Source organism: Aedes albopictus, chromosome 3 (genome assembly GCF_035046485.1).
Source record: "Aedes albopictus strain Foshan chromosome 3, AalbF5, whole genome shotgun sequence".
Taxonomy (NCBI): domain Eukaryota; kingdom Metazoa; phylum Arthropoda; class Insecta; order Diptera; family Culicidae; genus Aedes; species Aedes albopictus.
Window position 1 is genome coordinate 73,291,577 of NC_085138.1, and position 72,089 is coordinate 73,363,665.

Below are 72,089 nucleotides of genomic sequence, written 5' to 3' on the forward strand. Positions count from 1 at the left end.
AACACGCAGAAAAAAATCTCATATTTGAATCAAATACAAAACCAATACTGTTTTTTAAATCAAAGCGTAGTGATATTTGCGTCTAATACTAAACGACTTTGATTCTAAAATAAATATATTAGAAACAAAGTCGTTGTGTCTTTGATTTGAAAAAGTAACTACTTTGAAATAAATATAACATTTTGCTAAGGAAACCCTTTTTGTTTGACAGAATCTTCCTCCGCTATCTATCGAATGTTCAGCTGAATCTGCATCTGTAACTACGCCGCCTCCACCTCTACCGGCTGTTGCTACGGTAACAAGAGGCAACGGTCCACTGCACGAATTTATGCTGGCCTGCTTACCCTCACAGAAAATTTGACGTTTGAGCGGTGCCGACACCTCTCAAACGTCAAATTTCGTGTGAGAGCAGGCCAGTATAAATTCGTGCAGTGATCCACTGTACCAAAGGTTACGTGCTACGAACATCAGCAAAGAATAAGGTCCATCATCGAAAAATATAAAACTGAAAATATCTAAAACCTATTGTTGAGATTGCCTAGTTATGTTAATATAGCAAACATTGTTTCCTAAAAGTCTTATTCACTTTCATTGGATTATCTGCTTTGATTGAATACGATCTCATAACTGATGAGAGCATTCCGATCTTATGCTCTCAGTGTTTATTAGATCGCAATCAATCAAAGAAGATAATCCATTCAAAACCTATTTTTATGGCTTGTAACCCCATGGATTGAACCCTGTTGGACCCGAAACGCCGTGGATGGGAAAAAACCGAGTTTGGACGAGCAGTTTTGCAGCGAAGCTTCGGAGAAGAGTGTCGACTCTAGAGGAGTTTTAGATTATATCTACAAAACCCTGAATATTTGTAGCATCTAAGTAGTCTTTGATCATAGTGTACATTTGACAGTATTCAGAGAAATATATTCATTCTGTATTCAACCACCAACCGACGAGGTTCAATTACTACATTTGGCGACTGCGGATGCTGATTATTCAACCCACCAAAGACGGAGAATAACTACAGGAACAAGTCCCAGTGTACCACCATTCGATTTGGAAGGAGAAAACGAAACTGAAGCAGATCAGGAAGCGGAAGTCGAACAGTAGCGGATTCAGTGCAAGATTCAGTAAGCGGAAATTGAGCGGTCGAGATTCAGGCAGCGTACAAGATTCAGGAAAAGGCATAGAGGTCAGGATTCAGGAAGCAAATTTGAATTGAGCAGGTATCGTAAAAACAGGAAGATTTGAAGATGGCGTGGCCGATGGTATGTAAATTTTTAGTTGAGGAAAAATTTTCAGTTTTGTTGTTTGTAGTTGCCTTGGAAACAGTTCCACAACTAAAATATTGCAACTAGAAATTCAGGATGCAGTACGTTGTCTGGATAAAGAGATTATTCAGAGCTTCGGAACCTGAAAGTTGATATTTTAGTTTCCTAAAACGCAAACCAAATATGAAAAGCTGTTGAAACCAAGATGGATTTCAAAGCAGGAAAGTTTGGGTTGCCCATAGAAATTCATTTGTTATGAAATGGGAGCAACAGAAACCAAACAGGAAAAGGTAGAGCGTTAGTAGGACTAGTATATGTTTCAAGGATAAATGGTTATTGTAAACCACTCTAACAACTACCAGTTGAGGAAGTAATTTCAACTTATCCCTCTAGGTCAATCCTCTCATCCCACCATTCGTAGAAGACGCTGAAGGAAGCGTAACCGTTCGCTGGGAGGAATGGAAGAAGCAATTTGACGCGTATGTAAATTGGAGAGGCATTGAAGACCACGAAGCTAAATTCAAAACCCTGGCGCTATTCGGTGGACCGGATATACGGAGAATTATTGACCGGATCGATGTGGACGAAAATCATCCGATTGAAAATCGATACCACCTGGCTATTGAAGCACTGGACGGATATTTCATTCCCCGAATCTCCATCGCGTTAGAGTTGCAGAAGTTCCGGCAAGCGTCTCCGTTACCAGGTGAGAACATTGAAAGGTTTGTTTTTCGACTCCGGAAGCTTGCTGAAAACTGTGAACTTGGCGATCAGACTGAAAAGCTGATCGTTAACCAGATCATGTCGACCACGAAGGATCTGAAACTGAAGGCCAAAATTCTGAAGAGTGATTTACCGTTGAATCAAATTATCGCTGCAGCTCGTGCGCATGAGTCGTTGCAGTCTCAGTTGGATCAATGCGGAACAAGCGGAACTCCTTGCCCGGCGGAAGAAAGCATATTGAAAATCAACAAAATGGACCGACAATCGAAGGAAACGTTGAGGAATTACAAGCAGAAACGGTGCCCCCGATGTAACGGACGTCATGCATTCCGAAGCGACAACTGCCCTGCCAAAGATCAGAAATGTCACATTTGTGGAATAGTCGAACATTTTGCCCGTTGCTGCCGTCAGGTTATGAAGGTTCGCAATAATGATCGAAACTCTGCTGAAACCACCCATTCCGACAGACCAAGCACCAGGAGGAAACAGTACATTCGGGAAATCAAACGCACGGATGATGAAGCTGATGCAATAGATACAGAAGCGGAAACATTCGATCTTTTCCATCTGGACTCGAAGAAATGGACAGCGATTGTTTGTATCGGTGGAACTACCATGAAGCTCATCATTGACACTGGAGCAGATGTCGACGTGCTGTGTGATCGCGATTGGAAAACCCTAAAGGAAACCGGATTTTCGGCGTTCAGCGTGAGAAAGGGTAGCAAGAAATCATTCCAGGCCTACGGAACCGGCAACAATCTCAAGGTTCTTGGAGAAGTTGACACGGAAATTACATGGAAAGGGAACACCGCTGAAACAACACTGTACGTTATCGAGGGTGGAAAATTTTCACTCATGTCCGGAGATACAGCTGAGAAATTGGGATTGGTGAAGTTCGTACAAGCTGTGGATAATGTGACCTTCCCTCACATGAAAGGTAATGTTTAACTTACTTGTAATTAATAATTCATAGATATATAAATAAATTCACTGAATGGAACAATATTTCTATTAGGGATTGTGGCGAATATAAAAATCGATAAAACAGTTTCTCCAGTTCGACAATCAATTAGACGTATTCCTTTTCCATTAGAAGCGTTAACCTTAAAGAAACTCAAGGAACTACTTAATCAGGATATAATTGAAAAGGTGAACGAAGCTTCCGAATGGGTCTCACCCATGTTGGTCAAACGGAAGAGCTCATCAGAAGTCAGGATCATAGTTGATTTGCGTGAGGCTAACAAAGCTATAGTTCGAGAGGTTCATCCATTACCTACCATGGAACAAATGACATGTAAAATTGGCGGGAACAAAGTTTTCACAAAGCTTGATGTGAAACAGGCATTCCATCAAGTATTACTACATGAAGATTGCCGTTATATAACCACTTTTATATCGCCTCTTGGTTTGATGCGATACAAACGATTAATGTTTGGCCTATCTGCCGCCCCTGAAATTTTCCAAAAGGTGATGGAAACTTTATTCGCCGATATGCCGTGGCTAATCATTTTCATAGATGACATACTGATACCAGCTAAAAACAGAGATGAACTTCATCAACGAACAATACTTGTGCTTGAACGTCTCCATCAACACAATGTTTTGTTAAATAACGAGAAAATTGTTTCAAATGTGAAAGAAATAGATTTTCTTGGTTATTTGATCTCTGGTAGCGGTGTTTCTGTTTCACCAAAGAAATTGGAAGCAATACAGAAAATGGAGCCACCACGTTCGTGTGCCGAAACTCGAAGTTTTCTCGGACTTGTAAATTTCGTTCACCGTTACGTTCCCGATATGGCCACACTCACATTTCCGCTGAACAGTTTAACTCGGAAAGAATCCAAATTTATTTGGGAAGCTGAGCATCAGGAAGCATTTGATAAAATGATAAATAAAATTTAATGAAACACGAGACTTTAGGATTTTATGACCCTTGTGATGAAACATTCATAATTGCCGATGCCAGCCCTGTTGGATTAGGCGCTGTACTTGTACAAAGGCACAACGGAGATCATGGACGTATCATTTGCTACGCATCCAAAACACTTTCTCCTGTTGAAAGGAAGTATGCTCAAACAGAACGTGAAGCTCTTGCCTTAGTTTGGGCCTGCGAAAGATTCCATGAATATGTCTACGGTTTAACCTTTTGGTTGATCACGGATCACAAGCCGCTGGTATCGATATTTGGAGATCGCTTGAGGCCCTCGCCTCGGATCGAGAGATGGAAATTGAGGTTGATGTCCTACGATTACAAGGTCATGTATCGTCCTGGAAACAGTAATATCGCAGACGTACTCTCCAGGCTTTGTCAACGTGTTCCCGATTCAGATCCAACATTTGATGAGGAATCAGAAAGGATCGTGAAGATTTTAGCGGTAGACACATGCCCAAGATCGGTGTCTTTTGAGGAAATTGAATCGGCTACCAACAATGATATTGAATTGCAAGAACTTATCCAATGGATACCTTATCCGGCAAACCGTTGGCCGAAAACATTGTCCAGATACAAGAAAATTGTCAGCTCCTTGATGAATAATGAAAACTTGATAATGAAGGATCACAAAATTGTTGTACCAAGAAGCTTACAAACAAGAACCCTTCAGATAGCTCACGATCCTCACCTGGGTATATCGTCGATGAAACGACGTCTGCGCACAAAGGTTTGGTGGCCTCACATGGACAAAATGGTAGAACAATTTGTGCAAAGCTGTTCCGGATGCCTTCTGGTTTCTGAACCCAAACATCAGCCTGTTTCCAGGATCGAAATGCCAACATTTCCATGGCAAAAGCTGGCTATAGATTTCATGGAAATACCTGGGGGAAACCACTTGCTTGTGATTACAGATTATTTTTCGAGGTTTCAGTATTTCATACATCATACATGTAAGACGATTTTAAATTTAATTTTATTTTCATAGATACATTGAAGTAGCAAATCAATCAACAATGACCGCAAATCTAACAATAACCAAACTTCGAGAAGCTTTTGCACGTTTTGGTTATCCCGAAATGATTGTATGCGATAATGGGCAGCCTTTCGCATCGGAAGAATTCGCAAGATTTTGTTCAGTCAACGGCATCACCATTCAACATACTGTACCGTATGCTGCTTTCCAGAATGGTCTGGTAGAAAGGCAGAATCGAAACCTCTTGAAAACTATTCGAATAAGCGTCGCTACTGGAAGAAACTGGAAGAACGATCTTCAAGATTTCCTACACTCTTATAGAGCTACACCACACTCATCTACAAATTTTAGTCCCTCAGAATTATTGTTTGGGTGGAATATTAGAGATAGACTACCACCTATCAGGAGGAAAGTTGATGTAACAAAAGCACGAGAGAATGATAAAAACTCAAAAGAAAAGGGTAGGTTATACACTAACATGAAGAAACATGCAAAGTATTCTATGATAGATGTAGGCGATCATGTTCTCGTGAAAAACATGTTGAGAAAGAATAAGTTAACTACAAATTTTGCGTCTCAGCCACATATTGTGCTTCAACGAAATGGGACCAGACTCAAACTTAAAAATCTTGATTCTGGTATAATAACAGAAAGACACGTAAATCACACAAAACCAATTGTAATTAATAATCCACTATTAACTAACTTAACATCATCAAACTCTAATCTAAGCGATAAGCGACTGCAAGACGAAGAACAACATCAATCGGTATGGTCCAAACGTTTGAGAAGCAATCGTTCCTAATTTGTTAACTAAATATATTAATATTCATAAACTGTATTATTTGTAAAATTGACAAAGGGAGAGAATGTAGCATCTAAGTAGTCTTTGATCATAGTGTACATTTGACAGTATTCAGAGAAATATATTCATTCTGTATTCAACCACCAACCGACGAGGTTCAATTACTACAATATTGTATTCAATTTTTCTAAAAACTATATTATTGGTATACCTAAAGAGCTGAATTATAAAGACCAAGTGAATTAAACCATAAAAACCTAATATTACTAGTGAATAATCATCACAGGCTTTTTCGAAAAATATTACTATCAAATATTATTTTTAAAATAAATAATTTGTGTTTTTTGTGTGTTTTTTGAATCAAAAATAAATATTTTTGAAATAAAGTAGTTTTATATTTGTTTCAATGAAATTGAATATTGCGGATTTTGCCCCGTAATAGACTCACACGCGGAAAATTTTGTCCCACCAAAATATTCTCCCACGGCTTTTCCCATAGACTGGGTTTTGTCACTGCTAACGAAAACAACATTGAACGTACGCTCTCGGTTGGTGCAATGAATACATGGTTCGTTCAGCTGCCAACTGCCGTGCAAACTGACGTGTGAGTATTTATTTTTTCTCTTCGAAGATTGCTCGAAAGTCTATCAACGAATAAAAAAAATGCAATATTAGAATCAACGCTAATTTATTTATTTTTTCTCTTCGAAGATTTGCTCGAAAGTCTATCAACGAATAAAAAATGCAATATTAGAATCAAATTTTTTCCACTTTGAATTTACATTCAGGCTGCTAAGAGCTAGACTTAGAAACAACAAAATAAATGCTTTGAAGCTAATATTCGCTGTCATTGATTCAATAAAAATCGCATTTAGGCCGTGGATCAATGGTATTTTATTTTTGTTTCAAAGTCGTTTTTTTTAGACTTTAATATTTATTTTTTCTGCGTGAACCAATTCTTCCTATGATATTTCTAGAATACACTCTCCGAAGCCAGCTGCCAGCAGTATTTTCAGAGAAAAGTAATATTGCGAATAGTGTAGAAATTTTCTAGGAATTTGCCAGGTATTGTTTTAAGACTTGACAATGATAGCATACCCAAGAAACAAACTAGTTGAACTACAGGTTCTCAAGCTAAGGTTGGTTAAGAGAGGTTTGTTCCACTGTTGTACAGCAAAAATGTTTGTTGGGTAGACCTAGTAGCCTCTGCAAGAATATTACTTACTAAGAATATCTTCCAAGTAACAATGCTGAACAGTGAGAGTTTTAGCTGAACAGTGGCTGGTTAATGGTGTCAGTGGCTGAACACAATGACTGCTGAATATTGGTCTGAAGTATGGCTTGTTCAACTTCCTAATCAGAAATACATAGATGGCTGAATATCAACTTGAATAGAATATTCTTCATCTGTAGAACCAGCTTTAAAGCATACACCAACATGCAGAATTAATCATCTGTTGTTCAGCCTATACAGTGACCGGCACAAAAAAAGATCCACCATATAGTGATTGCTGTTTCCAGTGAAAAATACATGCAAAAATGATAAAATATATCTTTCAATGAATGCACTTCATCCATTTTACATTGTTTTTGTGATCTGTGTTGAAAAATATTTGGTTTTTGAGGAATAAAATGATTTCTGATAAGATTGGGAAAATTGCTTAAAAATTGGGTATGACAGAAAAAAAAGATCCACTTAGCAATTAATTCTGAAACTTCAAAATTTCGCCAAATTTTCACAATTTTTGCTTTTTGGTTCATGCTGTTGTGATGTTTTTGACTTGTGAAATTTATTTTGACATGAGTTTTATCAATTTTAGGGTGATATGCGGCGAGTTTATTTTTCATGGTTAATATAATAGGTAAAACTTTCCCTAAAATCCAGAAATTATCTTTAAGCAAGAATGAATGCTATTAATCTACAATACAACAATAATTCAGCTTGCAAACGTACAGGAATGTATTGTTTTTAACAATTTTTATGAGGTTTGGTCGACTAATGCAAAGAAATGCACATGTTGTGAAGATTATTAACCCTCTAATACCCAAATTTTTGATTTTGATCTAAATATCATTTTTCGTCATCTAAAATCGATTTAAACATGTTTTGGAAGATGATTCTTTTCAATTCTCGATTTCGTGAATTTCAGTTTTTGATTTTTCTAATTTTTATTTTTGAACATCCCCACACTTTTATATTTTTCCTGGAAGCCAATTTGGAGAACAGATTTTTTGAGATGAAAACATTTTGAGATTTTATGATTATTGTTGAAATATGATTATTTTAAATTTTTTTCACAGAAAATTTTATTTTCCGTGTAATTTTAAGAAAAATAATTTTACAGTGTATTCGATTCCCTTAAACCATTAAACAAAGATAGAATGATTTGGGAAAAATTTAAAATATGTTAATTGTAGCGATTCAATACAAAATAAACAATGACTTCTAAAAGGTGACTAAAACATCAATTTTTCTATAATTTTTAAAAAATGTAAAAATGCTTTAAAATACACCAAAAACTATTTTGAGATATACGGAACAGTGCTAAACATCAGCCAAAAATATAAAAAAATTGATTTTCCACGAAACAAAAATAACAAAAATGCTCAAACTATACCCCGTCTAAAGGCGGGATTGGGTATTAGAGGGTTAAGGATTATTTCATATTATTCGATATTATTTGATAACTCAAAACACTCTCATGTTTGTGTATCGCAATGATCACCTCCATCTGCTTGTTCAAAAGCTTGCTGGAGGCATATTCTATAATATACACATTGATAATTACAAATTTTCAAAATAAGCTAAAATAAGCGACTATAAATCAGGAGGTTCGAGTTCAATTTCCAGTTTTCCCGCAGATAAATTTATACATTCCGAAACATTTCTTCTGGAAGTAGAAGCAGCTAGGGTAATTGTTCCCATCGTTGTGGTAGTTCCTATTGTTGCGGTAATGGCAATTGAGCACTTTTTCGACTGAAATGTTACCAAAAGGTATTTTTAATAGATGTATGGTGCTTAAATTATGAGATTGCACCATTTGTTTGCTTAAGATTTGCCCAAAAACCTATTTTAAAAAAATATTTTCCTAAATGTGTTTGCTGCTGTGTTCCTATTGTTGCGGTAGTGTTCCTAATGTTGCGGTATCCCATATGATTTCAATGGGATACCGCAACAATAGGAACAAAATACCGCAACATTAGGAACACATACCGCAACATTAGGAACACAATGTTCTTTCAGATATAAACGAATAAAATGCTCATAACAACATCAAAGTGGCAATATTTCGTTATTTTCCCGTAGATTAAGGATGGATTTTATTATTTTCAATTCAATCCATGTAAAAAGTTTGCTTGGGGCGATACAATTGTGGTTTAAACATGAACCCAGCGCTTAACTCCTCCATGATCGGATCAATTACCCTAATGGTAAAAATTGGCTCACGAAAGTGTTTTTATTGTTATCCCAAGTAACATTTTAAGTTTTGTTCGGCTCTACAAGAGATCTTCATGACCAATTTTATAAAACTTGCAATAAAACTGATTTATACATCAAAACCTCTTGATAACCTCTTTAAAAGCATCTTCCGGCTAAGTGGACCACTCTCAGAGAGCTTTTGCAAACCGCATTAAGAGTAGCAATAAAACCGTTTTAAAACCTAGTTGAAAAATTTCCCATTCTCGATTGTTGTTGTTTTTTTAACGAAAATTTTGACAGCTCAAGATGCAGAGAAACTTCTTAATGGCACGTAAAGTTCAGGACGATACATCATTCGTAAATAGAAGTCATAGTCATTTCAAAGCAATATTTTTGTAGTTATTGTGTTGTTAGGCTTATGCGCATTCAATTTTACCGTGAGTATTGGGGTTGCAGAAGCATAAAATTAATGCGCTTCGAAAATGGTGAATATTATCATCTTGGAATGAAATAAATCAATTTGTTTATTTGGTAAAACTATATCGAATTACAAGAAAACTCAGCAGAGAGAGTTTATTTATGTGAGCATGTTATGGAAATGGTGGCAAACTATCAATTCATTGCTAATTTGAGCAAAATTAACTATTTTTATTCACGTAAGCTAATTCTTCAATATGGCGACAACCATAATCAGCGAAAATAAAACGAAAGCAAGTTTACTTTTATGATGACCGCAATAAACCTAGCAGTGTCGTAGTTCTGCTTTTCCACCGACAGATGTCGTTACTAATCGAACGGATCGCCATCTGTTGAAAGTTTTAACAGTTTTATTGTGGTAATAATGATTGCCAGAAGGTTTAAATATCGGAAAGTTTTGTTTACTCTTAAAATATGTCTTTATGGATATCTTCAAGTATACTATAAAACATTTTATCAATGGTTTTCATAAAAGCAGTCATAAAACTGTGAGTTTTAACTATTGCTGTAATAAAACCCTAATAAAAATCAAAGAAAACCAATCAGCAACGAAATTGTTACATGGGATTTTTACACAATTGATAAATTTAATTGAGGGCATATTAAGCCTTAAAACAGCCTTTCAAAGAACCCCAAATCAGCTAAAGGTTGAATAGAATCACCAAAATTAGATGTTTAGAAGCTGAGTAAAGGATTGAAACTCTTCTGCTGAGCTTTTGTTCAAATGAAGGCTGTCGACTTTGGCACCTACTCACGATTTCAAGCGCTCAAATCTCTTCGTAAACAAAACCAGCGCAACTGATCTTCTTATTTTAAGCTTATTACAAGTGAGCAAGAATAGAATAATAAAATGCACTGTTGTTTGAAGCTTGCTTCTTAAAATTTGTGCGTTTGAAGATCTGATGCACTGTTGAAGTGGGTTTTCAAGACGTGTGTGCCTCAAATAATTGCCGAAACGTTTGTACAGCAAACAACAAATTGTTACCTGGGCTGTTATCCACTAGGGTAATTCGCCAACTGCTGAAAATTTAGTACTGGAATTTTCTTTCTCATTTGTTTTTCCGTGTATAATTCCACGGTAGTAGAAAAATATATAGTGATCGTCTGGGTCGATGTGGATTTACTCATAGGTGTGGTGATAGGAAACTAGTCGGCTCTTCCATTCCTACGGCATTCTTATGGGAGTGACGTCATGTTTACAAATAGGGCAGCGAGCCACTTGGGCAGTGGCCGGTATTTTGGGCACTTGTCGCTATAACTCAGTCAATTCCAAACCAATTGACTTGAAATTTTGTATACGGCTAGATACTGTACGTATCTAACCGTGTTTGAAAAATTGGGTTTTTAAATGTTGAAAAATGTATTGATTTTTCGCTTTTGTACGAAAGAGCACCTTTTTCTGAGCCACAATGATTTTTTTTTCAGATTTTTTGAGCTTCATTTTGGTACCTGAAATCAATTTCAAAGAGATTTTTTGTAATCACCTTATGACAGCTGGGCAACTGCTTGACAGCTCCGGCCAGTACAAAATGCGACGAAGGGTAATTCGGCTTATCGTACCCATCCCAAGTAACATTTTTAGTTTTGTTCGGCTCTACAAGAGATCTTCATGACCAATTTTATAAAACTTGCAATAAAACTGAATCATACATCAAAACCTCTTGATAACCTCTTTAAGAGTATTTTCCGGCTAAGTGGACCACTCTCGGAGAGGTTTTGCAAACCGCATTAAGAGTAGCAATAAACCCGTTTTAAAACCAAGTTGAAATATTTCTCATTCTCGATTGTTGTTGTTTTTTTTTTTCAACAAAAACTATGACAGCTCAAGATGCAGAGAAGCTTCTTCGATGGCACGTAAAGTTCAGGAAGATACATCATTCGTAAGTAGAAAGCGATTATTTCAAAGCAGTATTTTAGTAGTTATTGTGCTGGTAGGCTTATGCGCATTCGAATTTACCGTGAATATTGGGGTTGCAGAATCATAAAATTAATGCGCTTCGAAAATAGTGAATATTATCATCTTGGAATGAAATAAATCAATTTGTGAATTTAGTAAAACTATCCCGAATCACAAGAAAACTCAGCAGAGAGAGTTTATTTATGTAAGCATGTTATGAAAATGGTTGCAAACTACCTATTCATTGCTAATTTGAGCAAAATTAACTATTTTCCATTCACGTTAGGTAATTCTTCAATATGGCGACAGCCATAATCAGCGAAAATAAAACGAAAGCAAGTTTACTTTTATGATGACCGCAATAAACTATGAAGTGTCGTAGTTTCTGCTTTTCCACCAACAGATGTCGTTACTAATCGAACGGATCGCCATCTGTTGAGAGTTTTAACAGTTTTATTGCGGTAATAATGATTGCCAGAAGGTTTACATATCGGAAAGTTTTGTTTACTCTTAAAATCTGTCTTTATGGATATCTTCAAGTATACTATAAAACATTTTATTAATGGTTTTCATAAAAGCAGTCATAAAACTGTGAGTTTTAATTATTGCTGTAATAAAACATTAAATAAAAATCAAACAAAACCAATCAGCGATGGAATTGTTACTTGGGATACGAACTTCAAATTGATTTTTAAATAGGTTCCAGGGCATCAAAATTCATGCAGATCTGGATTTCGGCTCAGTTTGGCATGCAGATTCAGAATATAGGATTACCTCAACACCGCTGAAGAAGCCAATTGGTTCAAAATTGGCTAAATTATAGCAGAAAAGTGCCCAAAATAGGAGCTTTGCCGAGATGGTTCCACTTCCCTATGGAACATGACGTCACTCCCATAAGAACGGCGTCGGAAAGAATGAGCCGACTAGTTTCCTATGGGTAATCACATCGCGTCTGGGTCACACTTCCTGTTGAATATAAATTTCTTTAACCCTCAAGCGATCGCGCTGTTGTATTTTGTACAACGCGTTGAAAAAATCTCGCTTTTTGTATTCAGTAATAGTGTGGCGCTTGCGGCATTTTCAAAGATGAATTGAAACATTTCAGGCCAAACATGTCTAAAGGTCCTATCTGCAGAAGAGATGCTCTCTTTGGTTTCCCTCTCTTTCGTTAATATCTCAGCTGTTCATTTGTTTCATGATTGTCTCCTTGCATCGAACGATGGTCAAAACAATTACTTAATAGAATAGCCTTGATCTGTCTATCTGTCCTTCTGTCTGTCTATCTGTCCTTCTGTCTGTAATGCTTGCATGCAAGTTGGTAAAATTTGCAAACAAGTGTTTGGTATTGAGATGATGACCAAGGATAGAGGGTTAGGGTAGAGCGTAGGGTAGAGGGCTAGGGTAGAGGGTAGGGTAGAGGGTTAGGGTAGAGGGTAGGGTAGAGGGTTAGGGTAGGGGGTAGAGGGTAGGGTAGAAGGGTAGGGGGTAGAGGGTAGGGTAGAGGGTAGTTTTAACAAAACTTTTTCATCAAACTGCCCAGTGCTGTTCATAGTCATATTTAAGACAGTCTGATCATAGCAGGTTATGCTGTGCAGTTGTCACAAATTTTCAAATCTGCGTCCAGAGAGCATCATGACTGAAAACAGTGCTGTAATGGTTCATTACGCAACGCAAATCAGTGCTGTAATGAACCATTACAGCACTGCTTATTTGGTGTGGGAAAGTAGGCCTTTTCCTGGCAGATTTGCGGTACGTAAAACAGCCTATTACGATGAGAAATTGCAAAAACAATTACTTAATAGAATAGCCTTGATCTGTCTATCTGTCCTTCTGTCTGTAATGCTTGCATGCAAGTTGGTAAAATTTGCAAACAAGTGTTTGGTATTGAGATGATGACCAAGGATAGAGGGTTAGGGTAGAGCGTAGGGTAGAGGGCTAGGGTAGAGGGTAGGGTAGAGGGTTAGGGTAGAGGGTAGGGTAGAGGGTTAGGGTAGGGGGTAGAGGGTAGGGTAGAAGGGTAGGGGGTAGAGGGTAGGGTAGAGGGTTAGGGTAGAGAATTAGGGTAGAGGGTAAGGAAAGGGGTTAGGGTAGAGGGTAGGGTAGAGGGTTAGGGTGAAGGGTAGGGTAGAGGGTAGAGCGTACGTTAGAGGGCTAGAGTAGAGGGTAGGGTAGAGGGTTAGGGTAGACGGTAGGGTAGTGGGTAAGGAAAGGGGTTAGGGTAGAGGGTAGAGAAGAGGGTACAGCGTAGGTTAGAGGGCTAGGGTAGAGCGTATGGTAGAGGGCTAGGGTAGAGGGTAGGGTAGAGGGTTAGGGTAGAGGGTTAGAGTAAAGGGTTATGGTAAAGGGTAGGGTGGAGGGTTAGGGTAGAGGGTAAGGAAAGGGGTTAGGGTAGAGGGTAGGGTAGAGTGTTAGGGTAGAGGGTAGGGTAGAGGGTAGAGCGTAGGGTAGAGGGCTAGGATAGAGGGTTAGGGTAGACGGTAGGGTAGAGGGTAAGGAAAGGGGTTATGGTAGGGTGCAAGGTGTTTGGAACGAAGGTCGAAGGACAAAAAATCGAATGGACAAAAGGTCGAATGGGACAAAAGGTCGAATGGGACAAAAGGTCGAATGGGACAAAAGGTCGAATGGGACAAAAGGACGAATGGGACAAAAGGTCGAATGGGACAAAAGGTCGAATGGGACAAAAGGTCGAATGGGACAAAAGGTCGAATGGGATAAAAGGTCGAATGGACAAAAAGTCGAATGGACAAAAGGTTGAATGGACAAAAGGTCGAATGGACAAAAGGTCGAATGGACAAAAGGTCGAATGGACAAAAGGTCGAATGGACAAAAGGTCGAATGGACAAAAGGTCGAATGGACAAAAGGTCGAATGGACAAAAGGTCGAATGGACAAAAGGTCGAATGGACAAAAGGTCGAGTGGGACAAAAGGTCGAATGGACAAAAGGTCGAATGGACAAAAGGTCGAATGGACAAAAGGTCGAATGGACAAAAGGTCGAATGGACAAAAGGTCGAATGGACAAAAGGTCGAATGGACAAAAGGTCGAATGGACAAAAGGTCGAATGGACAAAAGGTCGAATGGACAAAAGGTCGAGTGGGACAAAAGGTCGAATGGACAAAAGGTCGAATGGACAAAAGGTCGAATGGACAAAAGGTCGAATGGACAAAAGGTCGAATGGACAAAAGGTCGAATGGACAAAAGGTCGAATGGACAAAAGGTCGAATGGACAAAAGGTCGAATGGAACAAAAGGTCGAATAGACAAAAGGTCGAATGGGACAAAAGGTCGAATGGGACAAAAGGTCGAATGGGACAAAAGGTCGAATGGGACAAAAGGTCGAATGAACAAGAGGTCGAATGGGACGAAAGGTCGAATGGGACAAAAGGTCGAATGGGACAAAAGGTCGAATGGGACAAAAGGTCGAATGGAACAAAAGGTCGAATAGACAAAAGGTCGAATAGAACAAAAGGTCGAATGGGACAAAAGGTCGAATGGGACAAAAGATCGATTGGGACGAAAGGTTGGATGGACAAAAGGTCGAATGGGATAAAAGGTCGAATGGGACAAAAGGTCGAATGGGACAAAAGGTCGAATGGGACAAAAGGTCGAATGGGACAAAAGGTCGAATGAGACAAAGGGTCGAATGGGACAAAAGGTCGAATGGGACAAAAGGTCGAATGGACAAAAGGTCGAATGGGAAAAAAGGTCGAATAGGACAAACAGTCGAATGGGACAAAAGGTCGAATGGGACAAAAGGTCGAATGGGATAAAAGGTCGAATGGGACAAAAGGTCGAATGGGACAAAAGGTCGAATGGGACAAAAGGTCGAATGGTACAAAAGGTCGAATGGTACAAAAGGTCCAATGGGACAAAAGGTCGAATGGGACAAAAGGTCGAATGGACAAAAGGTCGAATGGGACAAAATGTCGAATGGAACAAAAGATCGAATGGACAGAAGGTCGAATGGACAGAAGGTCGAATGGACAGAAGGTCGAATGGACAGAAGGTCGAATGGACAGAAGGTCGAATGGACAGAAGGTCGAATGGACAGAAGGTCGAATGGACAAAAGGTCGAATGGGACAAAAGGTCGAGTGGGACAAAAGGTCGAATGGGACAAAAAGCCGAATGGGACAACAGGTCGAATGGACAAAAGGCCGAATGGGACAAAAGGTCGAATGGGACAAAAGGTCGAATGGGACAAAAGGTCGAATGGGACAAAAGGTCGAATGGGATAAAAGGTCGAATGGGACAAAAGGTCGAATGGAACAAAAAGTCGAATGGGACAAAATGTCGAATGGGACAAAAGATCGAATGGACAGAAGGTCGAATGGACAAAAGGTCGAATAGGACAAAAGGTCGAGTGGGACAAAAGGTCGAATGGGACATAAGGTCGAATGGGACATAAGGTCGAATGGGACAAAAGGTCGAATGGGACGAAAGGTCCAATGGACAAAAGGTAGAATGGGACAAAAGGTCGAATGGGACAAAAGGTCTAATGAGACAAAAGGTCGTATGGGACAAAAGGTCGAATGGGACAAAAGGTCAAATGGGACAAAAGGTCGAATGGGACAAAAGGTCGAATGGGACAAAAGGTCGAATGGGACAAATGGTCGAATGGGACAAAAGGTCGAATGGGACAAAAGGTCGAATGGACAAAAGGTCGAATGGGACAAAAGGTCGAATGGAACAAAACATCGAATGGGACAAAAGGTCGAATGGGACAAAAGGTCGAATTGGACAAAAGGTCGAATTGGACAAAAGGTCGAATGGGACAAAAGGTCAAATGGGACAAAAGGTCTAATAGGACAAAAGGTCGAATAGGACAAAAGGTCGAATGGGACAAAAGGTCGAATGGGACAAATGGTCGAATGGGACAAAATGTCGAATGGGACAAAATGTCGAATGGGACAAAAGGTCGAATGGGACAAAAGGTCGAATGGGACAAAAGGTCGAATGGGACGAAAGGTCGAATGAACAAAAGGTCGAATGGGACAAAATTTCGAATAGTTAAAGGTCGAATGGACAAAAGGTCGAATGAACAAAAGGTCGAATGGACAAAAGGTCGAATGGACGAAAGGTCGAATGGACAACAGGTCGAATGGACAAAAGGTCGAATGGGACAAAAAGGTCGAATGGGACAAAAGGTCGAATTGACAAAAAGTCGAATGGGACAAAAGGTCGAATGGGACAAAAGGTCGAATGGGACAAAAGGTCGAATAGACAAAAGGTCAAATGGGACAAAAGGTCGAATGGGACAAAAGGTCAAATGGGACAAAAGGTCGAATGGGATAAAAGGTTGAATGGGACAAAAGGTCGAATGGGACAAAAGGTTGGATGGGACAAAAGGTCGAATGGGACAAAAGGTCGCATGGTACGAAAGGTCGAATGAACAATAGGTCGAATGAACAAAAGGTCGAATAAACAAAAGTTCGAATGGGACAAAAGGTCGAATAGGACAAAAGGTCGAATGGACAAAAGGTCGAATGGGACAAAAGGTCGAATGGGACAAAAGGTCGAATGGGACAAAAGGTCGAATGGGACAAAAGGTCGAAAGGGACAATAGGTCGAATGGGACAAAAGGTCGAATGGAACAAAAGGTCGAATGGACAAAAGGTCGAATGGGACAAAAGGTCGAATGGACAAAAGGTCGAATGGGACAAAAGGTCGAATAGACAAAAGGTCGAATAGAGCAAAAGGTCGAATGGGACAAAATGTCGAATGGACAAAAGGTCGAATTGACAAAAGGTCGAAGGACAAAAAGTCGAATGGGACAAAAGATCGAATGGGACGAAAGGTTTAATGGACAAAAGGTCGAATGGGACAAAAGGTCGAATGGACAAAAGGTCGAATGGACAATAGCTCGAACGAACAAAAGGTCGAATGGACAAAACGTCGAATGGACAAAAGTGTTAGGGTAGAGGGTAGAGTAGAAGGTGAGGGTAGAAGGTAGGGTGGAGGTTAGAGTAGAGGATTGTGGAGGGTAGGGTAGTGGGTAGGGTGGACGGTAGAGCAGAGGATTAAGCTAGAGGGTAGGGTGGAGAGTAGAGTAGAAGGTAGGTTGGAGGGTAGGATGGACGATTAGGGTAGAGTGGAGGGTAGAATAGAGGCTTGGGTAGAGGGTTGGGATAGAGAGTTGCGGTAGAGGGTTTGGGTACAGGGTGTTATAGACGGTTAGGGTAGAGGGTACGATAGAGGGTTAGGGCAGAAAGTAGGGTAGAGGATGGGGTAGATGGTAGGCTAAAGGATTAGGGTAGAGAGAAGGGATGAGAGGGAGATGAGAGATGAGATGAGAGATAAGATAAGAGATGAGATGAGATGACATGAGAGATGAGCCAAGAGACGAGATGAGAGACGAGAAATGCGAAATGAGCGATGCAAGGTGAGATGAGAGATAAGATGAGAGATGAGATGAGATGAGAGATAAGATGAGAGATGAGATGAGAGATGAGATGAGAGATGAGATGAGAGATGAGATGAGAGATTAGATGAAAGATGGAGAGATGAGATTAGAGATTAGATGAGAGATATGATGAGTTATGAGATGAGAGATGACATGAGAGATGAGATGAGAGGTAAGATGAGAGATGAGATGAGAGATGAAGTGAAAGATGCGATGACAGGCAGTGTTGAGAATACTCACTTGCAACAGTGATACTCACTTTCTTCTATCACAGTCCAGAAGCATGCTATCAAAAAATGATGTTTGGAGGGCTTTTAGATTGTAGTTTAATCTAAAAGTTTGCCGAACAAGGTGAAGGTCGCAGACGCATACCAAAGTTGTGAGTGAGCTGTGAGTACGAGGTGAGTAAAATTCGTGTAATTTATACTCACCTTGTGCTCACAGCTCTCTCACGGTTTTGGTATGCGTTTGCGACCCTTACTTTTTTCGGCAAACTTTTAGATTAAACTACAATCTAAAAGCCCTTCGAACATCATTTTTTGATAGCATGTTTCTGAACTGACATAGAAGCAAGTGAGTATAACTTTTCACAAGTGAGTATTCCCAACACTGATGACAGGTGGCATATGAGATGAGCCGAGAGACGAGATGCGAGATGCAAGATGAAATGAGAGATGAGATGAGATCAGAGATAAGATTTGGATTAGGAAATATTCCGTACAAAAATATGGTAAAATATATATTCACTTACTTCCATAGTTGCGAGAAATTCATTTGGTTTTCGGATAAAAAGATTATCAGTACTTTAATTTTGAGATGTATGATCGTAAGAACCTTGGTAAGAGCCACCTAATTTTCAGAAGTTCTTATAAAGCGTTGTTTAAATTACAAGAAAACGGCATATTTGATTGTTGGTGGGCTTTGTTTGTGTGTGATTTTCGATGACAATCGTTCAGACGTATTGCGAGTACTATGAGGTTATATTTCGCTCTTGCCAGGAAAACTATATCGGAATGAAAATTATTCGCTGTTCACAGCTGGCGGGACACATGCGGCGAAGCCGCATATAGAGGATTGAGGAAACAAGGCGGCAGCAGGCCGCCGAAGTTTCTGATATCCGACGCACCGTGTTTGCGTCGATTCGGTTCTATGCAAACCACAAATCCAAGATTTTACTCGGTATAATGCCAACAGAGATGTTATCCTTATTTTTAGTCCGACGAGCGTTAGCGAGTTCGGACAGCAAGCGATTTCTTGGTCTATTGCACACATAGTTTATACCGTCTCTTCAGTCTTTTTTTTATCACAGATAATCGTTTTTTAGGATAATTACATGTATGCAATTATCCTAAAAAACGATAACAATTTTCTCATTGTTTTGAAATCAGATATTGCTTATTGCTTTCCTTATAAGAGTTATCGCCATATTTTTAAAAATGTCAAATATTTTCACACCACCTATTGATCTGGCATCCGAGCTGTCATCGACAGCTGATTTGGTCTGATAAAGTTCATTGATCAAGTTTGTTTATGTTTCAGAATTTGCACATAGAACTTTCTCTGGTGATTAAATATTCCATTAGAACTAAAATTAGGAGAAATAACTATTTAAATGGCCGAAATAATACAAGCTGTGAAGCGACGTCGTGCATCATCTAGTACAGTGTACCATGCTCTATATGGGTACTATTTCCTGGGACTTTCACGTTCGAAGCTTGCTAAAATTTATGGAAAACATCAGTCAACTATCAGCAACTGGATTTCATATTACGAGCGCAATGGAACATACGAGAGAAAGCAGAATACAACTATTACCAGGAAATTCGGAGCGGATAAGCGTCGATGGTTGATTGAATTGTATAAAAAGAAACCCTTACTTTATCTTGATGAAGCTGCAAAAATGTTCGAAACCCATTTCCGAATGAAGATTTCGGCCTCATCTATCTGCCGCATACTCCACAGCGAAGGATTGACATGGAAGTGTCTAGAAAGGCGAGCATTGCAGGTCAGACAGGACGACATATATCGATTCTTTATGGAACTAAACGCGCTGCCGTGGGATTACTCTAACCTTCTCTTCTTGGATGAGGTTTCCTTCGACAATCGGGGAATGCTGCGAAATCGTGGATATGCTGAGAAAGGAAAAAGGCTGATTTGTCGTGGAGAGTTCGTCCGCAAGCCACGAGTGTCATGCCTGTGTATGATTGGTCAGAATGGGATGTTGGAATGTACCTACACTGAAGGAACGTTCACACGGCTCAACTTCTTCCAACATATTCGTCAGTTTGCACTTCGAAGCGGAAGAGTGGAAACCTACCCTGGTTTAAATTCTATTTGGGTCTTAGACGGTGCACGGATTCACTGCGATGCAAATATCACGTCGTATCTGCGATCTCTAGGAATCTATCCGATATTTTTGCCCGCGTACACTCCTTTTTACAACCCAATCGAAATTGTCTTCGGGATTGTGAAGAGAAAAATGCAAGAGTGTTACAAAGAGAGTGATGTGCGAGATATGACTCAGTTCGTAGCAGAAATCATGATCGGATTCCATTCATACAGCATGGATAAACTCTATCGGAAGTGTGGATATATTTGCGGAGGAAAATTTGATCCAACGGTCGCCTCTCCGGAGGATATAATCGATCTGGGTTTCGAAGAAAATGAGCAGAAAAAAAGAAACATTTGAATAAAACAAGCTCAGCTTTATTTGTTTAACAAACCATTACTTAACAGTTTTTTAATCGTGACAAACCAAACAATGATAAAACCGTATTACAATATTTTTACATGTGGTCCACATCTTCCAAATCAATCACTTGTGCCTTCAACTTTTCTCCTAGCTGGTCTTCTTGTACCTTAACCGTCGATTTCATAGCATCAATCATTGAATCACTCAGTTTGTCCCTTAACTCCAATGCCTCCAACCGAGTCTTGAACATTTTCATTGAGTTGTTCAAATTCCGTACGTTTAATTCACACATATCAAAAATTTGCCGCAACGCCACAACTTCTTCATGATAACTGTTGTTCACACTATGAGCCACCGTTAGTTCTCTGAGAATCGCGTTAACGTGCTTTCCTTCCTTGGCGCGAAAGAGGTGAGCCAGATGCTGCGGTGGATGGTCCTTAAGGGACTCTCTCAAGTGAGCCGGACCGTTCAGTATGGAGTTCGCCCAAAACGACCATGCCATACCGTGTGCATCGAGATAATCTCCGTGTTTTGATCTTAACTCATCTGCTAATTCGACCACAGCTTGCGTTGTTGCAGCTCCCGAGCGATCTCTTTCGGAAGGATTGATGAGGCTCTCCTTGACTGAGTTCCAAACCGTGCGATTGCTAATGGACAAAGAGTATACGTGTAGGAGAAGCGTAATCTCCTTGTCTCTCCAACTCTGCAACAGACTGCTACCCTCCTTTAGTTTATCCAACGAGTAGTGTCGGCGGCCTGACTGGAACAACACAAATTTGTCAAAGTCTGCTTCAGTGGGTGTTTCATTCGCCCCCCACTCTGGGCATGTTGATCCATCTGCTTGCACGGTGAAGGTGACCTCCCGGTTCAAATGATTCTTCGCCAAATTCCACAACTTGCACACAAAACTTTCAATAGTGGGTGCTGAGATTTGCCATCGTGCAATGAATGCCCCGGAAGATTGTCCTTTAAACTGCCGTTTGTATGCGAGGAAGATGCAGTCGAAAATATCCGTGGAATCCCCCAACCTCTCAACTTCGTGATTCGCACTGCCCGACCGGCTTGATCGATTGTTCTGGTCCTCCTTTTGGTCTTCCGTATCGTCAAAAATATCATCCAGGGGATCTTCCGGCAGCTCCGTACTCCACGCATCCGGCATATCGCTATGGATCAGGTATTCTGCCTCAGGCTCGGCCTCTGGTGCCTCCGTATCACTTCCTTGTTGATCATCCATGCTGTTGATATTTTTCTTTCCTGTTCAATCGGATTTCAAAGAAAAATCACAACTTTAATAGATTCTTTTAGAACTGAATTGTAAATTATACTCACAGAACGATCCCGAATTCAAGAGGAGCCGAACGAAAACAGCGAAGGACATTTTTCAGCTCAGATCAAAACAAAGCAACGTCATTTCATATGTACAGTCAAGTCCACCAATATCGATACAGTCAAAACATTGTGAATTTAAAGATTAAATGCGATCATATCAGATTTTAGTTGTTACAATCGTTTCTGTTGTTTTTATATGTTTGAAGCGTGGAAATAATATGTTGCAAGTCATTCTTTCGAAATATGGAGTAATTTAACGTTCTGAATCTACTTGAAGCGATACAATGAGTAAATGAAAAAAATACTACAAAGGGAGACTTTACTGTAGCCTGGTGGGAACATATTGTGGTGTGACAATATTTTTTGAGCAGGGGTCTAATAGGGTGCAAAAAATGCAATATTTAGTGTTAATTTAGATTTATTTATTTTTAAAATTTGTATATTGATTTCATATATTGCCATCATCCGTTTCGTAATTCCAACAATTTATCACGCAGTTCTACGGATGGGATCAGTCATAGATAGTCTTATCCAAAAAAGCATATAAAACACCAATTCGAAAAGCAGGCTCAATTCCAAAGAATGAACAGAATTCAAGGTAATATTCTTGAAACAAAAAAAAAGGATGAAAAGAAAAAAAAACAAACTGCTGACGGGCGCCGTGGCGCCTACACACAAACTAGTCGTCTTATGATTTGTACTGTAAAAATAGTTGAAAATTGTACCATTACATTGCAATAATTGAAAGAGAAAGTGAACAAAGAGAGACTCTCAAATGCAGATAGGACCTATTGAAATGTTTGGCCTGAATTTGTACCGGAGGTCGGACACCCGAATGTTGAACGCATTCTTAAGCTAGCTCAACCCAATGTTGACCGATTGTTGCTCATTGTTGAACGCAGAGAAGTTGTTATTTTTGTTTGATCTGCCCATAAGATGTCGAGCATACAAGTGACGTCATGCTTTGCACTAACACACTTTCATGTGCTTTCATGATGCGCTTTGTTTCCCATGTTTTTCTATTTCCTTGAATTTGCTCGATTGGGACCGCGTTTGACGGTTCAATTGGAACTTTTGGTTTCAGTCTTCGCGCATCTTTATATTGCTCGTACAGTTGAAAATCTTGACACGCGAAAATCGATTTTTCTCCTAAACCGTGTGTCGGACGTACGTCGGGCACAGTGCGCTGGATAGAAGGCCAGGCCCGCTGTCCAGCGCAGTACGTCCGACGTTATGTTTCACGTAAGGGTTTTGGTAAAATTCGATTGTCGGGTGTGGGGAAACTTCGGGTTTCAACTGCGACGACAATAACAACTTCTCTGGTTGAACGGTTCACATTGGTAGTCGACATTTTTGTTTCGGAGGGAGGTGGATTTCAGGTTGTATCAGAGTCGTATCATGGCTTATCAGGGATATTCAGGAGGGGTTCAGTAGGGATTCCCTTTCGATTTCGGAGATGACTATGACGCTCCTGAAAGGCCTCTAAACTCTTCTGAAAGCGCTTGAAATCTTTTAATCTTTTGGAAGGTCCTTGGCCCTTCTGCAACTCCATGGAATCCTGTGGAACGCCCTGAAATATGCTGAAACGCCCCTGAAATTCTTTGATATCCCCTGGCACACCCTTGAAAACCCTTGGGACATCCCTGCTACGTCTGGAACATCACTGTGATTACCTGGAATGCCTCTAAAACCATTTTAAATGCCTAAAACACCTCTTAAGTCCTCTGTAACGCATCTGAAATCTCCTGGATCACCACTGTAATTTCCCTGAAACCACCTGCAACCCCCTGGAACGCCCCTAAAACCCCTTGAAAACCGCTGGAACAGCATGCTGCATGCGAGTGTGCCTGGGGGCGACACTAGGTTTTCCAAGCCAAAAGATCCAAATAAGCTAAAAAAAACTAAAAAACCTCGGGAAACCCTTTTCAGTGAATATGCCGACATTTTGTGGCACATTGCGTCTTTTTTGAGTGTCATCTCCCTTAGAATGTGCGTACCTTTATCATTCCTCCCCCATGTTGCCGATTGAAAGACAAATGTGACAGGCAAACTATTGCTATTTTTGCACCGTATTCGACCCCGTGCAGAAATTTTTTGTCACACCACAATATGTTCCCACCAGTTTAAGCATACATTGGTTCGTTTCGCTGCTAGAAATTTTAAGCGTTTGTTACACTTTTTGGGTGGTGCATGGAGTAATCGGTTTGATTACTTGCTATTTTCTTTGGTGTTTGACGTGTGAACAAATATTTCAGACGATTGAACATTTGCACGGTAATCTATAAAGCAAAGCAAGACGCAATAAAAAAAAAATAAAAAAAAATGCAAATTATCTCATTCATAGGGTAACGGTCGAATTTTGGACCCCTAGAGGACATTAGTTTGAATTTAAATCAAAATCAGCCAGATTCAGCGGGTATTGCACATAATGATGATGTTAGTATGATCGTTAAAGCTTCCACTGTCCGTTAAAAATACCTACAAGGTCATTTCTGGTTGAAAATTTGATGAAAATAACTTATTTTTGAAGCATTAGTTTTCACTGTTTTGGACACCCCAATGTATTTTGGACCCTCTTCAGTATATATTTTAGACACTCGGTTTTTAAATCCGTTTGAAACTATTTTCAAATAATCTGCCTCTTGAATATGCTGGACCACATCCTAATTATTTGATCGACAAAGGCTGATTAGACGAATTTCGTGAATTTAATGCGCTAGAATGGAAAACGTTTTTGTTTACAACTGCAAATTTCCTCAGCGCCATATTCTCTTTTTGTAAACATGTTTCGACACTCGCACGGATGATGAAATTAACAAAAGTTAAATTCAAGGCAAATAATTATATTTCCAGCGAGGAAATGATTGCTACCCGTGCAGAGCAATCTAATTTAGCGAATGATTCTAAAAACTTTCGTCATCTCTCCATTAAATCTGTGAAAGTTGTGATAATACGATCCAGGGGGTCCAAAATATATGGGGGTCCAAATTATATTGGTTACCCTACTGATGGAAAAATTGCAGCTCTGCCTGGAACACCCTATGGAAAAGCTCTTGAACGCCACTGAATTCATCTGTATCGCCCCAAAAACATTTAAAAAACTTGGAACGCCCTTGAAATTCCTTGAAACTCTGCGACTCCCTTAAAATCCCCTGGAACACCCCTGATACCTCTGGAACGATACTGTAATCACCTGGAACACACCTAGAACACAGAGAAACAGACGTCACACTCGCATCGTTTCCCATCGATCACCTTTTTAACGGTTGATTCAAATATTAAGTAGTAGGTCGATTGACCACTCGTGGCACTGATATCGTTTTTGCTCCTGTTTGACGTTTGCTCACTACCGCCATCTGGTGGCGGCCCGGCCAAACACAGTACACCTAGCATTGGGCGATTACGTTTTCGTGACGATGTTTTTTAATGAAACATGTTCTAAGTGTTATGTTTGTTTCTCTGTGCCTAGAATCATTTCGACCCCCTGGAACGCCTCTAAAGTTCTAGGTAACGCCTCTTTTTCTAAGTTTTTATTTCTGCTAATTCTACACTTATAGGTTACACCTCTGAAATCTCCTGGATCACCACTGCAACTCCTCTGAAATCATCTGCATCTCCCTGGAACGCCCCTAAAACCCCTAGAACAGCATGCTGCATGCTAGTGTGCCTGTGGGCGACACTAGGTTTTCCAAGCCAAAATATAAAAAAAAACGAAAAAACCTCGGAAAACCCTTTTTAGTGGATATGCCGACTTTTTGTGGCATATTGTGTCTATTTTGAATAGTGAAAACTTGTGTCATCTCCCATAGAATGTGCGTACCTTTATCATTCCTCTCCCATGTTGTCGATTGAAAAACGAATATGACAGGCAAACTAAAACGGGGCAAAAAAACAAATTATCACATTCATACTGTCGGAAAAATTGCAGCCCTGCCTAGAACTGATGATAATTGAATTTTATTGGCTTTTCTCGGTGAACGTAATGCTACTCAAAGAAGGAGGGAGTAGCGAAACTGGAACTCCCTGGAAAAGCTCTTGAACGCCACTGAATTCAGCTGTATCGCCCCAAAAACATTAAAAACCTAATACGCTCCTGAAACTCCTTGAAACTCTCTGCGACTCCCTTAAAATCCCCTGGAACACCCCTGATACCTCTGGAACGATACTGTAATCACCTGGAACACATCTAGAACCATTTCAACCCCCTGGAACGCCCCTAAAGTTCTCGGTAACGCCTCTTTTTCTAAGTTTTTTTTCTGCTAATTCTACACTTATAGATAACACCTCTGAAATCCCCTGGATCACCACTGCAACTCCTCTGAAATCATCTGCATCTCCCTGGAACGCTCCTAAAACCCCTAGAAACCCCTGGAGCTCTGGAACCTGTCTAACACTTCTTAAAAATCCCTAATAGGCCCCTGAAACTCGTTGAAACATCCCTGGAACGCTCCTGAAGCCCCTGGAACACCTGTGACAACCCTGGAATGCCACCGAAATCTCTTGGAACGCCCCTAGAACCTCTCGAAAATCCCTTAAACTCCCATGAAGTCCGCAGGAATACCCTTGGAACGCCCCTGAATCTTCCGGGGACACCATTGAAACTCTTTAAAAAAATATTTAATTCCCTGGATTGTCCCTGACACTCTTTGAAAACCTCTGGAACGTCCCTGAAACTCCTTGAAACACCCCTAACACTCCTGGAACGTTACTGAATTCACCTGGAACGCGCCTTAATTACCCTGAACCATCCCTGTAATGCCGGTGAAATCTCCTGAAACACCATTGCAACACTCCCTGAAACCACCTGCAATCCTTTGGAACGCCCCCTTCACTACTTGAAACCTCCTAAAATGCTTCTGAAATACCCTGGAACCTATCTGAAACTCCTTGAAAATCCCCGAAACTCTTTGAAAACCTCTGGTAAGTTCCCGAAACTCCTTGAAAAAATAACCCTGGACTGCCGTAATTCTGTAAAGTGACGTAAGCGGTATTCCAAATTTCGACGTATTTTGGTATATATCTGATGTAATAATAAAACTGTGGTAATCTTGCAGCCATGGAAAAAAAACATTGAGAACGACCAAGAGTTCAATGCATGATAACCTAAAATGCACCAAAATTGTCAATTTCGGTTACGTCACATTGCAGGAGAATGCGTTGCGTTGCGTTGCGTTGCGTGGTATCGGAGTAATTCCACAGAGAACAGACGTTTAAGCTCGAACAAAAATGCATCAAAATCGTGTGTAAAGGATTTAAGTGTACCTCAACGCCACCAACGGAGACTGCCCCACATATAAAGTTGATTTGACCCCACGATGGCAGTGTGCATCGTTAAAATACACAAGCCCACAAAGCGACACGGGCGCCAAACGGCCAAAAACGGCGAGCACTGGAAATAAATATGACACACAACAATGTAAGTGATGGGACGCTAGCGCCGCGCAACGGGAGCATAACCACATACTCTGATATGACCGTTACAAAGTTTTACACAAGGCAGAAAGCGAAGATAGACGTCTGTTCTCTGTGGTAATTCGTAGATTGCATACTGAAAGTTGTCATGTTCAAAGCTTTAATACTCTTATTCCATACTTATGGAAAGCTATTTGGGAGAGAACAGCTATCCAACCAGAAGTCTAAGTAGAAAATCTGGAGCTCGATTTGAATAGGTCGAATGTGCTTTCGTCCATATAAAATTCGATCAGTTTATTTTAGCAATAGTTGAAATATGGATGATATTTCGGTGGCTTTTAATGATAAAATTGAAAGCCTGTTTTGTAAGGAATCGCTTGTATGTATTAATTTTGATAAATTTCAACAGTTTCCGCCATAAGAAGCGAATCCAACTGATCGAATTTTATATCGACGAAAGCACATACGACCTATTCAAATCGAGCTCCAGAAATACATGAAAACATTCATTGCCGGTCACGCCCATCTTTTCCGTTACGAGGATAGGAACGGAAATGATGATATGACACCTACTTAATAAAAGGCCAGCGACTCACCGGCGCCCTCATAAGGGTCAAGGAGTTGGATATATGGAAAGGGATGATTTTGGATTCACTATAAGGCTTTTTACGGCATCATCACCATCGGCAGCCATGTTGGATATGAGCCACAAAATTTCAATGTGATAATTCTCTGCCACCAAAGCGAATATTCGTATGAAAAAGTATCATCCTATATGCTCACTCGCAGTGATTGCGATGATACTTTTTCTGCTGTGTTGCTGCAGAATTGACAGTTTTTTATCACTCCAAAAATGCGAGGCAAACAATCATTGAAAAGCAAAAAGTCAATGATTCGTTTGAAAACTTAGTGATGCAGTAAGACACCATGCGAGTGATGCGACAAGATTTTATGTATGTATGTGTAATTGGGTAGATCGTGTGGATGTGTTGCTGTAAGTATGAATGTCTTTTGTATATTAGGGTTGAAGGATTCGTCATTGAAATAATCGTCATCATTGAAAATTCGAAAGCAGTTTTCTCGTACAAAGCTGAAATTTCCGCAGTGAAAATGTATTCACTATATTGCGGCTGAAGCTTGGAGTACAGTGAACTTATTTTCACTGCAGAAATTTCATTTTAGAATGAGAAAACTGCTTTCGAACTTTCAATGATGACGATTATGTCAATGACGAATCCTTCAACCTTAAACAACAGTTGTTGAGAGTGACTTAGCTAAGAGATTAATCACAGACAAACACACGTAACACTTCGATCATTTTTCGATTCAAATCATAGTCACGCAAACATATTCGCCCAATGCTAAAAGGACTAAGGTTGGCCGACCATCAACTAGATGGCGGTAGTGAGCAAACGTCAAACTCGAACAGAAACGATGTGAGCGCTACGGTTGGGCAGTTGGCCAACTATCAATTTTGAAAAAAAGTTTGTTGAATCGGTGTACGATGGGATTTATCAGAGTGTTACGTCTATTTGTCTGTGGATTAATTGTCACTCCATGGGCCTTTTTACTCCAGGGATGGGGCACAGGCATTTTCACTGTGTCCTGGCTAAAAAAGCTTGGCCTAAGCGCCATTGATCGCTCTCTGAAACGAAAAGAAACATAATTTGGCCAACCAGAACTGACCTGCCTATAGCGTTGCGTCTTCTATGTTATACTTATGACACACATGTGATACAAGAATCACTGTACAATTGCGCTTGAAGTGAGTGCCATACTGAAAATTCTCTCAGTTCAAGTCAGTCTTGTTGAAATTTCTGGATACTGCGTACCGTTGTACAGGAATCACACTCGTATCACATGTCTGTCTGGGGTATTACGAGAAGGGTAAGGGATAAAGGGGTTACGTCACTTTGCAGAAGAATGGCAGTGAAATTAAGTTCAATTTGCGAAACAATTCTCTAGAAACTGTTCAACAGTTGGGTAATTCCAAAGAATAAAAATAGATAAAATGCCTTCTCTTGTCTTTCAATTTCACTCCACTTACGAGTTGACATTTTTTCTCGTTTTGAAAGCAACCTCATCGAAGTAGCAACTAGTCGAATTATTTTCCATTCTTCATTACACCAACAAAGCTAGCCATGAAAATGTTTGACACTTCTCAGGTCATTTTGACAGACCACACACATGTACGAAAAAGACGGATCATATATTCTACTTTATCGATTTTGTTATCGTCCTTTTCATGCTCATGTTACATCTGTCAAAATGACCTGACAGTTGTCAGTCATTTTGAGGTTAGGTTCGTTGGTGTAATAAAGAATAGGGCACTGCATGAAATACTCTCCTTCTCTTTCACTCATACAGAAATTTTGTAAACAACAAGGCCACGAAACGTCAAAATCCCATACAAAATCAAAACAGTGCAGTGCCCTATAGCCGTTCTATTTTCACTTCGCCAGATTCATTTGTGGAACCAACCTCCAATTCTCAACCTCAAAATGACTGACAATTCACAGGTCATTTTGACAGATGCAACATGAGCATGAAAAGGACGGCAACAAGATCGATAAAGTAGAATATACAGGGGATACTCAAAATAACTGGGACAGGTAAAATTTTCACTTTTCAAAAAATGTTCAACTAGCTGTAACTTTTCGAAAAAGGCATCAAATATTCTCAAATTTTCACTGTAAGTTCATCGACTAGTTGTGTATCAGTGGTCAACATTTGGAAAAGATCGGGCCATTCTACACGAAGTTATAAAGGTTCTAGAAAAAGGTATAATTATCCGATAGCCAACTTTGAGCTGTTATATCTCCGGATTCAATGAACCGAATGCAATGAAATTTTGATCATTTATGACTAATATAATGAACTTAGAGGGCCCATATAGCCGAGGCGGTAAACGCACGGGTATTCAGCATGACCATGCTGAGGGTGACGGGTTCGATTTCCGGTCGGTCCAGGATCTTTTCGTAAAGGAAATTTCCTTGACTTCCTTGGGCATAGAGTATCTTCGTGCCTGCCACACGATAACCGCATGCAAAATGGTCATTGGCAGAGGAAGCTCTCAGTTAATAACTGTGGAAGTGCTCATAGAACACTAAGCTGAGAAGCAGGCTTTGTCCCAGTGAGGACGTTACGCCAAGAAGAGAGAGGATAATGAACTTAGAATATTTGATGCCCTTTTCAAAAAGTTGCAGCGAGTTGAACATTTTTTGAAAAGTGAAAATTTTACTTGTCCCAGTTATTTTGAGTATCCCCTGTATGATCCGTCTTTTTCCTGCATGTGTGTGGTCTGTCAAAATGACCTCATAAGTGTCAAACATTTTCATGGCTAGCTTTGTTGGTGTAATGAAGAATTCCCACCCACAAAAGCTCTGTGGGACTTCTAAGTTGGATTTTCCCGTCGGTAAATTGTAAACGACCAGTTGTCTTCGTCTTTGGAAAGATGCAGACAAATGTGTGCGTGGATTTTCTGCACACGAAACATCGCACGGTGTCAAAATCTCGATTATTATCGAACTTTCATGTACCTCGGATTTTTCTTCAAAAATGATTAGCTTTTGGGCTATATTTGCATAATCGGAGGACTAGAAAATATTTCATCGGCGAAAAATTTTCCATACATTTTGTATGGTACGTTTTTTAGGCTAAAACAGTGTTTATTGAATTTTAGTATGGAAAATATCCAAAAACTCATCTAAATCAAAATTTCCCCGATGGAATATTTTGAAACTTTCCATTTATGCAATATAGCCAAAATACTGACATTCTATGAAGAAAAATCCGAGGTACATGAAAGTTCGATAATAATTGAAATTTTGACACCGTGCATCGTATTTCATCACAACCACAGAAAAAGATTTCTTTGTTGCACTGTAATGGCGTTCTTTGATCTGGTGGGCTGAAAAAAATCGGTTGTGATTCTAAAGCTACATCTATCTCAATATAAACGCTTTTTATTAAATCATACTTTGAACACATGGTTTTATTTGGATTGCGTAGAATTGGACTGAATTTTCGAATAAACAGCTACGCTCAAATTATAAATTGGGTTCTTTAGGGGTATCCGGATTATTTCATAATCGGATTCTTCGCCCAAAAATTAGTCGAAATTCAAAATTTCATAATTTTTGGAGCCCGGGAACTATTTTTAAAATGCATTTAAAGTTTGTATGGGGAAAATTTTTTGTTCGGGTCGAACTGTCACTTTAACGATTGAACTGTCATACTATCCACGAAAATTAAAACTGTTTTGTTAATTTAACCATCAAAACAAAGGCGTTGGAATCCAATAAAATCACGTTATACTCAGAAAAATGAGCTCTTTCGATTAGGCTGTAGAAAACAGCAATATTTTATTCACTAAAAAACCCAATTGTCATAGTGTCACGTAAAAGGTGTTCCGGGAATTGAATTCAGGTTGTGCCCGAAATAGAGTGGACTGGATGTGTGGTACCTTGTGGTATGTACATAATAAATTATTGTATTACTCTATTACGTTTAGCGTGTATGTTTACATTGAGTATCTGTCATATGTGGAGATGTTGTTATTGTTGTCTGGAGTGTGAATCATTGTATGTAATATTGAAGTATCGGTAATAAAGTGTATACAAATAATGAATACAGTTGTTGAATAATCATTACAGAGAAAGATTCTCACATTGGCGACGAGAACGGTGAACAGTGCATGTGAAATTAGTTTAATTTCGGTTCGGGAAGTGTTGCCTTTGGAAAAAGAAAGAGATGAGTGGTGTGTGTGGTGCATGCAGAGTGGTGATGACCTCCAGGTGATGACTTGTGATTGAATTTCAACATTGGAATCAAAAAGGTAAATATTGTGTACTAACTGTTCAATATGAATCAAACAATCTATTTATACCTTCGACTAATGTCAATGATCAACCTGTGAGAGATTTTGATGGTGATCGGTATTGTTTAGTTCAAATCGATGACAATCACTATTGTCAGATAAAGAAATAAATAACTGTGAAGAAAATCTAAGTTTTGTTGATTGTGATATTGATACTCGTTGAATGGGGTTGTTGTCCTAAATCTAGACTTAAATGCTGAATGATGAATGAAGTATTGATTTGTTAACCGGATGGCCGAGGAAGGCGTAGAGGTGAAACAATATTTTGAAATCAAATTTTGCCGTTGCTGTTAAAAGCCAGTGAAGGCGATGAAAGCCAATGAAGGCGATAAAAGCTAATGAAGGCGACATTCTTGAAATAGCCGTAAAAGGCGGAAAGGATCACAGATAGAAAAGCCGTTGAAGGCGGAAAGACTTTTCGAAAGCAGGAGCCGACTAAGGCGAAAAACTGTCGATGGAGGAAAGATCCGTCGGAGAGTTGAAGGCGGAAAAAACCGTTGAAGGTGGAAATGCCGTTGAAGGCGGTAAGACCTGCAAGACAGATATAGTCGATTCTTTGTAGAGCCGTATGTTATTAAAAATTGAAGTACTAAAAACGGAACAGTGTCGTAAAGAAATGACAGTTCAAATGACAGTCACCGTAGAAAGTGCCTGCCAAGAACCGTTCTAGAAGTTTCTTGAGCGATTTCTCTTGAACTCCAATCTGGGCTTTATAGTTGAATTGAACCATTAAAAATGAAATTTCACACCAATTAAGTGGCAGCTGAGAAGGCGAAAGACAAAACTAAAGTTTAGGCTGAGCGTGACTAGAAAAACAGGAACGAATAGTATTTGAATATGTTCCAAATGCGAATATAACTGAGCAAATACTGAGATTGTTGTGGACCCACCTCAGGTGATATATATTGAAGTTATTATTACTCAGTAAGGTATAATAAGTCTACGAGAAGTAAAAAGGGTTGGCTCTTGAAACCATATTAACATGAAGACATGATTTAACTAATGCTTTGTCCTCTCTTACAAGACTAAAAATGTAACTTCAAGAAAATTAACATCAATGGGTGAGAACAATTAAACTGTCTTGGTAGTTTGCAAGATAGGAAGTCAAAATGACAGTTAAAGCATTCGTTGAAGCTAGACGACATATTCAGAGCAGTTGCTAACCACTAACCTGTTAAGTATCATGCTAGTCAAATAACTAGTTGAATTGTATATTAAAAAAAAATCGAATAATAAAAAAATGAAACTTTTCGGCCTAACTAGAAGTCTCAGGAATTCGAGTAAAAAGCGCTTTATAGCCTATTGAATGCCACTAAATGTTTATGCGATTCCAGTACAGTGAGTTCTTGAGTAATCACTCCTGAAGTCTTTGAATATAAAATGTATCGGGTGTGGTCAGGAAGGGCATTTTGACTTATGATTGCCTAACACTGGATATAGTGCCATCTTGCCAAGAACTGTGGAACAAGGTACAGCAGTACGCTCAACAACAAATTCTGCACAATAATTTCCTTACAGGAAGAGACAAATTTTGATCAGTTAAAGAAGTATTGAAACTACTATTGAGGAGAATAACGTACAGTATATCAAAAGCACAACATATTGGAATAATACAAGATAATCATTTCTGTAACTACAGGAATAGATATATCTAATGAAAGCTGGATTATGAGGTTTTTTTTCAGTCGAGCTTATTAATGCAAACAGGTACCATTTACTAACATGTTACCTTGTTTGAATTTTTAGATTTCATACACTGAAAAAACTGCAAATATTGTATGCATGTGTTGCACACATAGATTTTTGCAATTTGTCACTATATAAGGTCCATCGTGATCCAGCGTGGAAAACGAGTATGTGTGTACAAATAAAATTTATACATCAAATCCATGGATTTTTACCAATAAAAATGTGTGTACCCAAGCAACACACATGTTATAATAGAGTTACGATTTAGTAAGTTTTGGTTGTATAGAAGTTTATTTTACGTTATTCTAACATTGTGTTGAAATAACGTAAAATAAACTTCTATACAACCAAAACTTGCGCTGTCGTAACTTTTATATAACATGTGTGTTACTTGGGTACATGTATAAGTGATATTTGTGTTAATAAGTTCATTGAAAATTTGAATAAAAACGTGCTTTAAATTGTTTCAGTACATAGAAATGAATCGTAGAGGCAAGCGTAATGGCCATCATGACACAGACAATCATGGTCAGTGTGCACTACGTCAGACTTGTAAGCGTTAACAAAAAAAATAAGGATGTATTTCATCGAAAAGTTGTGAAATAAGTGATATGATAGATTAGGCTTTGCAATAATGCAGAACATTCTAGTCCGATCCAACGAACTGAGAATATTATCAATATGATGAGCATATGTAGAAAATCAGAGTTACTTAAAGATAAAAAGATCTACATTTTGACGGTACATTGAAATAGCTTCATTAGGTATCTAGAGTGAGAACATAACATGTTGAGGGGCTTTTGCAATATTTTGGAGGTACACTTTTAAAATAAATCCTACAGTTCAGAACCCAAAAGAGCGACATCAAAGGAACAAATTTTTGGTTTTGTAATGTTAACATAAATTTGATTGAGCACGAATCACCAGTTAATGCGGGGAAATATGCATCGTAGAATGCATTGGCGTAACTAGGATTTTTTCCTGGAGGGGGCCCAGGGGGGGCCTGACTTGAGATGAATTTTAAGCGAGATGGGCGCCCGATATGTGAATATGCAAATCGGTATTGTAGTTTTAAGTAACCAAAATAACTGTTTCAGATTTGTTCATAGTTTTGTAAACTATATGAGTACGAACAATTCCTCCAAGATTTTTTTCCATAGCTTTATTCAGTGATTCCATCTTGGCTTCTTCCAGAAATTCAATCAAGAATTCATCTAGGGATTCCACTAGAAATTTTTTCGGGGATTTGTCCTGGGATATCTTAAGAGGTTCCTCCAGTAATTGTTCCAGTGCTTTTTTCGAAGTTTCCTTCAGGAATTTCTCCAGAGATCCTTTAAGGTATTTCTGCAGGTATTCAGAGAATTCTACAGGGATATCTCCATATATGCCTTCCAAAATTCCACTATAGGTTGCTCTAATAATTACATCTGGAATGATTCGAAGTATTTCTGCAGGAATGTATTCCAGAAATACTTTTAGAAAATTTTACTTAGAGATTCTTAAAAAACACTCCAAGAATTGCTTGAAAAATTTGTACAAAAAACCTTAAGGGATCCTAGTTTTTTGTTTTTTTTTTATGTGTATTAACGAGATTTTTAGCCCTAGGCTAGTTCATCTCGGGACCCACGCTTTACTTCCCTTCCGAAGTAAGACTCACATTTTGCGAGTTTGTCGGGAGTGGAATTCGATCCCAGGTCCTCGGCGTGATAGTCAAGTGTTCTAACCATCCCACCAGGTCCGCTCCACTAGGGATCCTAGTATTCCTTCAACAATTACTGTAGACATTGATTTCTTCATTTTTTTATCCAGGAATATTCCTACAAAAATTCTTCCAGGTATTTGCTAAGAAAGCTCTCCTGAGATTCCATAAAGAGTTACTAATGGGGTTTGCTTCCGGGATTCCTCATCGGGTTTCTTCAGAAATTACTTCAAGAGTTCCTACAGGGATTCACCGGAAATTTCTTCTGTTATTCTTACAAAAACGAATTCAGAGATTATTTTAAACATTTCTAGAAGAACTCTTATTGGGATTCCTTCAGAAACTCCCGCAGGAATTAATACAGGATTTCAGGATTTCCTCAGGAGTTTCAGCGGTTTCTTCAGTATTCTTCAGAAAATCCTCCTGGAATTCCCTCAGAAATCGAACTTTGTATTTCATCAGGAATGAATCTTGAGATTCCTCCAGGAACTCCTTCTGAAATTCCTCTCGGTTTTTTTTTCAAGAATTATTCCAGGTATTCCTCCTGGCATGCCTCTAAGATTTCATTCAGGCATTTCTCCAGAGACTTCTGCAACAGTTCTATCAAGAATTTCTCCAGGTATTACCCCAGGAATTTCCTCAGGAATTACTCCAGGAATTTATTCAAGTTTGGATCCAGGAATTTTTCCATGAATTCCTCCGAAAATTCTTCCAGGAATTTCTTCTCTAGGGTTTCCCCTGCACATTCCTCCAGGATTTATTTCATGGATCCCTCCAGGAGTTCCAACGATGATTCCTGCAGTAATTCCTTCAGAAATCCTCCTGGAACTCCACCAGAAATTCCTCTCTGAATTCCTCTAAAAATTTATCCAGGAATTCCTTCAGAAATTTCTCCATGGATTCCTTCTAGAATTCCTCTAGAGGTTCTTCCAGGAATTCATTCAGGGATTCTCAAAATATTCATGCAGTTCTTCCATGAATAGTTCCACGGATTTTCCCCAAGATTTCCTATAGAGATTTGTCCAGGAATTCCTCCTGAGGTTCTCCCAGAAATTGGTTCAGGGATTTCCCCAGGTTTTTTTTGCAAGAATTCTCCCAGGGATTCTTCCAAGTAATTCTCTAGAAATTCCTCTAAGGATGCCTCCAGGCATTGCTCGAGAGGTTACTTAAGTATTACCCCAAGAATCCCTTCGGAATGTCCTCCGGGAATTGATCCAGAAACTCCCGTAGGAATTCCTTCAGAAATTACTACCGCAATTCCTTCAGGAATTCCTCCTGGAATTCCTCCAAAAATTCCTCTGGGAATTCCTCTAGATATTTTCTTCAGAAATTTCTCTTGGAGTTTCTTCAGAAATTTCTCTTGGAATTTCTTCAGAAATTTCTTTTAGAATTTCTTCAGAAATTCCTCCATTAACTGCTTCCAGAATTTATCTCGATATTCCTCCATGAATTCATTCAAGAATTCTTTTAGGGATAGTTCCAAGGAATTTCCACAAAAAAATCCTTTACAGATTGATCCAGGAATTCGTCCTGGGATTCCGCAAGGAGTTTATGCAGAACTTCCTGCAGGAATTTGTCCAGAACTTTCCAGGCATTCCTCCTGAGGTTTCTCCAGAAATTGCTTCGGGGATTCCTCCAGGGATTTTTCAAAGAATTTTCCCAGGGATTCTTCCAAGAATTTCTCTAGAAATTTCTCTAAGGATTCCTCTAGGAATTTTTCAAGAGGTTTCTTTAGAAATTTCTCCTGGGAGTTTCTCCATGGACTCATCCAGGGATTTCTCCAGCAATTCATCTAGAGATTGCTTCGGGAGTTTTTCTAAAAACTCCAAACTCCACTAGATTGCTCCCAGAATTCTTCTGAAAACTCCACCAGGAACTCATCTAGAAATGTATCCAGAGATTACTCCAGGCATTAATCCAGGAATTTCTCCAGGTTTTTTTTTAAGGAAATTCCCCAGGGTATCCTCCAGGGATTTCTTAAGGATTCTCGAGATTCCTCCAGGAATTGATACAGGCATGTCTCCAGGAATTTATCGAGGGGTTACTCCAGGCATTCCTCCAGAAGTTCCTCATATTTTGATATGAAACCCAAAAAATACCAAAATATGACATAATTTTTCGAATATCTCAGAAACCGGTAGAGATATCGCAATTTTGAGCACAAATTTGGCCCAATTGGGTTCTAAAATCACCGATTTAGTCTAAAAATGTTATGTTTGAAAATTAATTTTGAAATGTTTTTTGGAGGTTTGTTCTAGTAAAAATTTTACTTATAAACCCTTTGCGCCACCCCTAAATATCAACCGAAATCGCTCATTTTTGTACAGCTCACTTTTTTCGACTAGTGGATCACTTTCCACATGGGAAATCATATCCCAGAGACATTTTTTAAAATTAGCCCCTTCCTATCTACACATTCCTCCAGGAATTATTTCATGGATTCCTCCAGAAATTCCTTTGGAAATTTCTCCTGGAACTCCAATAGAGATTCCTCTCAGGCTTCCTCTAGGAATTTCTCTAGGAATTTCTTTAGGAATTTCTCTATGAATATATTCAGAAATTTCTCCATGGATTCCTTCCAGAATTCCTCTAGAGATTCTTCCAGGAATTCATTGAAGGATTCATGGGTTCCTCCAGAAATTCCTCCGATGATTTCTCCAGTAATTCTTCTAGAAATTCCTTCTAAAGTTGCTCCTGTAAGTCCTCCAGAAATTCCTCTGGAAATTTCTCCTGGAACTCCATTAGAAATTCCTCTCAGGATTCCTCTAGGAATTTCTCTAGGAATTTCTTTAGGAATTTCTCTATGAATATATTCAGAAATTTATCCATGGATTCCTTCCAGAATTCCTCTAGAGATTCTTCCAGGAATTCATTGAAGGATTCCTTAAAGAATTGATTAAGGGATTCCTCCTGGAATTCATCCATGAATAGTTCCATGGAATTTCCCCAAGATTTCCTATAAAGATTTGTCCAGAAATTCTTCCTGAAATTCCACCTGGAACTTGTCCGGAAGTTCCTCCAGGAATCCCTCCTAAGGTTCCTCCAGAAATTTATTTCAGGGATTTCTCCAGGGTTCTTTCCAAGAATATCTCCAGGGATTCTTTCAAGAATTTTTGTAGAAATTTCTCTAAGAAATTTTGCGGGAATTCCTTATGAGGTTTCTTCAGAAATACTCCAGGAATGCCTTCAGAAAGTCCATCAGGAATTCATATAGGAATTCCTTCAGGAATTCCTCTGGGAATTCCTCAGAAATTACTACCGCAGTGTCTCCAGGGGCTCCTCAAGAAATTTCACCAAGATTTACCGTAGGTATTTATTCAGAAATACCTACAGGAATTTCTTCAGAAATTGATGCAGGAAGTCCTTTAGAGATTGCTCCGATATTCTTTCAGGAGATTCTTCAGGAAATTCTATAGGAATTTTTCCAAGAGATTCCTCCGGAAATTCTTTCAGGTTTCCTTTTGGAATAAATCCATGAATTTCAACTCCAGGGATTCCTCTAGAAATCCGTCCAGGAGTTATTTCACGGGTTCTTCTAGAAATTCCACCATGAATTCCTCCAAGAATATACCAGAAATTCCTGCAGGGATTCCTCTAAGGATTCTTCCGTCAGATTCCTCCAAGAATTCCTCCTGGAATTCCTCCAGAAATTCCTCTGGGAATTCTTCTATAAATTTATCTTGGAATTTCATCAGACATTTCTCTAATGCTCCAGGCATTACTCCAGGAACTTCTCCAGGGATGCCTCCTTCAGAAATTTATCCATTAACTTTGGAGCCAAGGGCTGAAAGTCTCTTTAAAAAAGACAAATCAATCAATCAATCCATTAACTTTTCCAGGGAATCCGCCAGGAATTTGTCCAAAAAATTTTCTAGGATTTCCTCCAGAAACCCATTTTGGAATTGCTGATAAAATTTGCTTATGATTTCACAAAAAAAATGTGCCTATGATGCTTCGTTCTTTGATTTTTCAAAGTAGGTGGTGTTTCTGGAAAATTAGGCGATCCAGATTTTTTTCAATTTAGTTTTTCAAATAGATATGATCCCTACCTAATTTCATTACCCTTCAGAAACTTCATACCAATTTGTACGATAATAAAAAAATCCCCTAATGCTCCAGGCATTGGTCCAGGAACTTTTCCAGAGATTCCGCATGGAATTTTTCCAGAAGGTTCTCCCGGATATCCTCCAGAAATACTTCTAGGAACTCCTCCTGTGATTTCTTGAAGAATTCCTCTAAGGATTCCTCCAGGAATGCATCCAGAAATTCCTCCAAGGATTCATCTAAAAAATTTTCTAGTAATTTCTTCAGGGATTTCTGATGCGGATTCTTCAGATTTTTTTTTCCTGAAATTCCTAGCATAATTGCTTTTCGGATTCCTCCAGGAATTCATCCAGGGATTCCTCCAGGTATACTTTCACAAATTACTCCAGGGATTCCTGCAGGTATTGCTCCGAGAATTCTTGTAATGATTTCTTCCGAAATTTCTCTCGATTTTTTTTTAAAAATGTATTCAGCGGTTAGTTAAAATAGTTAAAAAAATACAGTGTTCCGTTCATAATGTTTTTCGGAGATTCACCCCAGGGTTTTTTTTAGGATTACTTGTAGATTTTTTTTTTTAATAATTTGAAGGGTTTCTAGAGGAATTCCTCCAGCGATTTGTATTAAAATTCTTGTAGATAATTTTAGAGGGACATAGAAGCCAAGCAATTCTCCAAGAAGTCATCCAGGAATTCTTTCACAATTATCTCATGAATACCAAGTCTTTTACAAGTCCAATCATGAATGCCTTCAAACTTACGATTGCATCTTGCAGCACCAGCTTTTAAATATATTAAAACTTACTCAATGACCATTTGAATTTGTGCATTGTTTGATAGACGCAAAAATACCCCTGGCCCACGAAATAAAAGAAAGTAATAGTTACCGACTAGAAATCACCTCATGAATCACCTCCAGCATGGTTTTAATGAATACACTCGCGTTTACGCTTCAGCTACGTACATCTATTCTCACTGTTGGAATTCCATTGCAAATTCAACCAGAGTTTTTTCCCTCATGATACTTGATTTCCATAAAGAATCACTTAACCATATTTTGCAGTAATGCTGCTAGAAAATTCAAAGATTCTTAAAGATACCCATCCAGGAATTCCTGGCAATTATCATTTAGATTTAATTTCTCAGCGATTTAAAAAAGAAAATGTACAAAGTATTGCTTTTTATATAATTCTGATTATGTAATATTTTCAAACAAAACTAACTAATTACATAGACCATTTTGGACAATGATCTTGTAAAGAGTGACAAGTTGAGAATTGTCTCCAATAACTGCCAATTTAAACACATATTATGCCAAATAAATTTCTATTACTGTACGTGCAGTTGAAACCCGGAATTTTCGACTAGCGAAGTTGGATTTTTCTCCAAATCCGTGCGTCGGACCTAACTTCGGAAGTGGTGCGCTGTATAGCAAACAGCTATAGCTGGAGAAAAATCCAACTTCGCTAGTCGAAAACTCCGATTTTCAACTAAATTGAGAATATAGATCTATGTTTGTGGTTTTCAGATTTTTTCTAATTTCCATATATGTATAAAGTCATGAAAAATTTCTGGGGGGGGGGGGCTGGCGGATTCTGGGGGGGGCCTGGCCCCCCTGGCCCTCCCTCTAGTTACGCCAATGGTAGAATGTAAACCTATTGAACGACCAAACCGTAAAAATAAACTCATTCAGTTTGAAAGGTAAATGGTAAATCATGAGAATTCCGAAATTATCGGAAACATGATTCCTAAAAACGTGGACACCTATATAGGTGAACCGTCGAAAAGTGCTCCAATAAGATGATCGATTTATTTTGTTATCTGGAGAAAATTGTTTTGTATATAATAATTGGCTACTATCATTACGTTTTCGGTTGGAAGCCGAAGTGACTGGCGGTGCAAAAATTGATGTTTAACCTACTTATAAACATAGCAACTCGATTTAGATTAGTGCTCTTAAGTAGCTTAATGATGCGCAATACCAACAACCGGTTCAAATTTACGTCACAACTGCAACTTTGCATGTGCTTAAATGTGTGATTTCGATTTGGTACTGCGACGATGATGTATGTATTAAGAATTTGAGATAATTATAGGATTACAACATGAAAAACAAAACAAAGAATGAATATTAATATTCTACTATACTTTCAAACAGCTAGTGCGGGTTTGAGTTTTGTGAACAATATGTATTAAATATAATTAAAAAATTGGATGTTTTCAAGTTTTCAAATTACTATTTAGCTAAAACTAGTATTACAAAGATTGCTTTGGACAAGTAACGTTTTTTGAAATCGTGATTTGAGTTAAAAAAAGTATCAATCCCTTCGATATTTAGAAAACAAAATCTGTAGAGCCAAACTTCTGAATATATTCTGAACAAGAATCGAGTTCCAGCGAAGTTCGCTAAAAAAACTTGAAATGAAATAGTGTTTGTATGACACTTGGACACTTTGGATCGAAAACGAGTTAATGGATATTGATAATTTTTTCACTGTAACATTCGTGCAGTGTTCCGACATACAGGGGATGGCCAAAATGTTTGGGATAGGCAACTTTTTTTTCTCTCACAAAAAAGTTCAACATGCTATAACTTTTCATAGAGCGCATAAAAAAAATCTCAAATTTTGACTGTTTGTCAACCTATTATATGTGCATCATTGGTACAAATTTGGGCTCGATTGTTTCATCTTTCGCAAAGTTAGAACCGTTCGGGTAAAACACTATTTTTCAGACAAGTCATTTTTGAGCTATCATATCTCGGAAACGAGAGATCCGAATTGAATGAAATTTTGAACGTAAACTAACAATATGTAAATGCTTCACAAACTATTAAAACATAGGTACTTTTTAAACGTTGAAAAAAGTTATCATGGATTGACACTTTTCGAATTTTACTCGAAAAAATGTAATTTTTTCACATCAATGTCAATAAATTTTAGTGTTGATATCCAAAGATTTTCCACTTCTGTTCTCAAATTATCTCTAATCAGATATATTAGAGCCTATTTAGATTACAGGAAGAACACATTTAATAATTTTTGTGGGGTATTGTAAATTTGACTTATTTTCCTCTATATGGGTAAAAATTTCAACCCGGTATAACTTAATTCGCCGTGAGAAAATGTATTGAGTATCAATATATTGTTGATAAACGTTTAAAAATTCATTCAATTCGGTTCACTGGTTTCCGAGATATGACAGTTCAAAAATTAGTTGTCTAAAAAATAGTGTTTTACCCAAACGGTTCTAACTTCGCGAAATATTAATCAATCGAGCCCAAATTTGTACCAATGATGCACATATAATAGGTTGACAAACAGTCAAAATTTGAGATTTTTTTATGCACTCTATGAAAAGGTACAGCATGTCGAATTTTTTTGCGGGAGAAAAAAAGTTGCCTATCCCAAACATTTTGGCCATCCCCTGTATTAGTTAAAAAAAATGTCTGAATAATAATCTGAATACACATACCTTTTGTATGAGATTCTTATATGAAAGGACATGTCAAAAAAAAAATCAGTGGGCAGTATACAATGTTTGCATGCTACCTGTCATTGAAAACATTTGAGAAGAGGAAAGCAATTCAATTATTTCATCAGCAAAGGTAATATTTAGCTTGACAGTCAGTATTAAAAATATTTTGGGATTTGGGAAAATACTTGGGTCAAAATAATATTTCTTTTTAGGTACAACCATAAGTAACGGCCAAGTAATTTACCAAAATGCCGAGCAGAGATGGATGACCAAATGGATGACTGTACTACTAATTCTGATGTGAGACTGAAGCGAGACGTTCATCAACTGAGGAGACTAAAAGCGAAAACAACGTGGAGTGACCTTGCTGCGGATCTGGAGAAAAAACGAGATGTAGTACCTTGTGGTATGCACATAATAAATTATTGTATTACTCTATTACGTTTAGCGTGTATGTTTACATTGAGTATCTGTCATATGTGGAGATGTTGTTATTGTTGTCTGGAGTGTGAATCATTGTATCACAGACAAACAGACATACTACTTAGAAGAAAATTGCTTCAAAAACATCGTTTGGCATCTCACTAGCACCCTCTATAATGCTCAATCCGAAGCATTCATTTGCAGGTGTTGTTTCCCTCGGCTCGATGTAACAATTTTGCAGGTGACGACTCCCCCGTGGCTTCATCCATTCATAAAACATGAATGAAGGTTCGTGATCGAGTCATTTTATGTAAACATTGATCGGCGTCGCGTTCATTTCTCTCCGAAATTGAGAGGTTTCGTAGGCACAGCAGCGCCACCATGACACATGCGAGCACAGTCCGAACCACACTTTATTTTCAAAATGACCGTTAAATCGTGCGATGATTTCGATTTGAGTAGTATGTCTGTTTGTCTGTGATTGTATGTAATATTGAAGTATCGGTAATAAAGTGTATACAAATAATGAATACAGTTGTTGAATAATCATTACAGAGAAAGATTCTCACAGGATGGTAATAGAATTCGAGGGACAATTATTCAATCTTATTATTTTGAGAAAATTGTAATTCTTTCACAATTATTTTACATGATATGGAAGTTAATTTACAAATAAGTAATTCATGTAATCCATGAGGCATTAGGCGATGTGCAAGAATAAACTCGATCATGGTCAGTGTTTAGCTAGACGGGAATTAGATGAAAATCCATTCATTTTTTTATTGCTCTTACTCTTACTGTCGTGGACTGAGGAACACTGCCACAATCGAATAAGGATTTCGGGGTTCATCAACTTTCTTACCGTATCCAATACAACAACCATCAGGACAAAGGGATGTGGTGTGGTGTTGGTAGAAAATATGAAAGTATGTTGCTCCCTCTCGTTGGTTGCTACCGCACCACATCGTCGGTCGGTTGTTGATCCTTCAAGAATGGTTTATAATGAGGGTCTGAAGTGGGCTTTTTCTTTTGATGAGTATTCGACGGACGTCAGCAAGTAAGGCTATGATTTGCAATCAAATATTTTCATTTACTTGTGGTTAAGCATATTTTTTCCCTTTTCTCTAAATGTACATATGGGAAGGGGGGTTTCAGTTTGAATTTTGAGTTCCAACTAAATAAACCGACTTGAGAAGTCATCGAACTCTTTATTAGGAATGCATGCAGTTCTGTCGTGTCGTCTCGCCTCTTACAAGAAGACAAGAATGTGATCCAAAATATAACACACTACGCCACAGCAGAATGCATGCATTGAGTTTTTTTTCTTCCTCTGATTCTCTCTCACCATCATCTCTTTTCTGGGTGTTGTGCCTTCCTAATACGGGTAAGCAATCTGATTGATGGCGGAGATGGTGGCGTACGTGCAGTATCCTTCTGACTGAAGCCGTCGAGAGGGCGAACACCGGCCAAGATTAAAATGTGATGACGAATTGTACAATTCCTGAGAATTTCAATACATGAAAAATGAACACACATCTGAAAATCTCCCTCCGTTGTTGCTTTTGTTCATTTTTTTCTTACGAACTCTTGTTAGGTCATTGAATATGCTGTAAGGTTGTAGTTCTCATCAAACTACAGAAGAGTAATCAAATAGAAAGGTTGACTTGAGAAATAAGAGAAAACTATGAACATATTACTAAATTAGACTTGGCAGTATCCTTTCCACCCAATTTTACCAAACTGGTGGAAAGAGATTTTTTTTAAGCTTTCTATTAGTGCGGGTAATACCACCAGATTTTTATCAAGATATGGGAGGATGAAGAATTGCCCAACTGGTTGAATGGCTTAATATGCCCAATCTAAAAGAAAGATCATAGACTAGAGTATGGAAATTACAGAGAAGTTACCCTTCCGGCGTACAAGATACTGTCGCGTGTCCTGTTCAACAGGCTGAGACCCATTGAGCTTAATCATGTCACAAGATGCGCTCTGTGTCATCATTGACTGGTATTTATGGTTCCTATCGGCATCCTTATCGAGAGGACATAGACTGCTTCGAAATGTGTGACACAAGGGACATTCGTAGGACTGCCAGGTTGGCCTCTTTTTGGTCATGGCAGCGTGCGTGGGACAGCTCCACCAAAGGAAGGTAGACCCACAGGATGATTCCGGGGATAGATCAGGATAGGATCAATAGGCTCCATGGGAAAGTAGCATTCCACCTGACTCAGGTTCTTTCGGGCCATGGGTGCTCTTAGGCAGTATCTACACCGTTTCGGTCATACAGTTTCTCCTGAACGTCCGGTATATGCTAGTTTAGAGAAAAGGGAGAAACACGTTGCGTTCATGTGCCGGCATTTTCGCCGGCATGTGCCGGCGTGAACGCATGATTGCCACATGCCATACGGACACGACTTCGGACAATCTTGTTCAGAGGATATGTAATAACTAGCTTGACTGAAATGCCGTGTGCCCGTGGTTGAAATGAAAAGCGTTCCCGGGCAAGGTCGGGGCAGGTAGAGGCCCCATTGTCAGCAACTCTTTCTGGTGCTTGCTGATAGGGCCTCACTTTCAGGACGTCAAATTGCGATGCACGTGATTTACGATAAAAGCTGGCAACGCTGGAATTGGACCTCTTGTATCAGAAGACTTACCTCAAGTCTGAACTCCATATGTTTGTCGATGCGAGCGAGTTATCGCACGCCCAACATATGGTACTACAAGGGAGCGTCATGGGTGTACGTTGGTCGAAGTTCATCCGGAAAAAACCATGGAGTTCCAAGATGATGTTTCGGACATATTCCAGAATAGCCTTGGCATGGATCATTGCTGGCCCTAGGCATTACCGGCAGTTCGTAACATTTGGAGTAGCCGAGATTCTGGAGCACACGTCGGCAAGCGATTGGAGATGAGTGCCATGGAAGTCCCCTAGGCTGCAAAACGGTAAGCCGATAAGGAGAGCGTCAAACGTAGCTCTGGACCTCACAAGTTCTTACCTCATGCTTCCACGGGTCATGCGATTACAAAGAACGCCTGCTAAGGGTTGTGTGCTTAGTTGGTAGATCAGCCTGGGCACTGTTATCCTTCTGACATCAGCTAGATTGAGGAGTACGTCTCGAGCATCTGTTCACCAAGGAGATGCGACTCAAACAGCGTATGCTCTGGCATTCAGCGGCTGAGTATGAACTGCTCCTCCATTGGCAGCCCCACCACGGTGGATGGGGGACCTTAGGCCAACAAACTACTGTTTCCGAAATCCAAAATCCGGTACAGAAACCGGAAATGAAAGATTACGAACTGATTCAACGGCAACGACTTTAAGCGCGAAATAACGGACAAAATTGGAACTTGGAATGTATTAACCCTAGCTTAGCAAGGCAAACTGGCACAACTAGCCAATGAAGCATACCGTATGAAGCTTGAGCGAAGTCCGCTGGCCGAACTTTGGAGAACACAGATTGGCGTCGGGCCAAATTCTGCTATACTCTGGCCTACGAGGTGAACACGCTCCTAGCCACCGTTGAGTTGGTTTCCTGCTCAACGCTGTCGCCCAAGCTGCGCTGAAGTGGGAACCTATTAATGAGAGGATAATTGTAGCCCGATTCTGAACACGGGTTCCAAACCTTACCATGATCCAATGTTACGCGCCAACCGATGCTGCCGAATTGTAAGATAAAGAGAACTTTTACAGATACTCAAAAAAATGTCATATTTTGGCATCTAACCTAAAAAAACCGGAATATGATATTTTTTTTAATATCTCAGAAACCAGTAGAGATATCGCAATTTAGAGTTTTGTCCAATTGGGTTCTAGAATCACCGATTTAGTCTAGTAAAATTAAATTCTAAATGTTTTTTGAAGTTTGGCTCTTGCAAAAAATCTACTTAAACCCTTTGCGCCAACCCTAAATATCAACCGAAATCGCTCATTTTTGTACAGCTCAATATCGACTAGTAAATCACTTTCCAATTGGGAAATTATATCCCGAAGAGATCTTTTAAAATTAGCCCCACCCTAATGTCACTTTGCACACTGGTCGATGAGTCATTGTTGCCATTAGAATAACTAGCCACAGAAATTCAATGTCGCGACTGCTCGTGTGACTAACATCTAGTTTGCCACGCCCTTACAGCGTCACTAGCGGTACTAGACGTGTCAAATAAATTTTGTTTATGATGATTAACCTGCACTGAGGATACTGCAACTACGTTTTTCATACTTTAGGTCTTATGAATCAATAAAATTTTGAATTTTAACTATTTCATAACAGTCGTATGCTTTTCATAACATTGATATAAAATTCATTCGCAACCCGTATGTATTTCATTTGACAGGCGTATGCTTTTCATACGTGAGCGCAATGAAATTCGAAGTTGCATCTTGTGTGAAAAATATCATAGTTGGCGCGTATGAAATGTAAACAGTGTTGAAAATGGCGTCCATACCCAAGTAACAATTTCATTGCTGATTAGTTTTGTTTGATTTTTATTAGGGTTTTATTACAGCAATAATTAAAACTCGCAGTTTTATGACTGCTTTTATGAAAACCATTGATAAAATGTTTTATAGTATACTTGAAGATATCCATAAAGACAGATTTTAAGAGTAAACAAAACTTTCCGATTTGTAAACCTCCTGGTAATCATTATTACCACAATAAAACTGCTAAAACTCTCAATAGATGGCGATCCGTTCGATTAGTAACGACATCTGTTGGTGGAAAAGCAGAACTACGACATTTCTAGGTTTATTGCGGTCATCATAAAAGTAAACTTGCTTTCGTTTTATTTTCGCTGATTTTGGTTGTCGCCATATTGAACAATTAGCTAACGTGAATGGAAAATAGTTAATTTTGCACAAATTAGCAATGAATTGATAGTTTGCCACCATTTCCATAACATGCTCACATAAATAAACTCTCTCTGCTGAGTTTTCTTGTGATTCGAGATAGTTTTACTAAATAAACGAATTGATTTATTTCATTTTAAGATGATAATATCCACTATTTTTGAAGCGCATTGATTTTATGATTCTGCCACCCCAATATTCACGGTAAAATTGAATGCGCATAAGTCTTGTAGGCACAATAACAACTAAAATATTACTTTTAAATGACCGCTTCTATTTACGAATGATGTATCGTCCTAAACTTTACGTGCCATCGAAGAAGCTTCTCTGCATCTTGAGCTGTTATAGTTTTTGTTGAAAAAAAAAACAACAACAATCGAGAATGGGAAATTTTTCTACAGGGTTTTAAAACGTTTTTATTGCTACTCTTAATGCGGTTTACAAAACCTCTCCGAGAAAGGTCCACTTAGCCGGAAGATGCTCTTAAAGAGGTTATCAAAAGGTTTTGATGTATAAATCAGTTTTATTGCGAGTTTTATAAAATTGGTCATGAAGATCTCTTGTAGAGCCGAACAAAACTTAAAATGTTACTTGGGTAGGGAACTGCATGGAATTCTCCCCTTCTCTTTCACTCTTACAGAAATTTTGTAAACAACAAGGCCAAGAAACGTCAAAATCCCATACAAAATCAAAACAGTGCAGTGCCCTATAGAAGATTTGCTAGAAGATTTGCCAATACCGCAGAGTGCTTTGGAAGTGTTTGCAGGTATGTTTAAATCAAATAATTCGTTATAATATTCAACTATTCAGCAATATTACATGGAATATTTTATTTTTATCAATTAGAGTGCGGAATAGATGCAGCCGCGTTAATCTGTTGGCCCAGACATCAGATATTTGATTCTCTCGAGCAGGCGGACGTAGAGTGGAATTCTGGAAATCTGGAGTGGGATCTCCAGTTAGCGGAGCCGTAATGTAAGTCAAATAAAGAAAATATAATATCCTTTTAATTATAATATATGCAATTTTCGATATAGGGTCTTGAAGGCACGGTAATCCTGGACGACTTGCATGAGAACCGACTTGATGTGGAAGTGAATGCGGAACGGGAAATCGAAGAAACGCCGGAGGACCCGGAAGTCGGGCAGCAGCAGCGAGAAACAGAAAAGATCCCGGACGAACCAGTCGATCTGAAGAAAGCGGGAACGGAAAAAAACAAAGGAACCGGTTAAATCAAGCGAAACGAAACTTCAACAAACGAAGGATATCCCGGAACCGGTAGAAATTAATGACCCGAAGGTGAAGGAAGTGCTTAAATAACCAAGAGCATCAAAGTACCGACGAACGGAGAAGGTCCCGGAACCGAAAGAACCGGTACAAATTAACGACCGGAAGGCGAAGGCTCCCCTCAAAGCGAGAGAATCGAAGAAGCGACGAACGGAGAAAGTGGAAGTGGAAGAGCCGGTTCGAATAATCGACTTAAAGAGCGAGGGAACAAAGAAAACGCCGGATGAACCCGAGACAATAGCTGAGCCGGAGGAAACAGCGGAGAAGGCAAGTAAAATATTAAATTATCTATATACTTGTGCAAATATTCTAACAGGAAATGTATGACTTTGTTATTGTTAGATAGAAAACAAAGAGAGGTATCTATCTTTTAGTGTAACTGTCATTTGTTTTTCAACAGAGCGAACCCAATCAGTCAACTATAAAATCGCCGGAGGCGAAGGCTTCCCTTAAAGCGAGAAAACCGAAGAAGCCACGAACGGAGGAAGTGGAAGTGGAAGAGCCGGTTCGAATAATCGACTTGAAGAGCGAGGGCACAAAGAAAACGCCGGATGAACCCGAGAAAATAGCTGATCCGGAGGACCAGGAGGTAGAATGTATCGCGAATTCGTTCACCAAAGTGGAAACGAATCTCGTAACCAAACCGAATTCAAGGACAGGAGCAGACGAAACGGAACGAAACATAGCAAAAGGTGGTTCATCTATAAATGAAGTGGTATGTTAAAATGTTGACTGAATCCGTGAGATTTTTGAAATAATATCGTTTTTGTCCGCAGGACTCAACCTTTTACTTCTCGACAAAATCGCTGAGAGATCTCTTGCAACAAACAGTGATTGGCGCCAGAATTTTGAAGAGTGTGAGCAGTAACCTGGAATTATCGGAAGCCAACAAAAAGTTTGTAACAGATATCGTTGCAAAAGAGCACCTTAAAAGGAGGAAAAAAACGTCGGCTGACCAGTTGAGTGTTTACGCGGATCTAATCGTTGATCTTTTTCCAAACGAAACGAAGGTATCTAAATTGTATTGATAGTATCACTTTTTAAATTTACTCAAGAATTTCCTTAGGCAACATATTTCATCGCAAAAGAGAAAGGGAACCCCGGAGGCAAACTCTACAGCAGAATAAATTATCTGAAGCAGGCTGAACGCAAAAGAGAGAAGGAAGATGATGAATATCTGAGTGGCGCTACCGAAGCTAAATCCGCTAGGTTTGAAATACCTCCTCAGGCCAATAGGGCTCTGCACGAAGTTGTCTCCTTCTCTTTCACTCTTATTGAAATTTTGTAAACAACAAGGCCAAGAAACGTCAAAATCCCATACAAAATCAAAACAATGCAGTGTCCTATACTGCACACGAATGGCTCCAGTTGAACCAATCGCCGTGGCCGACTGTGATGGTGCAATGGGAACAGTCGTTTGAAGCACGGAAAGAAAATTTGAGGAAACAACATCACAGCTCGAACGTACTTCAGACTTTTCCTCACTTGTTGATGGAATTTGGATATCAGTTGGTAAGAATATCATTGATTCATCCTTGTATACTCGTTACTTAATATTTTTTCTTTCAACTAGCTGGACATCGACTACAAACAACTCGGCCTAAAAACTCCAACGGGTGGCATAACAAAGTGGAAGGACATAATCGAACCAATTGGATGCTACATCGCCAAAATAGCGAAAGATCCATCAGCAAAGTCGATCGTTTTTACCATCCAAAATAAGACACTTAGTATAGGTAATTGAAACGTTCAATTCAATAGATTGTTTTATTACAATTATTTTTCTCTTGAACAGATTTTCGCTTACCAGCCGTATTGTTGGGATTGAACACTGTCCTTATCCCCGTTAAGACAGCTTCAGGTTTCAAACCTACAATTGCGACTGCACAGGACGATACACTGTTATTTTGTAAGACGAGCGATGACGCTAAGTTGGCTCTGGATAATCTTCAAGCTAATTGGGATGAGCAAGGCGGGTCTGCAATTCCGAAACTGGTTGTTTTTGGGACAGACTACACCAACGTAACGGGTAATTGTATGGTGGCCTACAAGCATTTACGTTACAATCTACCGAGCATCGCAAGAGGCATAGATGTACTCATCAAACTGACCGTGGTTCTTGGCCTGCCAACGTCGAAGGTGTCAAAATTGGTGTGGCTGTTCGTGAAAAAACACGTGTACGAATTGGACTGCACAAATACGTACGTGTGCATTACGAAGCTGTCTGGGTATTTGACTTCTAATCAGCCATGTTCGTCGGATGCTGTGTCGAAAACTGCAACCTCCGGTTCGATTCTGCCGAAAAGCTGCTGACCCATCTAACCGTCGAGCACAGAACCCCGGCCGACTACCGATATCCCTGCAAATATCCTGGATGCCCACAAACGTTTAGCAAAATCTATCCTTTTAAGCGACACTTGAGGAACCATAATTTTAATTCAAACGAATCTAACACATTATCCAAAAATGCTAATATTTGTGAAAGCACACCGACGGTCGACGAACCGGTGCGTAAAATACAAAAAATGGAGTCCAATAATGATAATACCGTCAATGATATGTTACTCGCAATTCAAGCAGCTGCTACTGGATTTACTTTAAGTATGCACAATAAAAAAAACTTTTCAAGACAGGACGTTCAGCACGTGCAGCAAGAAACTCAAAAGTTTTGTCGTGGTTTTGCGGAGCAAATTGAAAGCTTAGATGTTAGTACCAAGAATCCTGACAATCAACACCAGCTTTTCGTATGTCTGTCCAGTATGAAGAAAGCTTTCAATATCATTAACAGTGATTACAAATTGTTCAACCATCTAAAGAAAATAGGCATCTTTGCGTTTCCTTCCATAATAACTTTTTTACAAGATAGTTGCACAGTCACAGAAGAATTTCAAACAGACAACTATGATAGAAAATCTTGCTTGGTTTTGAACAACATAAAATTTCAAATAAAATCTTTTTTTGAGCAGCATCCCATACTTTCAGATACAATAGAAAATGCCAAACAACTAGAATCATCAAAAACCATAAACCATTTTGTCAACAGTAACGTTTGGAAATTCATTATTCAAAAATATGCAGAAGAACACGATTTTGACTACACTATTCCAGTATGGCTATACGCAGATGAGTTCGAGATTAATGATACTCAGAGCTCGCACCATAAGATCGACTCAATATGCGGGATTTATTACAATTTCCCCACACTTCCAGAGAAATACTGCTCAAAAATTTGCAATGTTTTTGTGGCTGGTTTCATCAGAAAAGTAGTTATGCAGAACGTTGGCATTAACGAATTAGTGAAGAAGTTGGTAAACACTTTTAAACAGATTGAAGAAGAAGGCATAATTATAAATCATAATGGTTTACAAGTTAAAGTTAGATTTGTGTTAACCATGCTCCAAAGAGACAATCTTGGCATACATACTCTGCTTCGTTTCTCTGGTGGCTTTAATGCCAATTTTTACTGCCGGTTTTGCCGACGACCAAAACATCTACTACAAAAAGATTGTCAAGAACATGAAAACTGTCTAAGAACTATTGAAAACTACAACGAAGATGTTGCAACCAACAAACAATCTGAAACTGGAATAGCAGGGCAATTTGAATTTAATAAGCTGCCATCATTCCATGTTGTGATAAATGCGTGCGTTGATGCAATGCATGATGTTTACAGCAATGGTGTTTGCAAATACGGGTTCACTTCTGCTTTAAACTATTTTATTTATGAAAAAAGATACTTTTCTCTTTCTGATCTGAACACTCGTATTAACATTGTCGGTAAAAATTCGCTAGAACTTGGAATGAGTCGTATGCCTACCATAACTGAAACTTATGATAAAAAAAAATAAATCAAAATCAGTAGTACTAAGAATGACAGCCGATGAAATGAGATCGTTTTGCAATAACTTAAGCTTTATTGTAGGGCCATATATTCCACCAAATGATTGTGTATGGACTTTTTGTACCACGCTCATGAAAATGACAGATGTCCTAATGTATAGAAAATTCACAGACGAAGACCTCAAAGAATTAGAAAGTTCGATACACAAACATAATGAATTATATTTGAAAAACTTTGATGAGCATTTGAAACCTAAGCAGCACTTCTTGGTGCACTATCCTAAAGTTATCAAAGACAGTGGCCCTATCTATAAGATGATGTGCTTCCGTAATGAAGCTAAACATCAAATTTTTAAAGAGTATGAACATATCATTACATCCCGCACTAACATAGCATACTCCTTGTGTTTAAAATCTTGTTTACAATTTGCTTACCATACGTGTAATGAGACATTTTTTGAGTCTCCCATTGAAGGAAGCTTCACGGAGCAAATTGTTAAATTAAGGCCGTATTGGAACAAAATTGATTCCTGGCCTTTTAACAGTGAAAAGTAAGCATGGCACCGTCTTGTAAATTGAATGATGTTTCCTATAAAATTGGTCAGTTTATATCAAAAACAGAGAACGATATCGTCCAACTTTTGGAGTCTGAAGAATTTCTCAAGCACGAAGAAGATGTTTATGTAATATGCAGACAATGGTTATGCGGAAGCTATAATTCACATTACGTTGCTTTAGAAGCAATTGAACGAACTGATAAGTTTACGCTCATAAAATTAGATTCGATAGATGGCCCACCGTTTACCGTTCATTTTGTAGATAATAAGCACCTGTTTAGGTTCAAGAAAGTATTCGTTTAAGGAGACTAGGTTTAAGTTGAAGTTATGATAAGCTTAAAATAAGGGTTTCATGTACAATTAATTTTAATAAATTTTGTATGTATATACCGATGAAATAACATTACTTTCACATGATAAATCATTTGTATTTTCTAGCGGGAGTGGCACAGGAAAATCTGAGCTGAACATTCTTCGTTTTACTCCTGAGCGCATAGTTTAAACATTGGAAATATACAAAGGACAGCGTGCGCTTGGGATTGTTAAGAATGTTCGTTTAGATTTTCTTGTGCCACTTCTACCGATATTAGCTCTCAATTTTATATTTAAGTACAAGTAATCCATATGAAATTGCTATTGTACAAGTAATCCATATGAAATTGCGTTGTTCGGTTGCTTGCTTAGACTATTGGTTACAATGAATTTCGTCGTATGACTATAATTGAATTGACAAAATATGATTAATTTATAGTTTGACAATGTTCTGTTATTTTATATTTGATGTACTGGAATTATTTAAACAATTATAATATAAGTTGGCTGCCTTCCCATTTTTTTTTTATTTTTTTATTTTTTTTTTTTTTTACATCTTTATTAATCTATTTTTATGAACTTCTATTTTTTTTTGTTTTTGCAAGATCTTCTATGACGCAGTTGCTATTTTTAGTTTCTATAACTTTATATGGTCCTGTATAAAACGAGTCTAATTTTTTTCTGTTTTCCTTGGTTATGTAGACTAAATCTCCTAATGAGACGTCGATTGGGTTTAGATTGATATTTAGGTCAGCAGTTCTTTGAATTTTCTCTTTGATCATATGTTCCCTTGCTATAGTTTGACTTTTTTGTAATTTAAATTTCAATTCATTCATGTATTGCTCAATATTATAAACTGGTTCTATAGTTCTGTTGTTCATCAGATCTTGCGGTAAATTTGGTTTCCTTCCATAGACTAATTCGAACGGTGTAAGATTAGAATCTGTATGCGGGGTTGTATTGTATACAAAAGTGTAGAAACCAACCCAATCATCCCAGTCGTCATGGTGTTCATTTGAGAATGATCGCAGATACTCGTTTAGGCATCTGTGATTTCTCTCCAATGCACCGATCGTCTCTGGATGATAGGCGGCTGAAAAGGTTTGTTTGAAATTTAAAATTTTGCTGATCTGCTGAAGAACTTCGTTGCAATATTCGGTTCCTCTATCAGATCTTAGCTCCAAGAAGTTACCATATTTAAGGATAAAATCTTCTACTAATGCACGAGCAATAGTATTAGATTCTTTATTCTGTATAGGGATTATTATAACGAATTTCGATAAGTCACATTGTAAAGTGATACAGTAACGATTATTCCTGCTTGTTTTGGGTAACGGTCCGACCGTATCGATAGAGATCACATCGAATGGTTTCTGAGGTGTAGATGTGATAATAGATGCTTCTTTTGTTCTTTTACTGACTTTGTTCTTTCTGCAAAATTCACAGGCCTTTATGAATTTTGCGATAGAACCTTTCATTCCTCTCCATTGGAATAGATCTCGTAGTTTTAGGTACAATCTATGCTGTCCTATGTGGCCTCCAGTTGAGCTATTATGAAAATCATGCAATATTTTTTCGACTTCCATTTTTGACTCTATTTGTCTTGGAGGTTTGAAGAGTAAAATTTCAAAACTATTTATAATTTTTGTAGCAATTGATTTAAATTGTTCTACTGTGATTTGCGAGAATATTGGATCGCTCAATGATAAGGCGATTTGTTTTATCTTTAAATTTGTCATAACTTCATTCAATTTTGAAAGAGCAGACTCGAGTGTCTGACTTTCATTTTTGTAATTGAATTGTATTGCTGCATGCGTCTTTTTATAATTCTCGCTTTTTATTTGGAATTCCATTATATTGTTACTGAGATTTGTTGTTAATTTAAAAGAATTTCGAGCTTCCTTTAAAATGACAGCTTCGCTAACTAGAAGTTGATCAGGCTTCGTGTATGTGGAAACGTCATCCTTGGCTTTAGCTGATTTCTTTTTAGTCATGGATCTGGTGTTAACCATGAGTATTGTTCTATTTTTTAGGTCGTCAGATGACATTAATCTAGATAATGCATCGGCGCCTACGTTATTTGTTCCTTTAATATGTTCTATTTCAAAGTCATAGTCTTCGAGATCCAGACGCATTTGTGTTAGTTTTTTGGTTGGCTCTTTCATACCAAAAAGGAACACCAGTGGTCTGTGATCTGTTCGTACTATAAACTTCCGTCCATACAAATATGGCTTGAAATAATCGATAGCCCAATGGATAGCGATCATTTCCTGCATAATCGTAGGTTTTTTGGAATCTGCCGAGTTAAAAGCTTTACTTGCGTAAGCTATTGGTAGGTCTTGTCCATCAATTACTTGTGATAGTATTGCACCACAGCCTACGTTTGAGGCGTCTGTGGTTAGATAGAATTTCTTCGAAAAGTCAGGGTAACTTAATATAGGTGGTGAGAGTAGGTGATTACGGAGTTGTTCGAAAGCTGATTGACAGTTATCTGTCCATTCAAAAGTTGAATTTTTTTTAAGTAAGTCATTTAACGGTTTGGCTAATCTAGCAAAATCCGGTACGAACTTACGGTAATAGTTACAAAACGCGACGAAGCGGCGAGTTTCATCCGCGTTTGTTGGTATTGGGTAGTTTTTGATTACTTCGAATTTTGTGTCATCAGGAAGAATTCCCTGATCTGTAATTTTGTGTCCTAAATATGTTACTTCTGTTTTGAAGAATTGACATTTTTCGGGGTTTAATTTTAGATTGTAATGCCTCAATCTTTTAAAGACATTTATCAAATTTTTGATGTGATGCTCTGCTGAACATCCTATTACGACAATATCGTCTATGTACACGAACGCGCACTCAGGTGTTAAACCTGCCATAGCAATTGTCATCATCCGTTGAAAACTATTTGGACTCACATTAAGTCCAAATGGTAAACGGGTGAAGGCATAGTGCCCTGAAGGTGTAGAGAACGCTGTATACTTGCGGGACTCTGGGCTCAAAGGAATTTGATGGAAACCTGCCATCAAATCCAATGTACTAAAATATTTGGCCCTGCCTAATTGGTCTAGAATCGTGTCTATTCTGGGTAATGGAAATCTGTCAGCTAGAATCTTTTTGTTTAACTGTCTGAAATCCACTACAAGTCTCCACTTCTTATCTGATGTGTTTGACTTTTTCGGCACCAATAATATTGGTGAGTTATACGCCGACACAGAGTTTTCGATTATATTGTTTTCCAAAAGTTTTTTAACTTGTGATTCAATTTCATCGTTCTGTGCGTGTATGCTTCTGTAGTTAGGAGTATACACAGGCACGTTATCGGTTAGGTTGATGCTTTGTTCGTAGAAATTGTTAGTTGTGAGGTTGTCTGTATCTAGTGCAAATATGTCATTAAATTCCTCCAGGACCTTTTCAAACTTGGTCCTGACAAATGAAGGAATTTCAGATATTTTAATTTTATTTTTAATCTTATCAATACGTTTATTTGTGTCGTTTTCCCCTTTTTGGATGCTGGCTATTATAAACTGATTGAGGGGTTTAATTACTGGTTTAAAATTATGGATTAACACAGGTTTACTCGTTGTGTTAATAAATTTAACGTATGTAGCATTAGGTGATACTAAAGTGTTCCCACAGAAAACTCCATTTTGGATTTCCTGTGAACACACTACAGAATCCTCGGCTACCTGTACATTCGGAATTCTGCGAATTACTTCGCATCTTTCCGGAACTATTATACCTTCATTGAAATTGTCTTCAATCATTACATTTACTTCTGCATTGTTAAAATTAAAACTTAAAATCCAATATTCGTAGTTTATTGTGCATTTATACAAGGATAGAAAGTCTCTTCCCAATATTCCATCGGTGAATATTGGGAATTCGTCTCCTACTAAATGGAATTCGTGATGCAATGTGAGGGTATTTGAAAATGTTTGAATTTGTCATTTCGACATGTGCCTTTATGAAATTCGATGCTGACGCGTTGATGGTTAAAAGTTGTGTAGTTGGCCTAAAAAATGTTGCTGCGGTTGCTGTACCTGTGGTTGGTACTGTGGTTGCATTTGCTGTTGGTTAGGACATATGCGTCCTGAGTTTGTCAAGTTTTGTTGTTGAGGTGGAACCATGTGTCCAACATCTGCGTAAAATATGCGTGGTTGCATATTTCCGCGGTGGAAGCCTCTGTGAGATGCTCTTCCACGCTGAGATGGAGATCCATAGGGTCGTCTTCCACGACCACTATGGAATCCTCCTCTGCCTCCACGATAATCGTTGTGGCGTTGTCCGTAGTGATTCATATTGAAATTATTTCTGCCGCGATTGTTATGTCCGCGGCGTGAAGCGAACATTATCGCGTTAGTATTAGGTGTTGCTGTTGTAGCCTCGTTGCTCAGTGTTTTCTCTATTGCTGCGGACAATGTTGCAAATTGTCCGGCTTTTAGAATGAGCCTCGTATCGGGGTTACGAACGCCGGTACTAAGAGCCTTCACTCCTTGCTTTATTGCCATTTTGTTCGCCACATCAACCGGAATTTGCTCCGTGATGTAAGCCTTTTCTAAAAGGAAGGTCAAATTTTCGACCTCCGTGGTGAATTTGTTGACATCACCAGATTGTTTCAATGCTCCTAATTTCGAAACATATACGTCTGAAGACGTTGCCAGACCGCATCTATTTTTTAAGTGGTTTAATATTTCATCGAGATCTGCCGGGTTCTCGCCTACGGCCGATCTCGCTTTTCCAATTAGTCTGGTCATCACGAATTTTTTAACGGTAACATCTGCGGCTGTTTTTTGGGCTGCTGTTGCCGTTACAAATTCCGCTTTGACCGTGTCTACGAATAAGCCAACTGAGTCAATAAATGGACTCAGGCCTTCTTGGCTTCCATCATAAACTTGGACCACTGCGGTTCCAAGTTTAAGGTCCACCTTCGGAGTTGTCATCTTGTTATTGCGGTATAATTTTTCGACAATAATGATAAGTTTTACAATTGTTTTAAAACATATGAGATGTTTGGCCTTATCAAGTCGCACGTCGATAAAAATTTTAATTTCACTAAAAATATCTCTGGATTTTCTTAAGAGGATTTTTTGCTTAGAACATTCGAATTCGTCTAAGAGGTATAAATTTGCTTCATAAAGATTACGAGCCTTTACTAACTTGTCTACTAGTGTTTTCCTCAAAAATTTCCTGTTTGGTGCCTTCCTCAGATTTCTCAAAGTAAGTGCAAGTTGTTCTATATTTTTGACAACATTTTTTTCCATTTAACTCTCTTCTTTTTAAAATCGGATGAGGTCACTGTTAGGCTTCCGGATAATTAATTCTCGTACAGGATTTATGAGATTTGGTAATTTACTTTCAAACAAGATCTTTCAGTAAGTCACACATTTTTGAATATTACAATGTCAAACACCACTTGAATACACCATTTTAACTAAATTGTTTCGGTACTTATTTATTTTTAACTATTAAATTAAATCATCACTCACGCTAGTATATCATCTGCAAGTCTCAGCAGCAACGACGAAGCTACGTTGGGGTCGCTCCATGTTGCGCCCTTGTTGGGGTCGGCTCCATGTTGCCGGATGACCCGTTTGTTATGTTGTTTCTTCGTCTGCACTGCCACTAGTAGTGTTCGATTTTCCACATGAGTATGTCCACTATGTCATCTCGAAGTTCCACAATCGAACTCCTGGTGTTCGTTTGCATTCCGTTGGAGATCGCTGCTGCTGCTGCTACTTGGAATAGGGCGTTGCTTGTTGCTCTTCCTTTGAAAATCCTCGGTACGCTCTAGCTTCGAGCTTGGTTTTCACCTCGTACATTTGTGTGTAACACAATGTGAACACTAAACTGTTTATCTTGTGTTCCGTTATTGTATAGTTACTTAGTCACTTGCACTTAATGTTTCCAATAAAAATGTTATTATTTATTTCAACTACTCCACACAGTACAGTAAAGTTCGACACTTCCGTATAACTGTTAGATTGGATGGGCAGCGGCTCGTCGAGCGGCTCTTTCTGCCAGCCGTTTCGTGTGTGATTTGTGCAACTTCAGTAGTAGTTTTATTAGCACGTACGCACCCGCGATAACTGTTAAAATGCAAAGCGCAACCGCTTGTGTTTGATGGTGTTCTTCACTGGGTCCCATTTGATTCGTAGTGACGATCTCGTCACTTGAAAACCAACCCATTTTCAAATGTGATTGGAATACACTTTACCGAACTGTATCACTTTCACACTTTTGCTGCGGAGAAGGCAAAACCTGTCTTAGGTAGCCATGTACTAATCGCGCCCGATGTTGCTTAACTTCAGTGATCGGACGAGAACTGGTGTTTTCAACATGGTATGATCGTTGACTTTGGAGTTCTCTTCCCAATAAAGTGTACACCCGTTAGCTGTTGGGCTCGGAACCAGAATGATTTATTCAATTTGCTTTTCGTGGCAACCGACCAACGCTCGGTGGCGTATGGTTTATTCTGTTGTGCTTAGTTGCACGATTAAGCAGGCCACACAAAGTGCATAGCCTGTTTGATTGTTATGATATAAACATCCGCGTGGACGTTTATTTAACTTTGCCGATTCATCACACTACAATTTCCATAAAAAATGTATTGAAAATCATAAGAATCGAATACGATTTTCATACTTCAATAGTATGACTTTCATACTTCAATAGTATAACGTTTATATTTCTAAGATATGATTTTCATACGTAGGGGATTATGAAATTGTCATAGTTTTCGTATGAAAATCTTAGTTGGCTCTATGAGCACCAAAATTACGATTCATAGTTCATAACTATGATTTTCGCAAGAAAAGCTTGTGGCAAAAAATCATAGTTCTTTCCTATGATTTTCGGAGTTGCAGTATCCTCAGTGTGGGCTTGTTAGAGGAACATCTGTAAGTAAAAAGAAAACCGCGTTAGATACTGTTCATTTGAATTCTTCTAAGAATTTGCATCTTTTGACAGATACGTATTTCGACCTCAACTGTAAGGTCGTCTTCAGTGTCTTGTGTCTTGTACTTGACTCGACTCAAGTCAAGTCGAGTCAAGTACAAGACACTGGAGACGACCTTACAGTTGAGGTCGAAATACGTATCTGTCAAAGGATGCAAATTCTTAGTTGAATTCAAACGAGTTTTGTTTACCACAACAAAAGGGCCTCTACAAGATGGACACATAAAAATAGTCAATTATTGCAAATAAAGTTATTAACATAATTAAATGGGAAAAGTGACTACAGCGCCATTGAAGTTCTAGTGTATTTCTATTTTGTTGCCAAAAAAACTGCAAGCAACTCTCGTTTATTTCTCTGAGATCATGGCGTCCCATGAAGTGCTCATCCCAAGTAACATTTTAAGTTTTGTTTGGCTCTACAAGAAATCTTTATGACCAATTTTATAAAACTTGCAATAAAACTGAATCATACATCGAAACCTCTTGATAACCTCTTTAAGAGCATCTTCCGGCTAAGTGGACCACTCTCGGAGAGGTTTTGCAAACCGCATTAAGAGTAGCAATAAACCCGTTTTAAAACCTAGTTGAAATATTTCCCATTCTAGATTGTTGTTGTTTTTTTTTCAACAAAAACTATGACAGCTCAAGATGCAGAGAAGCTTCTTCGATGGCACGTAAAGTTCAGGAGGATACATCATTCGTAAGTAGAAAGCGATTGTTTCAAAGTAGTATTTTAGTAGTTATTGTGCTGGTAGGCTTATGCGCATTCGAATTTACCGTGAATATTGGGGTTGCAGAATCATAAAATTAATGCGCTTCGAAAATAGTGAATATTATCATCTTGAAATGAAATAAATCAATTTGTGAATTTAGTAAAACTATCCCGAATCACAAGAAAACTCAGCAGAGAGAGTTTATTTATGCAAGCATGTTATGAAAATGGTTGCAAACTACCTATTCATTGCTAATTTAAGCAAAATTAACTATTTTTCATTCACGTATGCTAATTCTTCAATATGGCGACAACCATAATCAGCGAAAATAAAACGAAAGCAAGTTTACTTTTATGATGACCGCAATAAACCTAGCAGTGTCGTAGTTTCTGCTTTTCCACCAACAGATGTCGTTACTAATCGAACGGATCGCCATCTGTTGAGAGTTTTAACAGTTTTATTGTGGTAATAATGATTGCCAGAAGGTTTACATATCGGAAAGTTTTGTTTACTCTTAAAATCTGTCTTTATGGATATCTTCAAGTATACTATAAAACATTTTATTAATGGTTTTCATAAAAGCAGTCATAAAACTGTGAGTTTTAATTGTTGCTGTAATAAAACATTAATAAAAATCAAACAAAACCAATCAGCGATGGAATTGTTACTTGGGATAATCCGAGTTGTCGGAACCAACCTTTGCCCACCTTCTGGATGCTGGGTTCGCCGTAAAGTGCAGCGAGTTCGTGGTTAATCCTTCTCCGCCACACACCGTTCTCCTGCACACCGCCGAAAATCGTCCTTAGCACGCGTCGCTCGAAAACTCCGAGTGCTTGCAGGTCCTCCTCGAGCATGGTCCATGTCTGGTGTCCGTAGAGAACCACCGGTTTTATTAGCGTTTTGTACATGGTGCATTTGGTGCGTGGGTGAATCTTTTTCGACCGCAGTTTCTTCTGGAGCCCGTAGTAGGCCCGACTTCCGCTGATGATGCGCCTCCGAATTTCACGGCTCACGTTGTTGTAAGGATCCGAGGTAGACGAATTCCTCCACCACCTCGAAAGTATCCCCGTCTATCGTAACATTACTACCCAGACGGATCCGGTCGTGTTCGGTTCCGCCTACCAGTACACCACCAGTCCGACCTATGCGGATCTCCCCGGCGAGATTCGAATGAACTGGATATTTCACCCGAAACCCGTCCCCGTCCATCGTTGCTTTAATCAGTCTAGTCAGCTTCCCAGGAAAACCGTTTTCGTCCATGATTCTCCATAGCTCTGCGCGGTCGATACTGTCGTATGGCGCCTTGAAGTCGATGAACATTTGATGCGTTGGGACCTGATATTCACGGCATTTTTGGAGGATTTGCCGTACGGTGAAGATCTGGCCTTTGTCGACCGGCCGTCGATGAAACCGGCTTGATAACTTCCACGAACTCATTAATTTTAGGTGACAGACGACGGAAGATGATCTGGGATAGCACTTTGTAGGAGCATTCAAAATAGTGATCGCCCTGATGTTCTCACATTCCAAATGGTCGCCTTTCTTGTGAATGGGGCAGATTACCACTTCCTTCCTCTCCTCCGGTAGCTGTTCGGTTTCCCAGATCATGACTATCAGCCGATGCAGACAGGTGGCCAACTTTTCTGGGCCCATCTTGATGAGTTCAGCTGCGATACCATCTTCACCAGCTGCTTTGTTGGTTTCGAGCCGGTGAATGGCATCCTTAACTTCCCTCAGCGTGGGAGTTGGTTCATTTCCGTCCTCCGCTGCACTGGCGTCGTCGTTTCCTCCGTTGCCGTGGTCTCCCGTGCCTACGTTCTCCACGCCATTCAGGTGCTGATCGATCACCTCACGTCCGTCCGTCAAGAGGCCTCCATCTTTATCCCTGCATATTTCGGCTCGCGGCACGAAGCCGTTGTTGGATGCGTTGAGCTTCTGATAGAACTTCCATGTTTCTTGGGAACAGCATAGCAGTTCCATTTCTTCACACTCCACTTCTTCCAGGCGGCGCTATTCCTCCAGAAAGAGGCGGGTCTGCTGTTTCCGCTTCTGTTTGTAACGTTCCACATGCTGTCAGGTCCCTTGCTACAGCATTACCACCCTCGCTGCGTTCTTCTCCTCTAAAACCGTTCTGCACTCTTGTTCAAACCATTCGTTCCGTCGATTCCGTTCCACGTACCCGATGGTGCTCTCTGCTGCGTCGTTGATGGCTGCTTTCACTGTTCTCCAGCAGTCCTTTAGAGGGGCCTCATCCAGCTCGCCCTCGTTTGGCAACGCGGCCTCGACATTCTGCGCGTATGCTAAGGCGACATCCGGTTGCTTCAGTCGCTCTAGGTTGTACCGTGGCGGTCGCCGGTACCGTACATTGTTGATGACGGAGAGTTTTGGGCGCAGTTTGACCATCACCAGATAGTGGTCGGAGTCGATGTTGGCGCCACGATAGGTCCTGACGTCAATAATGTCGGATAAGTGCCGTCCGTCAATCAGAACGTGGTCGATTTGAGATTCCGTCTGCTGTGGTGATCTCCAGGTGTAACAATAAGGAAGGCCATGTTGGAAAAAGGTGCTACGTATGGCCATATTTTTGGAGGCGGCGAAATCAATGAGTCGTAGGCCGTTTTCGTTCATCTTCTGGTGGGCGCTGAACTTACCAATCGTCGGTCTGAACTCCTCCTCCTGGCCTACCTGAGCGTTCAAATCTCCTATGATGATCTTGACGTCGTGGCTTGGGCGGCGATCGTACTCGCGTTCGAGCTGCGCGTAAAATGCGTCCTTGTCATCATCAGTGCTTCCGGAGTGTGGGCTGTGCTCGTTTATTATGCTGAAGTTGAAGAATCGGCCCTTGATTCTCGACCTGCACATTCTTTCGTCGATCGGCCACCAACCGATCACGCGCCTCTGCATATCACCCATCACGATGAAAGCTGTTCCCAGCTCGCGTGTGTTGCCGCAGCTCTGGTAGATGGTATGACGTTCGCATCATGGATCCTGTCTAACACACCTCCTGCAGCGCTACGATACCGAACCCGCGGTCCTTTAGTAGATCGGCGAGTATGCGGGTGCTCCCAATGAAGTTGAGAGATCGACAGTTCCACGTACCGAGTTTCCAATCGCAAGTCCTTTTTGTTCGCTGGGGTCGTTGCCGTTGGTCTCAATTCGTATTATTCTGTTGCTGATTTTCCGTTACAATGTTTTTTTTTATGGCTGGCTCGTAAGGCCTGAAATGTTATGTTTGTAAATCAAATTTGAAATGTTTTTGGACGGTTTGTTCTATCAAAAATTTCTCTTAAACCCTTTGCGCCACCCCTAAATATCAACCGAAATCGGTCATTTTTGTACAGCTCATTTATATCGACGAGAAGATCACTTTCCACTTGGAAAATCATATCCAGTGGAGATTTTTTAACCCTTTATAAGGCCGAGAAAACTAGAAGAGTTGTCAACGCATACTATTATGGAAGTAATAATATACATAATAACATGTACAAAACAATGTTTGTTTGAAAGAAACTCTCAAAAATCTAGGTGGCACTGTCCGTTAAGTCCAAAAACGCTGGTGGCAATATAGTTGCCACTGCCCGTTTAGTCCAAAAACAATTTTTTGAGGTGGCAGTATAGTTGCCACTGCCCGTTTAGGGTACTTTTATTCTTTTGACTTTGACAAAAAGCCGGAAAAGAGATTTTAGAGTGGATTAGGGCTTAACCCATAATATAAACGGTGTAGTTCAGCTCATATCAATCCGTAATTTGATTATATCTTAAAATATTTACCAACTCTATAGTTTTACAATAAGTTTGAGCTAACTTTCTTCACGCGGTCAAATTTAGCCATTTTTGAGACTATAAATGGCTCCCAAATTGTTGTTTAAGCTTTGTTTAGTACCAAAAAAAATACCAGGCGTTGTTAGTAATCCCAATTTTGCGTAAACCAAAAAAGAAGTTCGAAATAAATTGTTATAAAACAGAAAAAAAATAAAAACAGTAGGTGGACCATAGTGCACAGTTGAGTTTAGAGCAGTGCTGGGAAAAATCACGTAGCTCATTCTGCGGAGTCAAAACTTTTCAAATCACAGCTACCCATGGTTACGAATGGAAAACCGTCCGCCACGGTAGTTTAATTTGTTGAATTTCAATAGAAACCCTATGTTGCTACGGTAGTTTGCTACAGTAGATCGCTATGTCGCTGTTCTAATGCGATTCTCCAAACGTGATCGCTTGGAATCAAAGTTTGTGTAAAATCGAATTGTGGCAAGATGGGTAGGCTTTCGTTGAATGAATCGGGGACGGGACGTTTGAATATTCGATACCTTAATGGGTTTATGGCGAGGATTTTTGCTGGCAGAATCGGGCAAGCATTTGGGGCAGACCTCTTAAGACACGGAATTTGAATGGAGTACGTGTACACCGAAATCATCGGGCATCGGTTTGTGCCTCCTCAAATAACCAAGAACAAAGCTTATTATATTCCTAAAGATTGGATTAGAACCAGAAGACATCTAGTTATGATTCAGATTTTCATTTTGACGGTGGTAACCTATCTGAGGAACAACACGCCGATTGGCGTTGATTTTCCACGATTGCGCCACTGCTATGCTTACTGGAACTTGAATAATGGAACAATAAAGTTTGTTCCAAGGTCTGCTACTGCCTACGAGGTCCAAGGGGAGGGCCGATGCTTGAAAGGTGTTGTAGTGAAGTAAATGAAATGCTAAAAAAAAAAAATAAAAAAATTGTGAACTTATTGATTTATATTTTATTCATTTTGAAAATATCACATTTCGTATTGGTTGGCGCCTTTGGCAACACGGTCCAATGTGACGATACTATGCAAAGTGTGTGACATCCTTTGCATCTTGTAGCGTAGCAAGGTTAAATGAAAGAGTATGCGTACAAAGTATGGAGAAAACCAGAGAGAAATTCTTGTTGGAAAGAGAGTTGTCGAGGTGAGCACGGAGGCTAGCGGTTTTCTGTGATGGTATATGTGAGAAAAAGAGCAGTCAGCTGTTTTGAGCGATATACCGTTGCTTAGCGACAAGTGGACTGAAAACTCATTCTTCAGACGATTTTTGTGCCAGTCAGTCGCGTTTTTCTAAACGGAAGAATTCGAATTTTTCTAAAGAAAATTTGAAAAATGTATTCGGCCGGTTACCACAATGGCGCAGCCGACGACGATCCAGAGTAAGTATTTAAAAGAAAGTGAAAAAAATAAGTTAGAGAATGAAAGTAAAACTAATCTGTTATCACGTTTGATAATTTTGAAAATTTTGCTTGCGATAGGACAAGCTTTAAAAAAAACAAAATGGCGACAGTTCATGTGAAAATTTGCGAGAGGTCCAATTTCACTGGTGCGAGAAAACAAATGATGATTAAAAATAACTTGCGAGAGGACAAGTTTGATTGACTTTCATGTGAAAAACCGAGAATCTGGAAAGCAAAAATTGGTTGAATAATAGACGAAAGTTATATATATATATAAAAAAGTGATACGAGTGGTTGTACAAAATGGAAATGTTTTTTTTACAGAATTGATCAGTTGGCATTGGCCAAGAAAGCGAACAAAATCAGGAGAAACAAGGAAGTAGACACGCTTCGAAGTGACCTGAGCGCAGAGAGAGCCAGATGCGAGCAACTAGAGAAGGAGCTAGAGCGGCTACGTAGAAGAACAGTGTCAAATGACGTCACCGGTGAACAGGATATGGAATCTGCGTTGGATCATCCGATGAGTGACGACAGTAGCCTTGAATTTCGTCAAGTTCTGGGTCCTACGAGTACTCAGCGGGTAAATGCATCGACTCGTATCAGTTCGAAGGAAGGGTCCCAGTTCATGGCATCGGTAACACAGCTTTCGTTATCATCCATCAACATACCGGAGTGCAAGCCTCTAGACGGCGACGACGAAATTTACCGTCACGCTTACGAAGCATGGAAAGAATTGTTAGAAGATACGATGAGACTGGCCGGAGTTGAGGATGAGCAGACGAAGTTCACTCTATTCAAGATTAAGGCAGGCACTCGACTGTTACAAATCTTTCGCAATACAAAATCGCATGGAGATTGCCCGGACTCAGAAATTGAACCTTTCGCTAACGCCATGCATCGATTGAAAACATATTTCGGATCTGGTTCAGATGTCATGTTCCAACGTCGTAAGTTGGCGCTTATGATGCAGAATCCAGGAGAGTCAAGCTTGGCCTTTATTACTCGTGTTGGAGCAACCGCTCGACTTTGTGAGTACGATGAAGAGAAGGAAATGGAGGAAATAGTCGGCACCGTAGCGGAACATGCTGTGAGCAAAGACGTACGAGTAGCTGCACTGAAAATGCTTAATCGGAAGGGGAAATTTTCAAGTCTAGTGGACAAAGTACGAGAATTGGATGCGATTCAGATGAACGAGGAGTATTTCAAGCTCAAACACCAGAGACCGGAGACAGCTTCAGTTGCAGCAGTCAGCGCTGCATACCCGATAAACGATCGACCATCATTCCAACGTCAAGGAGGCTCACGAGGAGGCAGATATCAGTTCTTCAACTCACGTAGACGAGATTCCCGATTCAACCCAATAAGAAATCCAAGATCTGCTGGAGATGCAACAGTGCAACGCCATGGATTTCGTGAACCACCGACAGACAAACGCGACAGATGCTGGAGATGCAACAGTGTCTACCATCTACCTTCGGAGTGCAACGCAGTCGATAAGGTGTGTATTGGCTGTGGACAAATCGGACACATAAGGAGAGCATGCAACAATTCAGGTCTTGAATCAGTTCGATACCGCGGACAAAGGCAGCCCATCTTAACACCAGCTGAGGTCAAATCGTTGATTCCGGCGGCGGTGAATAATGTTGAAGCCAAAACGGAGCACAACGAAGATCGATCTGAAGTGAGTGAAATTATCGATAATTAATAAGTAATGATTTCCTTATGACACGCATTGGAATTGATCGATTTATACTTTTTTCATTGAGTTTTTTTTTTGTATGTGCTGATTGAATTTACTGCTTTAATAAACAAGAAAATGAAATTAAACATTATGTTTATTGTCGATCGATAAATGTGACGTGGCATATGGGTCCCGAGTTGATTTTGTCTACTTAGTTATATATTTTCATTATCAGATTATTGATCGAGAACCAGACGCAATGGATTTGATGGCACTATCGGTTTGCCAGATCGGTACAAGCAGAAGAGATGGGATGATTGCGGCCACAGTGGCAGGCATGCCATGCGAATTTTTGATTGATTCTAGAGCACAGGTAAACACGTTCACTGAAAGCAATTTCAATCGCATCATGAATGATGGTAGGTACAAAGGAGAAGTGCTTAACGTCAAGACGGGTTCTGACCGTCCGCTAAAGGCGTATGCAACGTCTAAAGAGATACCTGTGTCCGCCACATTCGAGGCTAATCTGTTCATAACAGATGACAGGCCAATGTATATGGAGAAGTTTTACGTTGTTAATGAAACAAGGGCTTTACTGAGTAGATCAACCGCTACTAGGTATAGTGTTCTGCTTCTAGGACTAAATGTACCGGTGTCAACGGTTCATTTGGATCAATCGACAATCAATGGCAGAGAAATTGCTTCAGTCGTATCAAGTGAGCCATTTCCCAAGTTCAATGTTCCACCCGTAAAGATATACTATGATACTTCAAAGCCGCCATGCCGCAATGTGTATCTAAATATCCCACAAGCAGTTAAACCGCTAGTAGAAGAACGACTACAGCAACTAATTTCTGCTGAGATCATTGAGAGAGTGACCGATGACATGGACACGGCATTCGGCTCATCTCTGGTGATAGTTCCTAAAGGAAAAGAAGACATTCGTCTAGTAATTGACCTGAGGGGTCCAAACCGCTACATTCATCGATCCCCTTTCGCTATGCCAACTCTCGAATCCATCGTCGCTGAGCTTGATGGGGCGAAATGGTTCTCCACGATAGATTTGACCAATGCTTTTTTCCACATTGAGCTCGATAAAGATTCCCGTCATCTGACAAACTTTTTTACCGAATTTGGGATGTTTCGGTGCGTTAGACTCCCGTTTGGTCTTTGTAACGCACCTGACCTGTTTCAAGAAATAATGCAAAGGAAAGTTTTGGGTGGTTGTAAAGGACAAATTAACTATCTAGACGATGTTATGGTTTTCGGCGCTACGAAAGAGGAACACGATGCTAATTTGGCGGCGGTGTTGGCTTGCCTGGAGAACAATAACGTAAAGCTTAACAAGTCCAAATGTGTTTTTGGAAGCCAATCGGTAAAATTTATCGGTTTCTTGTTTACCTCGGATGGATGGAAAGTACAGGAGGAGAAAATGGACGCAATACAAAACTTCAGGACACCAACAACATGCGCGGAAGTCAAAAGTTTTCTCGGGCTGATAACTTACGTCGACCGGTTCATTCCAAATCGAGCTGATAGAACCCAACATTTGCGCGCTCTGGCAAATGACAGCAGATTCGTTTGGACCAATTTGGAAGAAAGTGAATTCCAGCGGTTGAAAAATGAAGCACTTCAGACTATCAAGCGTCTTGGGTATTACAACCCAAAAGACAGAATTGAGCTGTTCGTAGATGCTTCTCCAATTGGGCTTGGGGCTGTCCTAGTACAGTTTAACACAAGCAATATTCCGAGAATCATAGCTTGTGCGTCGAAAGCGTTGACACCTACAGAGCAGCGTTATCCTCAAACCCAAAAAGAAGCACTGGCGGTCGTTTGGGGCGTCGAGCGTTTTTCCTCCTATCTTCTCAGTAAATCCTTCACTATACGTACCGACGCTGAAGCAAATGAGTACATATTCAGCGGCTCACATCGCTTGGGTAGAAGAGCGGCTTCACGCGCGGAATCCTGGGCGTTGAGACTCCAATCATATGATTATCGTATCGAGAGGGTTTCTGGAAGCGAAAACGTAGCCGATGCACTGTCAAGATTGGTAGAAGTCACACAGGATGCCGCTCCTTTTGACGAGGACGACGAAAGTCACTTCTTGTACACACTCGATGTCGGAAACATGGAAATAACCTGGAGTGACATAGAAAAGTGTTCTGAAACTGATGGCGAACTTGAACTGGTTCGAGAAGCTTTGCAGAATGATGTTTGGCCCGATTGTTTACGAAAATACGAAGCACAAAAGAAGAACTTACACTACCTGGGTGCAATGGTTTTCAAGGACGACAGATCTGTATTACCGTTATCACTTCGAATGAATGCTATGCGTGCGGCTCACAGTGGACACGCAGGAGAAGTGGCGATGAAACGAATAATGCGCGATTTTTTCTGGTGGCCCGGAATGTCAGCCGAGGTGGAACGGTTCGTGAAGGGATGTGAGACGTGCGTTCTGCTGTCAAAGAAAAACCCTCCCTTGCCGCTTTCTAGTAGGACTCTTCCAAACGGACCGTGGGAGATTCTTCAGATTGATTTTTTATCGCTACCAAATTTCGGATCCGGAGAATTTTTGATCGTTACGGACACCTACTCACGACACATAACTGTTACGGAGATGGAAAGTATCAGCGCGAAACACACAAATGCGGCACTCTGCAATGTTTTCAAAATATGGGGATGTCCTCTCGTATTGCAAGTAAGATTTTAATAAGTTTTTTTTTATGTTTCAATTATGTTTTCATGTTATCTCTTTTTCTTTAGAGTGACAACGGCCCACCGTTCCAAAGTTCTACATTTATTAACTTCTGGGAAGAAAAAGGTGTGAAGGTGCGGAAATCGATTCCCCTCAGTCCGCAATCCAATGGTTCTGTAGAACGCCAAAATCAGGGAATTATTAAAGCTATGGCTGCATCTCGAATTGATGGGATAAATTGGAAAGTTGCATTGCAGAAATATGTCGACAACCACAATAACCTTGTTCCTCATGCTCGGCTGGGAGTTACGCCTTTCGAGCTCCTGGTTGGCTGGAAATATAGGGGAACATTTCCGAGTCTGTGGGGTCCAGAACGATCGAAACAATTGGACCTAACTGATCTCCGCGAACGTGATGCTGAAGCAAAATTGGCGAGTAAGAAATATTTCGATTCGGCCAATAGAGC

At 39.4% G+C, this 72,089-nt stretch overlaps 1 protein-coding gene and 1 long non-coding RNA gene across 2 annotated transcripts; one reads left to right on the forward strand and one right to left on the reverse strand.

Annotated features, from left to right (window-relative positions):
* Window positions 1-20,673: 20,673 nt before the first annotated feature.
* LOC115262759 (uncharacterized) lies at window positions 20,674-22,315 on the reverse strand. The gene has a single exon (XM_029865585.2). The coding sequence runs from the start codon at window positions 21,823-21,825 to the stop codon at window positions 20,686-20,688; it is 1,140 nt and encodes a 379-aa protein (XP_029721445.2). The 5' UTR covers window positions 21,826-22,315; the 3' UTR covers window positions 20,674-20,685.
* A 9,478-nt stretch (window positions 22,316-31,793) lies between these two features.
* On the forward strand, window positions 31,794-43,554 carry LOC134289987 (uncharacterized). The gene is made up of 2 exons (XR_009998781.1): window positions 31,794-32,169; window positions 43,329-43,554. It is a non-coding gene; the product is annotated as an uncharacterized LOC134289987 (long non-coding RNA).
* The last annotated feature ends 28,535 nt before the right edge of the window (window positions 43,555-72,089 follow it).

Excerpts from the sequence above, each read along its gene's own strand:
- LOC115262759 (XM_029865585.2), bottom strand. The coding sequence starts at position 21,825 with ATGGATGATCAACAAGGAAGTGATACGGAGGCACCAGAGGCCGAGCCT.